Raw genomic sequence first — 72,089 nt, 5'->3', positions numbered from 1 at the left:
GATTAGTGCACCCAAAATCGAGCTAATGGTCTTTACAGTGAAGACTGTCACGTGGTAAAATTGAGCTAACTGAATTAAATTTGATTTTTATCTTGTAGTGTAGACGCGGCCTTTCTGTGCTATTAGCGAGGTGCATGCATCTACCCATTCAAATAGCCCCTGCAGGGAGTTCACAAGTCTTTGTACACTTGCTATTTTTTTCTGTGCTTCCTGGCACCAGCCCCTGCCACTCCGTATCATGTGTCAACGAGGCTGTGCTGGGGATTGTGCTTGCATAACACACCGAGAAACTTCTCAGAGGTTTACATTTGTGTTTGAACCCCTTCCCTCCCCCACAGGCTCCACACAGTCTGGGCCTTTCCCACGCTCAGGCACGTCATGTAGGTAGCCCCCAACACAACCCAATAAAAGGATGTGCCTACCGTTCGGTGCTGGAAATGCTGCCAGTCATGCAGGAAAGAGAGGGCTTTGCTGCTGCCATGGGGAAGGAACAGCTCAACTGGTCATCCAGTGACACCGCCTGCCCATGGCCCATACCCAGGCTTGCTGCTGCCACCAGGGAAAAGCCTCCCCCAGTAGCTAATGGGCTAGCTGCTGCCAGCAGGGAAAAGTCTCCCCTGGCGGCTAAGGGGCTTGCTGCCGACTGGGGAGAATACTTCAACTGGTCATCCAGCAACACCCCCCACTTGGCCCACACCTGGGCTTGCTGCTGCTGGTGGAAAACCAACAATTCTTTTTTCTGCGATGATGGGAGGTGGGATGGGAGTCCAGTTTTGAATACAGTCGCTGAACATCTGTTGGCAATATAATCTAACATTCTGGGCCCCTACATTGTTTTCAGGGATCACATTTTGGCAATGATGGGAGGAGGGATGGATGGCCAGTGGAGAATACAGTTGTTCTACCCGTATTGCCAATGTAATATGTAGGGAAACCAAAAATTCTCTCTTGTAATTTTGAGTGTCTTCTGCATTATTTCCAAAATTTCCTCCACTGAAAATAGTTTCAGGGATTGGGAGGGGAATGATGAAAATGCAATGGGGGAAGAGGACATCGAGACCTGTGAGCATACCCAGAATGCTATGGGGAGGAGGGAACTGTGGGAGAGCTTTCCACAATTCATGACTGCAACAGTCAATGTTAGCAAATATGTGCGTGGCAGCAATGACTCTGCTTTGTGGAGAGGATGGTGTGAAGTGAGGGTGGTCAAAATCAAACTTATAGATTCCAAAATTAGAAAATCAATATAAATAAATTTGAATTTATTTTGTAGTGTAGATGCAGCTTGAGAGATACCAAAGGGGAACTGTCCAGCAGAATACCTCCTGAAGAGCAACACACATTACGATGCAATGTCAGCCTGAGAAAGCCTAGCCATTAGTGACCACCAAAGAACTATTGCCTTTCCTCACCTCCTCCACTGAAAAAAACCACTACCACATTACTGGGTCCAGTCCTCAATTGGTATAAATTTGCATAAGTCCTCTGAAGAGACTGGACTCTGCATGGGAAGACCTGTCCACCTGTCTGGAGTTGATTGCTGGATTCAGGTTACAGGTAATAAAGATACATTCTTGTGGAACAATCCAGGGTTCCATTCTCGCACCAGATTAATATGAGCAAGTCCCTGTGCCTACAGTAACCTGCCCTGCGATGCCTGTGACAGGACCAGGACCTCAGTGCTGTGTACTCTGTACAGTTTATAGATCATAGACTCATAGGGTTGGAAGAGACTTAAGGAGGTAATTGAGTCCAACCCCATTATGAAAGCAGGACCAAACCCAGCCAGGGCTTTGTCAACCCGAGGTAGCCCATGGCAGAGCTTCACCACTCTCCTAGTGAAATAGTGTTTCCTAATATCCAATGTAAATCTTTCTGCCATAACTGGAGACCATTGCTCCTCATTCTGTCATCTGTCACCACTGAGAACAGCCTCTCTCCATCCTCTTTAGAATCCCCTTTGAGGCTGTTGAAGGCCGCTATCAAAATTTTCTCTTACCCTTCTCTTCTGTAGACTAAATAAGTCCAAATCTCTCAGCCTCTCCTCATAATATGCTTTGTTTCTATTTAAAGTCATGCCAATTGATAGACCAATAAAAAACTACAATCACCATGCACCAAATAAGCCATAGTAAATAACATGGTAATCCCAACTCCCACTGCACAGAGGCAGCTTGCATGTGGTTGCCAGGCCCATCTTCTTGCCATTGCACCCTTCTCGTGACAGCTTGGACAAGCTGAAAGGCAAATCTCATTCTTCAGCTTTTCCCTACAGCTTTAAATCTACAAGGAGCATCTTCCTGTAATATCAGCCCTATTCTTGTCACCTTCTCTGAGCAGTGGCTTGCATCTTAAAGCTAAACTTTGTTTTATATTAGCAGTCTTGATGCCTGAGGCCTCGGCCACAATGGTCATACCAGGGCCTGCGGCACATGAGTTCATGTTCAGGCCCTCATCTTACTACAGGTGCGATAGGCCATACATACCCCAAAGCTCCACAGGCAGGGAGAGAGAGTTACCAGCAAAGGGAGCCAGGCAGAGTGTGCATCTTGGTAGTTAGAGTGTTTGGCTACATCTACACTATGAGGTAAATTCGAATTTAAGGCAGTTAGCTCAATATTAAAACATCACTGTCTTCACTGTAAATACTATTAGCTTGATTAGGTAGCACCAATATTGATATATCATCATCAGAACCTGCTGGATGTAGCACCAAGTTCAAATTAAAATAAAAAAAAAAAAAAGGCCAGTGTGGAAGCACCTTGTCTTATAACCAAATTAATTAGCCTCTAGAAGAGGCCAATGGAGAGGAGGATGGGGGCAACCAGCAGGGGCCTAAGGAAGCTCTTCCCAACAGCACAGATCTCTTCAGACTAGATCTGGAACCAGTCCCCCCATGCAGATCCCCTCTAAGCTGGTCCACGAGGCCCCAGGACCAAGCTGTTGTTATGAGTATTTTTTTCCTGAATGCTAGGCGGGTTGCCAGTGGGTATAGGTTTTCCATGGGTCTGGGCCCCTCAGAACAGAGTGTTAATACTTCTGAGGATGGAGCACTTTTCCTTTTTGGAGATCTACTCAAAGGCCTCATCCAGGCACTCTTCTATTTTTGCACCAGGTTTTTGGACAGGCCTGACTTATTGCGGCTTCCGTGGTAACACACCTTGCCACACTAGGCAACCAGATAGCGATCTGGTGTCATGTCACCACACAGATTTTTGGCAAGATTCCAGACTTGTGGTCACACAGGATGAGCAACTCTTCTGTGTTGATATGTTACTTTTAGGAGGGTGATGTATTCTTTGGCAACCTAAAAGCATGGGAATTTGGATTGGATTTTTTTTTACAATGCTTCCTGCCCTTTCACATTTCCCTGGAATGCACTGCCACACTATGTGGCTAGCGTGTGCTCCATCTCAACCCCCTCCACATGAGTGGCAGGCTCTCTGGGTCTTCTCCGCTCCCATTTCCTTTCCCCCCCTGCATTTGTTTTCACTTTACAGGGATCCCTCTACGCCCAGCTGTCCATGCATCTGGAATCAAAGCCTTCCCCACCCTTTCCCCTCATCACATGGCTGCTGGGCTCTGTGGACCTTGCTACTGCAAACCAGCATGTGCAACGCAGGTGGGTTTGTCCTCCTTTACATGGCCTTTTTCCCCTGATGAGGGCTGCTCCAGTGGCTGAGAAAACGGTATGATCTCCTGTTCATTTTTGCACCGTTACTGAATGCTCTGAATTCTGGGACAGTGTTTTGTATTCTGGGATAGTGATATTGAACACCCACAAGCAATTGCGGCTAAGGCACTGTGGTATAGGTACCCACAATGCATTGCTCACGCAGTCAAACTTGGATAAGGCAGTGGGGACATGGTAACTCAACATGGAGAAATGGAGGCACAAATTTCCAAAAGGTTTGTGGACACAAGTTCAAATTCATAAGAAAGAGATTAAAAACCGAATTTATAAATCACATTTATCTGGTAGTACAGACAGAGCCTGACATGAACACTCAAGCAGGAATGGACAGCAGCCATCTGGCTTTCCCAATGTGAGAAAAATCCAAAGCCCAGAAAGATGTAGAAGCTGTTGCTAATCTTTCTATCACCAGGCCATGGAATGAATGGGCGAGCTTAAGGAGACACCATGGGGCAGAGAAGCTTGTTTACGTTGGAACTTTGGGATGTATTTGGCCTTGCGCTACACACTCCCTATTCCATGCAGAGTATACTCTCTCACCCAGGGGTGAGGAACGCTCGGCCTGCAGTCTTGCCTGTAGCTGGTCCCCAAGCCTCATGGACCAGAGCCAGGTAAGCTAGAGCCACATCTAGCCCACAGGCTCTGCCTGGTGGGGGCAGGAAGCAGCTCCGCCGCTGCTCCTCTACAACCACCTCCCCTAGCTAAGGGAATGGCAGTGCAGCACTGCTTACAGAGAGGCTTCCCCTGCCGCACTGATTGGCTGGAACTCCAGAGGGGCTCCTGGGAGAAAAATCTCTCCAAGGAGTTTCTCTCTGTGCAGAGCTCCCCCCACCAGAGGAGGGGGCACCAGTGGCAGTGGCAGGTGGAAATAAGCACACCTCACTATTGCCCAAACTCCTCCACCCCCAGCCTGCTCTTGTCCCTTCCTTTTGCCCAGACCCCATTGGCTCCTGACCCCTCACCCTGCCCGGAACCCCTCAATCCCCTCCTGCCCAGATCCACCACCCCATCCTGCTCCTGTACCCCCTCACACCCAGACTCCCCACCCCAGCCTGTTTCTGCACCTTCCCTCCTGCCCAGACCCTTCACTTCCAGCCCGCTCCTGAACCCTGCCCCCCACCTTGTGCCCCAGCCTACTTATGCACCTTACCTCCCACCCAGATCCCCCAACCCTGCACCCTCACTCCTGTCCAGACCTCACACCTGCTCCCCATCAGCCCCCTCCCACCCACTAAACCTGGGCCCCCATTTTTGGTGACACCGCAGACCCGCAGTCAAGTTGAGCTGGCCTGAGAGAAGCCCTGAACCTCAGTCCCCCATTCTCTACCCCCTTGCCCATAATGCTGAACAATTAACGGAGTTGTCAGGGTTTGTTATTTTTATTTCTTTCATCATTGATTTTTTTTAAATTTCTTTTATGTGGCCCCTAGCTGATTTTTCTTCAGTGGCCCTGACTCAGAAAAAGGTTCTCTACCCCTGCTCTAGCCCCTCTTGGCCAAAGGGAAGTCTCAAGGGACCATCTTCAGCCTGTGGTCCCATAAAGGAAATTTGACATTGTTAAAACTCTTCCTTGTCCACATATCTATTCTGGAGATACCATCACTGGACCTAACCAGGTTATTCACAGAATCACAGGCACATTCTCATGTTTCTCAACTAATGTCATATATGCCATCATGTGCCAACAATACCCCGATGCGTTGTATATTGGACAGACTTCAAACTCTCTTAGACAAAGAATTAATGGGCATAAAACAGACATGAAAACACTCCTGATCCACAAACTGGTCAGCCACCACTTTGATGGAGTGGGACATTCTGTTAATGACCTGAAAATTTGCGTCTTACTGAAGAGGAATTTTCACAACACTTTGGAAAGAGGCTGCTGAACTCTCTTTTATATTCAAATTTGACACATTAACACATGGTTTGAATGGGGATGGGAATTTTTTAGGTCATTATAGAGGCTCTTTTGTATACTTGGCTTAATCTAATTCTTGACTCCCCTGCCCCGCCACCTTCTGACCCTCTGCTCTCTGATTTGCTCACCTTGATAATAATTTTCTGATTTGTCCACCTTGATTACTGTTTTTGTTTCTCTGTGCCTTAAACATTGAGTCTGTTCTGGTATGGCTCTGATCTGAAGAAGTGGGTCTGTCCCGCGAAAGCTCATCACCTAATAAATTATTTTGTTAGTCTTTAAAGTGCTACTGGACTGCTTTTTTGTTTTGCTTGTCTAACAGCTGTGACTTTCTTCATTCCTGAGGTTGTAGTGACATCTAGTGGCTAACAGAGTCCTGTGGCACCTTATAGACTAACAGATCACCCTTCTGCCTGGGTTCCATTGTTTGAGAACAAACAACAGTTGTTAAGTAATTTTGGGGTGCTGAGTTCAAAAAGTATATCCATTTTTGCCCATGATGTACAGATTTTCTGAAAACTGAAGTCTACCTTTTCAAACAATGCTTTTATAGCGTGTTATACATTATATGAAGTGACTTACTTTCAAAAACCTGCCTGCAAAAATACCTCTGATTGAATTTGAAAAAATGAATGCCCTCCAGCTTAAATTTTTGAAGAGGATTGCCAGATAATTATATTATATATTGAAGGAGTAACAAAACAGAATGGTTTCATTGTTTTAGATTCTGAATGGTATTTATGACGGTATTTTCTGCATTTTTCAGGTAATCCCTTAACATGGGATCTCAAGGTTGCCTGAACGATCCAGACATATTTTGTTACACTTGTGGCAATTTTGTTCCAAAGAAGCAAAGACAGAACATAACACACTGTTAGATAAATATATCATGCCTACTTTGGTACAAAACTTGAGGATCGAGACAGGTCTTGGGCCCCTCAAAGCGTGTTGATCATGTGTGGAGTCTTTGAGACAATGGAGTCAAGGAAAAAAGAAGTCTATGGCATTTGGAATTCCCTTGGTTTGCCGTGAGCCCAAGAGTCATGGGGACAACTTACTTCTGTTTATGTAACATAGAAGGGTATAACATTTGAAACAAGCATGGTATTTCTTACTCAGACCTTCCTTGTGCAATACAGCCAATACCACATGGACCTGATGTGCCTAGCCCTAACCCACTAAATTGTCTTGAAAATTTCATGTCTTCCAACACTAATGCTGATAATGTTGGAGGCAATACCAAGTATGGATCAGAATATGCCAGTAATGAGCCACAACATTTCACCCAAAAGTAAATCGAATGACTTGGTGAGAGACCTGGATTTGCCTAAAGATTCTGTTGAGGTTTTGGGATCCAGACTTCAAGTGAAGAATTTGTTTTCCCTGGGACAAGTTTTGCTTGGTACAGGACCTGCAAGAAAGAGTTTGTTCCATAATTTTCTCTGGCTCGTCTGTTGGTACACTGCAATAACATTGCCGGATTAATAGAAAGCTTGGGGACAGCTAACCAACCAGGTGACTGGAGACTGTTTATCGACTCTTTGAAGACAAGCCTAAGAGGTGTTCTATTTCGTAATGGCAATCAATATGACTCTGTGCCTATTGCCCATTCTGTTCACTTAAGAGAAACCTTTGAAAATCTTGAGCTTCTCCTTGAAAAGGTGTGTTACCCAGAGCACAAATGAACTGTATGTGGAGATGTGAAGGTGCTGTGTATGCTGTTTAGTCAGTAAGCTCATTACACAAAAATGCCATGCTGTTTATGCAAATGGGATAGCAGAGCAAGAGATCTTCACTGGGTAAGGAAACAGTCGACACCAAGACAGAGTGACTCCCGGCTCCGAGAACCTAATTCATGCAAAACTGACTGAGACTAACAAGGTAATGCTACCTCCACTTCACATCTAGCTAGGTTTGATGAAACAATTTGTGAAAGCATTCAAAGAAGGGTGACCGTTTCAAGTACATTTGCTGCAAGTTCCCAGCTTTGAGTTACCAAAAATTAAGAAGGGTGTCTTTATGGGTCCTCAGATCAGGAAACTGATTCTTGACACTAAACTTTGAAGAAACAACGAATGACACAGAGAAAGATGCTTGTGTGGCCTTCAGAAATAAAGATCCTGATTATAAAAACATTGTTGGCAACATGCTAAACAAATTTGAAATACCTGGAAGCAACATGAGCTTGAATGTTCATTTTTTGCACTCCCATCTGGATTATTTTCCTGATAATCTTGGAAGTGTCAGGGGAAGGGCAAGGGGAAAGATTTCATCAAAATATCAAGACAATGCAAAAGTGATATCAAGGATGCTGGGATGCCAGCATGATGGCTGATGGTGAAATGCGTAAAAAGTTGCCAAAATAGCATCGATTCAGTCTCATCTAAAATTACTTAGTTGTTAAATTTCACACTTTGCTCCCTTTTTCTGTGAACAAGGACTCACAACAGACCTTCTAAAAGAACTATAACTTACCATTTACCACACTTTTAATGCATAAAGTGGAATAAAAAGCATGAAAAGTGTCCTTTTTTCTATTTTGATTTGTGAAAAAATCCGTATGTGATAGAGCATAATGGATCCTATTTTCGAAATCAGAATAGCAAAATTATGTAAAGTCACCTATTTTATCAAAACAACTGCAACTTTGTTTCAATTTGCAGACCAGTGTTTGGGAGCATAAGCTTTTGTGGGCAAAGACTCACTTTGTCAGCTTATGCTCCAAAATAGCTGTCAGTCTACACGGTGCCACAGAACTCTTCTTGTTTTTGAAGATACAGACTAACTCGGCTCCCCCATCTGATACCAGTGGCTAAAATTCCTCCCAGCACCTGAAAGTGAAGCAAATCTGTGACTGATTTATACTTAGGAGAGAGTTCTAGTTTAGACAAGACTAGACTTACCAGCAGTGACACCCAAGCTGACGAGGGACGGTAGTCTACCAAGTTGGTTACTGAGCCCATTTCTGAGCTGAGTGGCTTGCTGTGAATTTCCTCACCTTGCTGCTGAACTGGGCACATCTTGAATCCTGAAGGTTTCTGGCTGCATGACTTTGCAGAATGTCATCCTAAACAAACCAATGAACAATTGCTGAGCAAAGCAAGAGAAGCCAGCAGAAAATAGCAAGACAGAAAATACAAATTATCAAACCCCATCTACAGTGATCAGGCCACCATTTTCAAACGTGGGTACCTATAACTAGACCTCTAAACTCACACATTTAAACATGGCTTGTTTCAGACAGGGATTACAGCTGTTCAACTTATTAGTTTGAATGGAAGCATTGGGTGCTCAGCACTTCTGGCAAGCAAGAGACATTTTAAAATCATGTTCCGTGGAAAAATAGATGATTTTCCCTTGTACTGTTAGAAAGACTTGATTTAATGAAGCCACCCTGTAAACTGAAACTAATTATATATATATATATACCATAATACTTTTAACAATTCAATTAGCATGCTGTATGGAAATAGGGCTGATGTGCTTTCTAGATCTGACTATTCCTAAGCCTCTGGCATGAAGACTAACAAGTCTAGGAAATGCTTCTTCAGCCTGTGGCATAAAACAGTTCAATATTCATGATAGCTATATGATTACTATCAAAGACACTTTGATGATTTGTAGATTCAAGCAGTTAAACACTGAAAATCGGACCTGCAACCTTGCCAATTTGAGCTGTGATTTCATCAGAGCTAAGCTAAGAAATTCCCGGCCTGGTTAAGAACAAACGAGCAGACCCACTTCCCTCCCACTAAAACAAATAAAACAACTCAAACCACCACCAAAATTCTACTGGCCAGAAATTAATTGGGCAGAGAATGTAGTATCAGCCACCAGTTGCGAGAATCAGCCTATATTTATGCTTGTCTTCAAGCAAGCATTACACACTGAAATTGTTATAATCCCTCCTGACTGGTTTGCGCCTGTGGAAGTGAGCTGATGCTAAAGTTTCAGAGTTAGTGCATCCAGTGATTTCATTTACTGTGATGTTAGATCATATACATTAATTGTATGCATAGGAGAGTTAATTTGTAGTATAACAAAAGTAGAAGATAGTTTTTCTCCATACTGACCTAAGTAACGGACATGAGTAAGACAAGCTAAAATGTCAGAACCTGTAGTTTAAGCCCTGCAAGATTTTAGCTTACCTACTTTAGATCCAGAAGACAAGAAATTGTGATATAAGTGACCAGAAAATATCCCAACACCTTAAGATTATGGAAAAGACATACCAAGTTATAATATTGTCCAAAATTACCCAGAAGCTTAATATTAGATCACAAAAACACCATAAAGGTGCATCTCTCTCAGAGATGTATCTTAATCATGGGATGCTGGTTGTGCATCAATGCTAATCAGAATAAAGGGAACTATAGAAAATTGAGGTCCCTTAAGTTTCCAGGGAACACAGACCAAGAGTGAAAAATAGTAGACACCTCGATGGACATGTGAAGAATGTAGGTGTAAACAGAATTAGTGCATAAAAGCAGGGATGTCCCAAGTGGGAAAACAGAGCTCCCTCTGGGAGACTTCAGCAGGAACCTCCTTTGTATTGACAATCAATGTGAGAGGCCAACAGACTTTGAGAGGACCAACAGACTCACCACCTATGAGCATGTCTCTAGTTCTACAAAGTGCATGGCGCATACCTTTTTTGGAAATTATATATGTTGCTACTTTTATGATTTTATTAGTAATTTTAATAAAACTCCTAAAAGGTGGATGTTCTTACAACTGTTATGTGGCTAAAATTTCTTCTTTTCCTAGGGTTTCTAGATCTAGAACCAACAGAGACAACTCTGTTGTGAACTTAAGACTGTACCCACCAGACAAGAATGACAGGAAATAGGATTAATTATAAATAAAATAAAAGCCTACATTAGTAACTGACAGTGCTCCACAGTATCCAATAAATTCAGAGTATTTATTCCTTGTTTCCAGGTGTACATTCATGTACCTCTTTTGCCAGAGGGCTTACTGCAACAGGAGGAAACCTTTGGGCTTCTTGCTTCCTTATCTTTTTCAAAAGCATAATGATGTATTGTGCTTCTGGAAAAAAACATCAGAAAAATCTCTACTACACTGGTGCATCTTTTCACCCATTAAAATACACCTAAATATGTCATTTATTTCAATCGTTCAAACCTATCACTACTGTCTGGAAAGAATGAAATAGGAAGGCAACAAGTTTCAAATACTCCTTTTGCAAGCTTTCCCATAATAGCTGATTTTTCAATCTATTACACAAATCCTATATAAAGAATGTATTTGGGTTTCTTTATCCCAGTAGTTGCACAGCTAAGTGTATCAGATGAGTAAGTAATACTGTGACAAAGTCCTAAGCTACTCTTTGTGGGTCCTGCACTTTGTGGCAGTTGAAAAGATGCCTCAGAGGCTTGCTGTTCCCCTTTTTGCTCTACCTCCCAGTTTCCCCATGGGTGGGGCGCAGCCTACTGAGCCCTTCTTCCCCACCTTACCGGAAGGGAGGCCTTTTAAAAGGGTTCCACAGGCCTTAATTGGCTGCAGGTGCTTGATTAGCCCAAAGGCACTGACCCAACTGCCCACAGACTTGCCCTCCATAAGATCACAAGAGTATGCTGCGGGCTGTGGTCCCCCACAATGCTAACAAATCGAATAGATTAAGCTGGGGGAGTCGGGCGGGCAGACAGCCGGGGTGGCATGGCTTCTCCCTGACTTTTGGCTCCCCCACCCCTGACCTGTATGAAATTCGAGTCATGTAGGGGTGTGCAGGAACACACCTCTTGCATAACTTGGGGGACTACTGTAGCTACATATCCATTATTGCACCAGGGAAATCTGGTGGATATAATAGACTAATAAATGCTCAACAAATCAGAGTATTCCATGGACCCAACACAGGTTTGTCATATAAAAATTAGAGCTCTTCTGCAGGGTTCCTTAAATTAAGTACGCCACTTATTTCCTAAACATGCAGTTAGAGAGTGGTTGGGGTGGCGGGGGCACATACTGCACCTTCTGTTGGCTAAGCTCACTGCGCACACCAGATTCCCAACATCCTTCTAGTCCCCTGCCACTTCCACAAGCTCCTTGCTGTGTGCTACTCTCCCATCCCCTCTAGTTTGGTGTGTACCCCTGGCTTGCCATAAGGAACTCACCTCATTTCTGACTGGCATGACTGAGAGGTGAAGGTATAAATAAGAGGTTAGCAAGAAGCAGGCTAAACATTACAGAATGTGTGAGCCAGCTAAAATAAGCAGGAGCACCCAGATACTAGGAGCAACGGACAAGATAAACCTGGAATATGAAGTCTGTTCTTTGTGGACAATGAGTGGACAGAACACGTTGAACATTGATCTGTTCCCAAAAAAGTACCCCATCAAATGCATGCAATATAACGGATAGTAAATGCAATGTCACATGCAATATAAATACTGCAAAGGTTTCCTAGGCAACACTTCAGGCTGAGTACTATTCTTGAGTTTGAACAACCCAACATAGCTTTGCTGCATGCAAAATAAAGGAACCTGTGATGAAATCTGGAGTTGCACTGAGTTTTCTGGATCCAAGGGAACTAGATCGTGTGTTCTCCCAGAACTAGATATGTTTTGAATAAGCCAAGTGGAAGAGATCTGGGCAGGATTCCCAATACAGTGACTCCCTTTGACTCCTTGCAGTATTTCCTCTGTGCTGAGGACTCTTTCCACGCCCCTTTCCCCATCGTCACCAAGGGCCATGTTCCCTCCCCCTTTCCCCATCTCTATTCACCCTACAAAGCCCCACTGTCTAGTCCAATCACTCTGGGTTTCTTCTTCCTTAATCACCATCACTTTACAGGTGTCCATCTCGCCCCCTCACACGCCCCCTCCCGTCTGCCAACTTTCCCTGTAGACCTTTCTTGTTTCTTATAGAAGCCACATTGACAACTCAGCTCTCCGCACTTTAAATTAATCTGCTGCCTTTAATGTGTCTAGCTAACAGCAGGTGATGGCAGAGAGAGAGTTGCTTGTCTTCAGCACTATGCAGTGAGGGTTCTGATCTTCCTGTGAATCAGGCTTTTCTAGTGTTCCAACTTGCACCAATACCAATAGGGTTGGGCTCCCTGGTACCTACAAATGGTATTCCAAAGTTACCTTAGTCAAAGAAATGCCCTCAAACTGAGTGTCCAACATCACTTCCTGGGGCCAACTTATTTGCAAATCACATGCAACAGTGGGCTAAGAAACATCCAGAAGTGGAAACAATGAGAAGTCCTGTGGCACTTTATAGATTAACAGAAGTGGGAAACTTGAGAAACTGTGTCAAAGTGCTATGACAAAATACTTTAGACCACTGAGAACTTGGGACTTTAGAAACTTAACATACAGACCTCACTGGGCCTATGGAATGTTCTAGGTGTCAAAGTGAGCGATGTGCAGATTAGGCTGTAGAATGGTCTATGAACAACCACCTAAAAGAAAAAGTATAACAGCAAATAAAGTCAACCATATACCAAACAGAGGCTATCACTATATCAAGCTCAATACTCCCTTTTTTTTTTGGCTAAATAGTGGCTAACTATTACAATTAAGTCAGAAAGCCCAAACAGCTCAACCAGAGCAGCGAAAATGAACACATTCATTCTGTGTATGCACATCCACCTACAAGCTCAAATTTTCCATCATTAATTAATACCAAAACTAATATTGTATCAGAGAGGCAGCCGTGTTAGTCTGTATCTTCGAGAACAACAAGAAGTCCTGTGGCACCTTACAGACTAACAGATATTTTGGGGCATAAGCTTTTGTGGGCAAAGACCCACTCCGTCAGATGCATGAGTTGGATGGGGTTCAGAGGGGTACTTAGAGAGTGAGGTCCCAGTAAAAGGGAGGGCCAGAGCTGACAAGGTCTATTCAGTCAGGGTGGAAATGGCCCATTATCAGTAATATGTATCAAAAGAGGGGAAAAAACCAAGTCAGATCAGACAGGGGCAATGTGGCCCATTGTCAGAATCTAATGTGGAGCTGTTAACACCCAGGGCAGAGAAGCTGCTTTTGTAAGGGGCCAGCCACTCCCAGTCTCTGTTTAATCCTTGGTTGATGGAGTCAAATTTGCAAATGAATTACAGCTCAGAGATTTCTCTCCATTTGATTTTTGAAATTTCTCACCCAACCAACCAACCAACCGTTCCTTCTTCCTAGACATTCCTCTCCAACTGGCAGCTCCACTCTGCCCCCTGCCTCTGGATCCTGTTTCCTCTATTTGCTCATGTAAGAGTGTCCCCTAGTGGAAGCAACTACTTTGCATTATTTTCACTATTTTTACTAGGTAACAGGCTCTTCTTTGCAACAAAGAGCCTGGATATTTGGGAAAAAAAAAAAAAACAAGCAGTGCTGACTGGTCAATGACCTGTCAATTGTATTGGCTCACCAGTACATGCTCTGCAAACCGCCAGAATCCTATGGAGTACAACTTGGTAACTCTGGGTTAAAGTATGTGTTTTATCACTGTATTTGAAGTTCTGTACTGCTACAGGAATTCCTGTTTATAAAAGCATTTGGACATTCCTTATGGCCATTACATGCTCCCGCTTCTTTTCAAGGTGTGCAATCCATTTGCCTTCTGAGCCACAGCTTTGTTATTTAAAAAGCTAGAAAAAGTTCACTAACCCCAATAACATACAGAGAATAAGTTCAAAATTAAGGATGCTGTATAGTATGTAACTCATATGGTATGTATAACATAGAAGTTTTCTTTAAAGTGTTGCACTAAAACAATGAAAAGATTAGGACACAAGATGTTGCCTAGAAAAATAAAGCTAACCGCAGCTTTCTATATTCATTAAACAAAGCATCAGTCTCAATGGAATTAAATCAGTCTTATCACATCCCTTCCAGTACACAATCTGCAGCCTCTCTGATAAGTGCACTTGTCTGGTATAATTAAGACCTTAGTCCAGATGTAGTTCATTAAAAATATCCAGCTTTTAAGATGGTTAAAGGTTTTGACAGACTGATGTGTTCCACAAATCTATCCAAGGATACAGGCACCATATGGTTAATATGGATCCTGTGATTAACTGTGCTGTCTAAAGTACCTCTAAACATAAAAAATCAAAAAGCTATTAGACCTTCAACTAAGAACATCACATGGAAACTACATGCTCATGCATATAAAATGAAAAACAGTAACTACTGCCCAAAAAGAAGCAAATCAGGCAAAAAACCCCTCTTTTAAAACCACTACTAGAGGACTGTATCAGAGAGGTCACCGTGTCAGTCTGTATCTTCGAGAATAACAAGTAGTCCTGTGGCATCTTATAGACTAACAGATATTTTAGAGCATAAGCTTTCGTGGGCAAAGACCTGCTTCAACAGATGCGTCTTTGCCTAGCAAAGCTTATGCTCCAAAATATCTGTTAGTCTATAAGGTGCCACAGGACTTCTTGTTGTTCTACTAAAGGCCTGGTTTGTCAGTCAAATACAAAGTGCAGTACGTTACTTCATGAAGGAGCATAGCTCTCTAGGCTGCAAAAATCATGGAACCAGCACGTCAGACACTGGGATCATCATGCAACACTTTAATCCCTAAAAAACAACCCTAGGAAAAGTAGTCTAGAGCTCTTCACAGGAAGAGTTGCCATGACAGACAACCACTAAAAACAAAACAAAATGATAGAATTATTGAAAGTAATGGGGCTTGTTTTTCTTAATCATGACTGCTCATCAAAACCTACTTTTATGTAATGGGTAGGCAGTCTGGCAACATGTGAGCATGGAATGAAAAAGAGGCTCCATAGCATTACTTTCCTCCTCCTCTCAAAATGTGAGTTTCATGTCCAGATTACAGCGACTTGTCAATAGAAGTTTTTTGTCAGAAGATATCTTCTGACAAAAGTTCTGTCCACAGACTGCAGCCAAACTGCCAAGTGGATTGCAAGAGCGAGCCACTCCGTCAACAGAAAGCAGTCGGACTGCCCCACCACTCTCTCGACAAAACAGCCAACCAGAAGCACAGCAGAAAGGACTTCCCAATGTCCCAGAAGCCCTGTCTGTTGACAGAGTGACCCCTGGAACATCCAGACCACCTTTCCGCCAACAGATCTCTATCAGAGATGTTATGCCACATGGGGAGCAGGGTAAGACTGCTGACAAAAGTGCTGCATTCTGTCGGTTTATTGGAAATCTGGATGCTCCCTGGGTTTTGACAACAAAACCCTTTAGTGTAGACATAGCCTGTGATGCATATGTGTGAGGGTGGAATGCCAAGGATTGCCAGAAGGTGGACAATTCATGGAAAGCAAACTGCTTCCACCCTTAGCTTGGCAGGGATCGAGCACCATAAGATATGAACAGAGATCTGGAGAAAGGCACACAAAACCAGAAGGGTAACTGTGCATCAACTCCCCATCTACTGCAAATTGAAATCCCAGCCTCTATACTAGAAATGACTATGGGTACAAAAAAGGTAGTTCTCCATTTTTGTAGTTCATACCACAGTTTTAAATCAAGATTGCTCTGAGCTGAGGAATCAACCACTTGGTGAAAAGCAGATGGGTCTATCAGACAAGATCACTCCACAATGGTCTATAATACCAACAGGGTCTGGAAGTAGAATTTGGGTCTGACTGCGGACAGAGTGACTAAGGCTATGAGATAAATTTGAATTTATTAAAATACATTTTGTAATGCTGAGTTTTATAAATTTGAATTTGAGTATCCTCATCTCCCCACAAAGTCAACTTAATATTGCCACACTCAATCGCCAAACAGACTGTTGAGCAATGCATTGTGGGAACCTAACCCACAATTTTCTCAGTCCCGTAGCATTCTGGGTATTTTTGCTGGTGCAGCATAGGAAAAAATGCCCTGCCAGTGGTTGTCAGTATGACGTCATCTTCCTACATTGCATTGCCTTTATTCCCCTCCCATGGAAAGCAAACAGTCGTTTTTCCAGAAGAAAAGAAGGAAAAGCAGGGCATCAACAAAGATCGTCAGATTAACTGAAATCTCTTGCTTCTATAACTGAATTGTTTTTTTATAACTGAATTATCTAAAATTTTACAAAAAGCAGGAGGTGTCTGATTCTTCCCAATTAGCCCTTCAGCCACGGGCCCCAGAAACATGATCCCTGAAAATAATATGGGAAAAATGCAATGCTTAAAGAAAAAGAGTAGGCTAGTAAAGGTTTGGAAAAACAGATTTTGGGAGAGAGGGTTTTTGGCTTCCCAGTTCATTATACAGAGGTGCCCAACACGGGGGATGGGACTCGCCAAATTTACACATGCATGAATGCTTCTATGCCTTAGGATCCGCCAGAAGTCTGTATCATCTCAACTAGCCTTTCAGCCACTTTTCCTTGTTTTTTTTTTTTTTTGGGGGGGCAGGGGGGAGGTTGCTAAGGAATTTGCCAAAGCCTGAAGAAAGAGAGGGATGGAAAAGGTTAGGGGAAAAAGAGATTTTGCTGCCCATTACACTACACAGAGATGTCCAACACAGGGAATGGGGCTTGCCAAATTTCAACAAGCAACGAAGGGCCAGTTGAGGTCTCTTCAGCGTTTGCTCAGGTTGTGGTGGGGGAAACTCTTAAAAATATTAGGTGCTGGGGGGACTTCCCCGGGGTGGTAGGAAGCCCCCAGAAATCTTTCCCACCTTGGAGCTATTACCACATGCAAGCCAGCACACGATGCTGCCTGGCATCGTGGTCCATACTGAACAGTAGGCACGTCCTTGTATTGCTTTGGAGGCCAGTCACGTTATGTGGATGGACACCGGAAAGACCCCAACTACTTGAAGCCTGTGGGGGGAGAAAAGAGGGGTCCTGCACAAACATAAACCACAGCAAAGAAGTTTCTTGGCCTTTCATACAAGCATGAGGCCCCCCCCCGCCCCCCCCAACAGCCTAGCTGCTACGTGGTGCAGTGGCGCAGGGGCTGGTGCCAGCGCTGGAAAAACAAACAAACAAACAAACAAAAAAAAGAAATCCAAGTGCTCAGCTTGCAGAGGTAGAGACAAACCCACAAACTCCATGTTGGGGCTATTCTGAATGGGTAGATGCTCTCACCGCACTGATACCAAAGAAAGAAAAGTTTCTCAGCCAAGCATGACCCCACAACCATGGTCTTCCTTGTGCTGAATTCAAATTTGTGGGCTTCCTGTCATGTAATTCCTGTGCACCTGAAGAGCAACGGAGATGTAAGCGGCCAGAGCGGAGGACTATGGGGCATTATGGGACACCTACAGGACACCTCTGGAGGCTAATGAAGTCTATTAAAATCCATGGTGCTTCCACACTAGCCTGAATTCAAACTTGATGTTACGTTGAGTACCTTTCACATGTTATAAAACCAATAGTGCTGCCTAACATTGACCTAATGGTATTTACAATCAGGAGAGTGACATTGTAAAATCAAGTTAACTGCCCTAAATTCAACTTTATCATGTAGTGTAGACATAGATTTATATCAAATGATCAGTTAACTTAGGCTAAGTGTATGAGATTGACACGTCCACAGATGGTTATTAGTGTAAAGAGAGAAAAATATGGGGGGTGGGGGAAGCTACTGGTCCAAGAAGTAAGTACTTGTTCTCTAACAGTAATGATAAAGTGTATCTGTGGACATTTCACAAAGTTGCCAGAAGCAGATAAGAGTAGCTTTCAGTTCCGTACTATAAGCAGCAATTAAAAACTACAAAGAAATCATCCTGTAAGCGCTACAAGATATATTTAATGAGTTTAAGGCAATTCTGCATCAAATTCAGTTTCTTGGTTTATGGTTCCATCGGGAGCTTGTCTTTTGGACAAAACCTAGGTTGTTTTATTTGTAGACCAGCGTTACTTTTCTCAATGTCCTCAGTGTTGTCAGCTGTCTTATGTTAAAGAGGTCACGTATGAGGTTCAGCAATGATTTTCCACAGCTCCTGTGCATAAAGAAAGGTGTATTTTTAAATTCCATGCAGTAATTATATAATGATAACTATAAAGCAATATTAGTTTCAACATGTGCCCCTTACATAAACTGGTTTGTAGCATGCATAAGATTGATTTACTATAGCTACTATTGTTCAAGCTTTGTACATTTAGCTGTAGTAAGAGATCTTTAATCTACCTATTCCGTCCCTTAGCAAGGGAATTTTGTATTTGAAATAATTAAAATGGCCAGAAATGAAATGTCATTACAATAATTTCATAAGTTCTGGAGTCTTCAGAAGGTATGTTTTGGCTGACAGCTTGCTCTGTGTTTTTTGCTTGGTTTCTCATGCCTTCAATGGTGTAATTGAATATATACATGCATTCAATATATTTTACTACATAAATGTAAGGAACAGAAGACATTGAAAGATTTCTATATTTCTGCTGAACGAACAGTAGCAAATGAAACTGTCTGCTAAATGGAACATTAGAAAGACGAATGTCTTGGTCAAAGTTTAATTTATAAGCAGTCCCCCACTGCCACCATATTTTAAATAGTGAATAGAGATTTGACATACAGTTTAAAGTAGAATGAAAATAATGTTAATTTTTATTACATATAGAGCACTAAAGACTAAATATGATCATAATATACATTTTGGAAAGAAACATTTATAAATTGAGCATATGTAACACCTAGAGAACACATAACAAATAGGATTTCTCACAGCTTCAGTTACTGTACTGAAAGCTAAATAAAAATATTAATTATGAATCTATGGCTCCATCCAGAGTTCTCTTATGGATGTCTATTAAAAAAAACACAATGTTTCACAAAATGAGTTTTAATCTTTATCAGCCTCCAAAAGGTTCAATATTTACTTCAAGGTTACTTATTTCTTCTAAAACAGATAATAATCACTAATGTCTAAATGGTAGAAACTATGACATTCCCTAAGTGATTTTAAGTATTACTGAAGTTATACTGTCTGTGGTAGAGTAAGTAAATGAGAAAGCCATTTTAAAATACTGCATTTGGTAATTTTCAAGATTAAAATCTATGAAAAACTTGACACTCTCTCTTCTTCAGTACACTTTAAATACCAAAGTTATTTTTTGTACCCAAAACTTAGAAAACAGCTACTCTTACATAAAGAAACATCATGTCACTATGTTAGACATTTACTAGCAAATAAATGAACGTATTTTAGATTTGTTTTGTAGTTACTTTGAAAAATCATGTTTTCTGTTGTTCTAGTGAGCATGTTCATGATGCAACTTATACTAGTTTACTTAAAGGTCAAATAATGCTTATTAACAAGCTAGACCATGGTATGTTATTAATTGATTAAAACCTAGATATGTGACATATCCCACCATAAAAACGTTAACAGAAATGACAAATCATTTCTTGAGCAACAAATAGCTTCTTTATGAAAGTAATACGTTGAATTGTTCGTTTTCTTACTTACTATATTGATTAAATAGATGAAAACTAACTTGGGCTTTTGTCTACACTAGCCCCCCTTTTCAAAAGGGGATGCTAATGAGACACTTCAGGATATGCTAATGAAGCACTGACATGAACATGCAGTGCCTCATTAGGATAATGGCGGCCACAGCACTTCAAAAGTGCTGCTTTCGATGGTGCACGGCTCGTCTACGTGGGGTTCTTTTTGAAAGGACCCTGCACACTTCGAAATCCCCTTATTCCTATTTGGTTATAGGAATCCCCCTTTCAAAGGGGGGCGGGGGCATGTGGGGGCTAGTGCAGACATAGCCTTGAAGTGATTCTCTTAAGGCATTATATTTAGTTTGATAAATACCACTCACCAGCTGCTCAATTCGTTCATAAACAAGAAACTGATGGAAAGCTAGTTTAACGGGCTCAATGGTATATTTCATTTTGCCATCTTGTAAGTTCTCCAGATCATTCAAAGTATTTCGAAAATGATTGTAAGCTTCACATGTAATGTCCATATGTCTTAAGGTGAAGTTCAGCCTGGCAACAGAGTACTCATTTAAAGTGATCTCTAAAACATTTTTCATATTCCTTGTCTCTTAAATACATCCCCAAATATAGCAGCAGAGAGAAAACACAAAATGGCTATGTCTACACTAGCCCCAAATTTTGAAATGGCCATGCAAATTGCCATTTTAATGTTTACTAATAAAGCGCCGAAACACATATTTAGCGCCTCATTAGCATGCGGGCAGCTGTGGCACTTCCAAATTGACGCGGCTTGCCGCCACGTGACTCGTTCAGATGGGGCTCCTTTTCAAAAGGACCCCGGCTACTTCGAAGTCCCCTTATTCCTATGAGCAGATAGGAATAAGGGGACTTTGAAGCAGCCGGGGTCCTTTCGAAAAAGAGCCCTGTCTGAACGAGCCGCGCCAATTTCAAAGTGCCACAGCCGCCTGCATGCTAATGAGGCGCTGAATATGTATTCATTTGCATGGCCATTTCGAAGTTTGGGGCTAGTGCAGACACGGCCTATATGTTCATTTTTTGTTGATGTCAAACAGTTCTTTCTGAAGCAAATGTGTTACCTTAATCAGGATGCAAAACACTAATAAGTTCTGGATAATATTTGCCTTAAAAGGAAGAAACTATTCTCCTTTCCCACCATTTTAGGCCATTCTCTCCACATGAATTCAGTCTTGTGATTTGTGTTCCAACAGAAATTATGTCAATGCCCACACAGAAAGCCATTATTTGCGGGTCTAAAGGCTCAAACAAGGTCTTTTACATTTTAACATGGAAACAAGCAGTTGCACTCATTTTTAATCAAAAGGGAACATGAGGTAATTCAGTACAAGAAATATTAAGAGATTATGGCAGTGAATTAAAATCTAGAAATATTCTATATCCACCTATTTGCAAAACTCTATGCAAAGATGGTATGGCAATACATTATGAGAACAACGATACAGAACTGTAACTATCTTGTTTTTTGTTGCTTCAGAACCTTAGACTGCTAAGAGGTTAAATAACATACTGCACTGACCAGTCTTTGAAATGTCTGATTAGGTAATGTTATGGGAATCAGAAGACTGAATTTTGAAGATCTGATAAAGGTAGAGCAAGATGGTACTTACCTCTTCTCTATTGATAAGTATATTGTGCTAGCGTTTTTCAAGTTGTGGGTGATTTTGTACAGTGTTTTGAATAAAGCATCTGTTAAGTCATCATCATAAAAAACTAAAATACAAAGGAAAGATTAACATAGCGGTAAATGTTTGTTTTAGTCACACATGAATTTAAACATAAAACAAATGATCCTTACTTACACAGATTATTTCTAATGAATAATCTTTAAGAAAACTCCAGAGAGTATAGCAGAAAGTACTCAGAGATTTTAATGCCAACAACTGACCCTGCTATATCAATCACAGCTGCTCTCTCTCAAACTTTCACCAGTTTGGGCAGATCTACACTATTGGGACAAGTCTATCTAAGCCACAAAATTTGAGTTCCATTAATAGCATGTACTAAATGCAAATAATCATCCTCCACTGGCTCCATCACTGGCATTGTCAATCTGGCCAGTAACGAAGACAAGCTCTCAAATGTCAACAGAAATCATTAGTATGGCAACTTGCATTATCTATAAACAGACTCTCCCAAAACTAAGACAGACCTAGAAGTATCCCTTAAAGGAAGGAAACAAATCTTAAGACCTTGTGTCTTACACCAGTACATAATGGTGGTAGATTTTCTGAATTTAAAGTTAAACTTTGTATAAGAAACAATCAGGCGCACCAAATTTCTTGTCATCAAAAGATACAGTATGTCCAAAAAAGTAATTTAGTGACTGATTACCATCAGCAAAATAATCTTATGATTCATAAGAAACTTTGCCTTCTATCTGGATATCTAAAGATGCTAGGCAGGACTCACACAAACAACTCGGTTCAACAAATTCTGGCACTGCCTACTATGAAACACAATGCAGAATAACCACATTAGAAAACCACCACCAATTTTGGATAGAAACAAAAGGTTGAAACCTAGATCTAACTACATGGAAAAGAGTAAATGGCATAGTTTGAGTGAAAAGATGTCTGTTTTTCAACTAGAACAGTGCTCAGCAACCTTTATAACCTCATGGCACACTTCACTTGTCATAATTTCATGATGCAATATATATATAAAGCAATGCCCATCCCCTCCTCCAGAACCAGGCACCCCCAACTCCACACTATAACCCAGTTCTACACCTCTCCCCGACAGCCAGACACTCCAGCTCTAACTCAGTGCTGGTGACTAACCAGAACCACCACCACTACAGCAATTCACTTCTCCCTCCAAGTTGTAGGGCACGTGGACAGAGAGGTGGATGGCACTCCTGGCTGACTGCTCTAAGGAGCTGCATTTAATGGCTCACAGAGCCACATGCAGCTCGAGAGCAGCGAGTGGATCACCCAATTTATTCAATTAAACTTTATATTTTTTTTTGCCTGAAAATTTAACAGCACACTAAACGCCACTTCATTTAGTCTGCCTCATAAAAGCTCAACACCTAGTAAATTATTTTGTTAGTCTTTGAAGTGCTACATGACTTTTTATAGAAGAAAACAGGAAAACACAAAACCACAAAAGTTGGCAGGGAGACTCTGGGCAGGAATAGTGCAAGAAACCACTTGTAACTATTTTAAAATATATTACTAGGTTTCAAGTTCCTACTCATGGTAAACAATTTATCTAGATTTTGTCAGTGATAGCAAAGACTATCATAATTCTGTTGAAGTCAATTAACTTCCATGGAGCTGTGATAATTTATATTAGCTGAGGAACTGGTCTACTTTAAAAAAAAAGTTATCCAATCAAAGTTTAAAGACTTGAACCTTGCAGATCCAGCTGCCAATTTCATTAAGTTCCCTGGTTGCCATTACATTCTCTTACCATCAGCTGCCAGTAACACTGTGGTGTGGTCGTGCAAATCAGCAATCTCCACTTCAGACCAACCGTAGGGAGCTCCAGGGTCTACAAAAGAACATATGATCATACTGGAGCGACCAATGGTCTAGCCCAGAATCCTGTCTTTTAACAGTAGCCAATACCAGATACTTCAAAGGGAATGAACAGAAAAGGGATACACTGGACAATGGACTGGATAGTTTAATCACAACATCTGGCAGTCAAGCAAAGGAACATCCAGATCATGACACTGCATCCCTGTCTCAGTTAATGGCCACTAATGCATGCTTCCCCAAACTTTTGTAATTCTTCTCTAAGCCCACTTACACTTTTGGCATTCATAGCATTCCTTGGTAATGAATTCCACAAGTTAATAGTGCATTGTGTTAAGTAATTCTTCCTTTTATTTCAAGTCTGTTGCCTAGTGCTTACATTAGGTGACCCCCTGGGTTTTGTGTTATGTGAAGAGGCTAATAACACTTCCTTATTGATTTTCTCCACATCAGCCATGATTTTATCATACTCCCCAGCTGCGAGAGATTTCAAACCTGAAAAGTCTCCTCATTGGGAAGCTATTCCATAACCTTCATCATTCTTGTTGCCCTTCTTGGTACAATTTTTTCAAATGGGGAAACCAGCATTACACACAGTATGCAAAGTGTGGGTGTACCATGGATTTATATTGAGGCATTATATTTACAGACATTGTCTATCCCTTTCCTAATGGCTCCAAATATTGTTAGGTTTTTTTGATTGCTGCTCCGCATTGACTCCAAGATCTCTTTCGCAGCAGTAACAGCTCCTTTAGAGCCTGTCATTTTGTATATTGTTAGGATTGTTTTCCAATATGTATTCCTTTTCATTTATCAATACTGAACTTCACCTGGATTTTGCGCCACAGTTACTCAGATTTCTGAGATCCCTTTGTAACTCTTCACAGTCTGCTTTGTAGCTTACCATCTACAAAATTTGCCATTTCACAGTTCATCTTTTTTTCCAGATCATTTATAAAGACGCTGAACAGCACTAGATGGAGTTTACCACCCGCTTTGGGCTGCATTCCCAAGCAACCTGACTCCAAGACGACCCGGTCCTGGCGCGCCGGGGGCCGCTACCGGACTCACACCGTCCACGGGCACCTCTTAACGGTTTCACGCCCTCTTGAACTAAGGCTAAATACTGGCACGAGACCGATAGTCAACAAGTACCGTAAGGGAAAGTTGAAAAGAACTCTGAAGAGAGAGTTCAAGAGGGCGTGAAACCATTAAGAGGTGCTCGTGGACGGTGTGAGGCCTGTAGCGGCCCCCGGCACGCCGGGACCGGGTCTTCTTGGAGTCGGGTTGCTTGGGAATGCAGCCCAAAGCGGGTGAACAGCACTAGTGCCCTTACAGACCCCTCGGGGCATACTATATCTCTATTCTGAAAAATTACCATTTATTCCTACACTTTGTCACCAGTTTTTAACCACTTATCCATGAGAGTACCTTCCATCTTGTCCAATGACTGCTGATTTTGCTTTAGAACCTGAAGGACCCTTTCAAAGATTTTTCTCAAAGTCCATGCATACAATATCACCTGTTATCACCTTTAGCCATATTCTTGTTTAGCCCCTCAAAGAATTCTCAATATATCAGTGATGCAATACTTCTCTTTTAAAAAGCCATGTTGATGCTTCCCCAACAAATCACTTTTTCTCTCTCTCTCTCTCTCTCAACTCTGGTCATTACTATAGTTTAAATCAATTTGCTGGTTCTGACGTTAGGTTCACTAACCTATAGTTTACACAATCACCTCTGGAGCCTTAGCATGAAATAGCCAGATCTGAATATTTGATTCTAAAGTGATTAAGAATTATCATAACAAAGAAAATGAGGCAAATAAATGTGAGTTCTCATCAAACGTCTCACAATTTCAGCTATGCATTTGAGCTATTGGAATATGGATAGCAGTTTTGGACATTTAAAAAAGCCACTCTACCCAGCTTGTAATCCAAAACACAGTAATTTTTTCTTTTTCTCAAAACTGCATCTGCATGAAGGTATTTTATTATTTCATAAGAGAGACAAATTACTTTTTCTGAAGGCATTAAATCCCACTATCGCTGCTTGAATGACTACATTGAGACAGGATCCCAAGAAAGCATAGTAGTCCATTGCATGCAGTTACAAGTCACTGGAGACAGCTTCTCCGTAAAGAACCTACAATTACAACACAACAAAAAGAGGCCCCTTTTACTGACACCTAGACAGCAACTTTAGATATTCAATGCCCCCAGATTAACTGTATTAATAGTAGTCATTTATTCAGAACAAAGAGTCTATGCCTACACTAGCCCCTGCCTTTTGAAAGAGGGATGCTAATGAGACACTTTGGGATATGCTAACAAAGCACTGACATGAATATGCAGTGCCTCATTAGCATAACGACAGCCACAGCAATTCAAAAGTACTGATTTTGAATCACGCACCGCTCCTGTAGACGGGGGCCTTTCGATAGGACCAGTCTTCGAAAGCCCCTTATTCCTATGAGGAGCTGCATATTCATGGCCACGGTGGGCACACCTGCCTCAGCCCCAGTGCCCCCCCGGCCCCATGGAGGCTGAGCCCACGGCACCTCCATCCACCCCCTACATCCCTGTGGTCCTGACCCCAGTGCGGCTCCGCAAGGGGCCACGGACCTTGGGCAATAGAGGTAGCTGTGGCCACCATGGCTCCCAGCCTTCCATGTTGCTGGGCGACTGAGCCCTTTCCCATTCCAGTCCCGCTCCAAGTTCAGTCCCCCGCCACCCAGCCCCCCACCTCCCCTCCATGGAGCGTTCCCCCCAAGCACTGTATATAGTTTGACACATTGTTTTGTTTGGTCAAATACATTTATTTCCCAAAAGTTACGTGTAATGTTCCCATCTTAACCCCGAGTCCCTGGTGAGTGGTGGGGGAGCATGAGGGATGGGGGATTCGGGGGGCCTGCAGTGCAGAGTGTGGCTGGGAGGGTCAGGGCAGGCCATGGGCTAAGGCCTGGCACAAGGCCTCCTGGATCCTGACTCCATGCCTCTGAGCCTGGCAGCATGGAACAGGAAGCAGCTGTTCATACCCAGCCCTCAGGTCCATGGCCCAGCACTGGATAAAGGGCTCCCACCTGTCTTCCATAAGATTGTGGAGACCACCGCAGGTGGTGACCACTGGGGGGACATTTGAAAGCTGATGTCCAGCCTTGCATGGAGGCTGCAAAACTTCCCCTTCAGCCTCCCAAACGCACACTCTACTGTGCCTTTGGCATTGTTGAGGCAGCCACTGAAGGTGTCCTGGGCTGGCGCGGTGCGGGTACATGCTGTCGGCCACAATGCAGGAGGGCATCACGATGTCCGTGAGCAGGAGCTCCCGTGTGGAGACATATGCGCCCTCCTGCATCCGGCGCCCCAGCCAAGAATTCCAGAACACCTGGGCGTCACAGGCCCTGACTGGCCACCCCACGCACACATCCAGAAAGCAGCTCCTCATGTCCACCGGGGCCTGGAGTACCACCGAGTGGTACCTCTTCCTGTTAATTTATGTGTACCCACTGCAGCCCAGGGCCTGTATCGCCATGTGCGTTCCGCCCAGGGCTTCAAAACAATTCGGTAACCCCAGCTCTGAGAATCTGGCAAGGGCAGCATCCAGGTCCCCAAGGGTGACAATGCATCACAGGAGCCACGTGTTGATGGCTTGAATGACCTGTGGTGGTGGAAGGAAGACATGTCCATGAACGCTCGACTGGGTAGCCCCTGCTCCCTTTGCCCCCTCACCGCCAGGGGCTCCCTACCTCTTGCCCAGTAGCCCCCTCCCCAGGGTGGGTCTGTGTTGTAGGCCAGGCTTACCTCTATCAGCACCACTCCAATGATGGCCTTGCCAACTCTGAATTGGTGGCTGACGGACCGGTGGCTGGATGGGGTTACTAGCCTCCACAGCACGATGCCCATCCTCTTCTGCACTGGGAGCGCTGGCTACATTTGGGTGTCCCAGTGCTGGAGGACTGTGTTGGGCCAATGGCAGAGGTCCTCGAATGTCTGCTGGGTCATGCGAAAGTTCCTCAGCCACCGCTCATCACCCCAGTCCCCAGCAGCAGATGGTCCTACCACTTGGTGCTGGTGGCGAAGGCCCATCGGCACCAGATCAGGGGGGCTGGAGGAGGGGGCAGCAGGGTCCTTGCTAGTGCCTGGAGGATGGGACCCATGCGAGAGACCCAGCTGTGCTGGAAGAGCACGGTGAGCAGCATAGCCAGCAGGCTGGCTGCAGTGATGAGGAAGGACATCCTCCTCGGGGAGCATCTGGGCAGGCACGGCGTGTCGCTCTGCTCCCCAGAATGCGGTCTGCCCTGCTGTCTGCAGCCTGGCAGCCTTGAGCACGTACAGGGTGGGGGGTGTTAGGAAGGGCCATTTAAGGGGTCAGCTGGCTAGGAGCCCTGAAGGGCTTGTTAGCCATGCAACCCCTGCCTACATCATATCTGGGACCCTTACTTTGAAGTAGGAGCTACTGGTGTGTAGATGCTTCACTTCAAAGTAGAGGGACCCTACTTCAAAGTAAGGGAGGGGATGCTTTTTGTGTGTAGATGTTCTACTTTGAAGTTATTTTGTAGTGTAGACATTGCCATTGTGGCATAAATCTTTGAGGGCAAGGAATTGTGTTCTGGCTCCATGCAGAAGAGATACAGGGCTCCCTCAAGAAACTACAGTCTGTGAAGGATATGGTCCACAGAGTCTGGAAAAGATACGTAACTCCAGAGAAGTACAGCAGTCCCTTGATTTATGCAAGGGATGTATTCCCAAACACCCTCACATAAGTCAGGGGGGCGGCTTTTTTCCCTGTCAGAACAAAGGTTCTTCAGCCAGAGCACCTGGAGCTCCTTTTAAAAGACAAGTCATGGGGTTGGGGATGGGCAGTTGGGGAGGGTTAAGCCTGGTGGTGGGTTGGGGTCATGGGAAGGGGGCAGGGGTGTTAAGCAAGGGGTAGGTTAGGGCTGCAAGGGGGCAGGAGGTGGTAAGCCAGGGCAGTGTGACCCTTTGGGTGGTTGAGACCGAGCTGCACGGGGTGGGAGGTGGGGTGTGAGCCACTGGGGGGTGTGAAAGTGTTTGAATGGGGGCCATGCGGGGCAAGAGCTGAGCCAGAGCTGCTTGCAGGGGGCAAGTGGGATTTCGAGTTATGCTTAACTCGCATTAATGCTAGTTAAGAGCAACTCAAAGTTGTGCATTTTGAGGGATTACTGTACTGCCCGCTGGAAGAGACTTGCACATACCCATTTTGACTAGGTTCAAGCAAAGAATGGGTCTTTGGTAACAAGGAGCAGCCTGAACTGACTAAGGGTCCTCATCTGATTCTTGAACTGGCACAAGACTGAAACCAGGAAGACAAAACTCTGCCAAAAGATTTTGAAGCACCAGAAAGCTACCAGGGCCTCCACATGATAAGTTTAGGATGGGTGTAGAATATAATAGTTTAAGTGTGTTTTTTCTTGTAATGCTTTTGTTCTAAATAAATGTATTATACTCTTAGAGCCAACTGATCACCTTCTTAGCACCTGGGACATAAAGGAATGACAGAAGTAAAAATAAGGTCAGACTTGCTGGGGTTAGCACAGTAAATTGCAACAAGACTGCAAGCATGAGTCCCAGTCTGGGGGAGAGGGATCTGAGTACCTTCCCATAGAGAACTGATAGCTGGAGGCCTGATGCCTAAGGTGGCACCTTTAAGGAGGCAGCAGAAGTGCAGTTAGCCTCTGAACTGACACTTATTGGTTTAATGCAGACTTTTGAAACTCAGTACTCTTGCAAATAATCACTGATTTCAGAAGGGGCCATTCTGCCTTATTAAAAAGTGATTTTTACTAGAACTGCTGTAACCTGAAGAATTGCTACTTGCACTTTTGTATGCTGTACTATTTCAAAACTATTATAGAAAACAATTGGAATTAAACTTATTACTACTACTTACCAGTACAGAACCCATCTTTCAGCCAGTCCAGCTCTTTTACTTTAACTTCACCTCCTGTACACATACAGAAAAAAAATTACAAAAACCCACACCGACTGGCAAATTAGTTGTATCTACACTTAAGAGGGCAAGTTAAAGGAGATCAAGGACCAAAAATCAGCAGTGAAGTGGTACTGTATGTGGAAAAAATGGTAAAAAACTGACATGAACTTATCTGGCTTTCAGACAAATCAGACAGCTACACATGCAGGAGGAAATGATGGGAGAAGTGCAGAAGCAGCAGCCTGTTTTACCTTATGCTCTCCTGTAAACTCTTTTACCAGCAAAAGAAGCTCCCTTCCATCGCTTTCACATTGGAACATACAAGTGTCCATTATACCACTTCACCTTTGACATTTAATTTACACCATTGTTGACTTTGGCCCAAAGATGTTCATGACTCCCAATTATTCCTGGTGACCTTTTAAAAATTCTATATTACACATAGTTGCCGATGTGGACCCTACACAGAGTTTTCATCTCTAGGTTTCTATATTTCCAATTATGATGAAAGTTTAATTATCTGTAAACATGTATAGAATGAAATCAGTCTCTTTGGTTACTCCTGTATAGTCTAGGAAGAGTTCAACTGACAAAAGACACAAACCTGCAGCTGAGAAACAATGACTGTTTACCTGATGGCTCAGTAAGATGTTTGTTTAATGTTACATTTTGCTCACACATGGCCAGAAGGTCTTCACCAACATCTGGAAATAAATTAACAATTGTACTGGATTACTATATTCTGAATGTGTTGAAGCCCTGTTATATGGGACTGACCCCTTCTTGGGATATGACAACACCTCAGTCTTCAGGGTCTATATGTAGTATTTGTGCTCTCTGCTGACACTGCCAATAACAAAAACTAGTATTAAGGCCAGCAGTGAGAAGCATATTTTATAATCTGGACACCTCTTCATAAAGACCTGAACTAAGACTGTCAAACATTTTAATGACAACAACTAGCAGATAAATACATAGAATGTATTTGAACAGAAGCTCTAAAGTTGAAAGGCACTCACTTAGTAATTTTTATAATAAAAAGAACAGTTTTCCACAAAGTCACAATCAAAGACAGATTTACTTCTTCTTAGGCAGGATCCACTTATAGTGGCAAATAATGCTTGTTGTTCTTAATATTATCTTTTTCAGACTAGGGACCTGGACTTAGTCATACTTTGCTTTAAAACAGCAATTTTACCAAAAGCTAAAATATGCTTAATTGACTGGCAAGGTTATCTCCAATGTGCAACTTAAATTTCACTGACAATAAAATAAGATCCTTACAGGAAATACAAAAATGCCCATAAAACTGGTTTTTCATTTCCTGATATCAATCAATTCTGAAATGCTATGCACGCTGCTCAAATAAAATTAAAATTTCAAAGTTTCTTAACAAAATATACCAATATTAATATTCCAAAAGTGTGATATTAGAAACCAGCAAAATTATGGGGACTTTTTGCTGTACAATGCTTCCTTATGAGAAATATGGTTACTACCCAGGTACACACTATTTAAACTAAACATGAAAAAAGTAAGAGTCCCTAAAATGAGGATCCTGATTCCATTTCACACTTATAAGAAGGCATCACTTCTTTTGTGTGTCTGCTTACTAGGAAATTTTCTGTATAATATTACCAATAAATTGAGAAGCTGTTATGTGGTGCCAATATGTACAAATCAGAAAAAAAAAAAAAGGACAAATGAAGGGAAATAAAAACTTCAGAAATGAGATGCTGGATTCACATTTTCTGTGCTTTTAAAAATATATACTTTTTATATTAATATTTAAAAATAATTGCATCAAACTACCTGTGCAATACACAGTCTTAGCAACCATTGCCATGACAATGCTCGTAATTCCAGTGCCGCCTCCAAGCTCTAGTACCGTGCAACCTCTGAACATGTCCCGTTTGAACAAGATGTAATCAGCAAGAAGAAAAGCTCCCCGCCAGACCTTCAAGAGAGAGCAGAAGGCATGGACAGTTATGACTGTGACGCACAGTTCACAAAGCTCAGGATATTATCAAAAAGATACATACTTGTTTACCAACATCGTCCAATGGTGTTGCCATTGTGTGCTCTGGTAGAACAAGAGCAAAAAAACTGAAATAAGTATCTTTAAATAAGTGCCACAACTAATTATTTGTTTTTAGTATTACTTGGTTGATACTAAGTTTACTCAATTTTTTTTTAAATCAAAGGACACATTGTTTACCACCTGGGATCATATTATTTCAAAGTTAAACAAATAAGAAATTTTTAAAAATTGTATATTTAAATTGTATTGCATGTAAAAAGAGTAAAGAGTAGGATTGTAACTCCGTACTACATACTGACTCGGAACCAATCAAGGAACTGTTTACAGTAGCATAACAATGGATAGGTATTTGTAAGTGGTTATTTTTGTTTTAGAATGTTTATCGCATATCTTCCATTTAACTATGCAACAGGTGGACTACAGGCAATCATAGCGTAAGTTTCTTTTATGATTTATCAACCTGGCTCAACCATAACTTGAAAAAGACAAACTCTAAGAATGGGAGAGATTCTGTAGTGGAATCTTAGATTATAAAGTATGCTAGGTATTGCCATATCTAATGGTTCGAAAGGTGGACAACCATCCTACAACAAATGGACTGAGACCATACTTGAAGAGCCAAATGTTAAACAGCTTCACGGCATGTGTTGAGCTCACCAACCACCAAGGCATGAAGACTTTTCCAAGCAGCTTTGGGTGGGGCTGTGCATGTGCCAACCCAGCAGGTGCCATTTGCACCACTAGGGATAGCGCATGCAGCCCCGCTCTCTCCTCAGTTACTTTGCTGAGGCCCTAACTATGTCTATTGCACGAGAGTCTCTCTCTCGGCAGTCACTCAATAACATGTAGGACATCTTAATGTTGCCCTCCTATTTGTGAGTCCGTTGATGACTGATCAGCCTGATTCTGGAGCTGCAGATCTTATCACAGAAGAGGCAGGTGTTAGTACTGTTGGAGAGGAGTGGGGCAGTTTTTGAAGATCTTTTCTTCTTCTCCACCTCTCCTCTTTTGCACTGCGGGTGGGAACTCCAAAATAGTGCTATCCCTCACAGATTACCATTTTTCCACTGGGGATAGTCTTGACCAAGGTTCTCTCAAGTGTTGACACCGCACTTTTTCACGTGTGTTTCAACATGTCCTTATATCGCTTCCGCTTGCTCCCAACCCTCTTCTGTCCTTCCTCCAAATCAGAAAACAGAGTCTGTTTTGGAAGGCACTGATCAGACACTTAAACCACGTAATCAGTCTAATGTAGTTGTTGATGAATGACAATAGCTTCAACGCTGGTCATGTTCAACTTTTCCAGCTAGTGTTTGTACACCTATCCTCCAAAGAGAGGTTTAGGATTCTCCTGAGGCAGTGTTGATGGTATTGTTCAAGTGCCTTCAAATGATGCGTGTATGTTGTCCAGGTTTCACATGCATACAGTAACATTGTTTACCATGCAGTGGTTGTTCCAGAGAGCTTTGTCTTGGGACAGATGTCCTGGTTCTTTGTCTCAGGTACATGAAAGCAGACCTTGCAAGGCTCAGATGCTGGATTTCTGCATCAATGTTGACTTTAGAGGAAAGAGGACTTTCAAGATATGGAAAGTGCTCCACGTTTTCCAGCAGTTCTCCACTGACTTCAATAGAATGCATATGAGATTGTCCCATCAGCGAGGGTTGATGGAGCACCTTGGCCTTTTTAATGCTCAATGTGAGGCTGAGACTTTCGTATGCTTCAGCAAAGGCACGTAAGATGGTCTGAAGGGCTGTGGGGGCAACAGCAGCAACCATATTTTCATCCACGTACTGGAGCTCCATGATAAAGGCTGTGGAGGTCTTGCTTTTAGCCTTCAGTCTCCTGAGACCATCTATAGAAGGAACAGGAAGCTTTTCAATGTTCACACCATCTGGAAGTTTGCCATTAAAGAGGTGAGGGATCATGGCGGTGAAGATGCAGAACAGCTATAGGGCAATGATGCAGCCTTGCTCGACTCCTGTTTTGACCTTAAAGGGGTCACTTTACATCTGTTGTTGCTCAATCCTGTGGAAGTCATGGTAACGAATTTTTGGGGCAGCCAATCCTTGAGAGAACGGTCCACAGGACGCTATGACTGACTGAGTCAAATGCTTAGGTCAGGTTGATGAATCTCATATATAAGGTCTGGTTTTATTCACAATATTTTTCTTGAAGTTGCCAGGCAGTGAACATCATGGCCACTGTTCCTCGGAATGGTGAGAAGTCACCCTGGGATTCTGGGAAAATTTCTTCTGAGAGTGGAAGGAGTTGGTTTGTGAGGATCTGAGCTAAGATTTCCCCTGCTGTTGCCAGGAGAGATGCCATGATAGTTTCCACAGTCAGACTTGCCACTCTTCTTGAAAAGACAGAGAATCAATGTGTCTCTGAAATCTTGTGGCATCTGCTCCCTATCCCAGATCTTGAGAATCAGGAGGTGGAGCTATTTGTGGAGCTCTGGCCCACCTTCTTTGAAGACTTCTGTGGGAAGTACATCTAGTCTGGTTGTCTTGTTGCACTTCCTCACTTGTTGGCAGCTTGGACCTTACCCAAAGTAGGAAGTGTTGCAAGATCGTCTCTAGGCAGTTGCTGAGGGATTTGGTCAAGGGACTCTAGAACCACAGTGAAGGGGTGGTTCAAGAGCTCATAGTGCTCCTTCTGGCAAAAAGCAATGACTTCATTGTCTTTCAAGTGTTGGGTACCACCCTTTGATCTCAGGGGATTGATTCCATAGTTTCTTGGTCCATAAACTGCTCTGGTAGCACTGAAGAAACCTATTTTACTGTTGATGTGTGCAAGATGCTGGAGTTCTCGTGCCTTCTCAGTCCACCGCTGGTTTTTCAGAGTTCTTGTTTTACCTTGCACTTCTCCCTTGGTCTTGGCATGTGCTTCTCTCTTTGTTACACAATTGATGTTGCCTTAGCAAGCCCTAAAAGCTTTCTTTTTTGCCTCGATGAAGCACTCAATTTCCATATCGTTCTCATCAAACCAGTCCTGATGCTTCCTGGTTTGGTAGCCAATAGCTTCTCCAGAAGCTATAATGATGACATTTTTCAATTGACACCAGTGTTCTTCAACATCTTCAAGGTGTGCTGCTGGCAGCTTCCTTTGGAGCGCTATCAGGAAGTCACTTCATGTGATGGGGTGCCTTCTCTTTCTTCTTCAAGTGCTTTCCCCACGGGTAGGTGAATGTAGAGCAGTACCTCCCCTAGCTGAATGGTAGATTTTGATTTGGTGCACCTACTGTGGACAGTACTGCCCTAGCTATTGTCATATATTTGCCTTCCTGAGACTGTATTGCATCCTGTGTTATGGAAGTGTGATTAGACATAGCTGCATGACGTATGTCCCGTAAGCCTTTAGAAAGGCTGTGGATGTTGCTACTGAACATGTAGAATGTGCCCTCGGAAATGCCAGCAGTGGTTTGTTTTCAATAGAATAACATTGTACTAGGTATGTAGATATGAGTCTCGACATATGTTGCGATGAGAGGGGCAATCCCTTTCATCTTTCTGCAAGGCATAAGAATAATCTTTGTGATTTTCTAAAGGACTGTGTCCTGTCTATGTAGAAGGATATGACCCTCCTAACACCCAAAATGTGCAGTTTGGCCTCCAGATGGGAAGCGTGCAGTTTAGGATATAAATGATCATAGGTTCCTTTATATGGAAATGGGAGCACACTTTCGGTAGAAAGGCAGAATGGGGTTGTAATACCAATTTGTGTTTACGGAATGTTGTGTGCAGTGGAGAGTCGGTCAAAGTGGCTCTCTCACTCACCATTCAAGCTGATGTTATCGCCACTAGGAACAGCATTTTCATTGTTAATATGGTCAGAGAACATGCAGCCATTGACTCAAATGGTGGTCTCATCAATGTGTGAAGGGCAAGTTCCAAGTACCAAACCAGAGGTATAGGTTGGTGAGGAGACATGATGTTTTGTAAGCATTTGCAAAGCCTTTTTACAACTGGGTGAGTGAACACCAAGGATTACAAGACTGTGATCACCGAAAGGTGAATACAGAGTAAAGACAGTGATAGGTGAGTATATTTTAGATAAAGAATGTAGTGAATGCTCTTTGCAGTGGGGCTTTTATGGGTTGCCTGCCCCTTTGGGAGCACCAGAACGAGAAGCAGGTTCCACTTAGAAAGTTAAATTTTTTGAGCTTTTTCTCATCTGCTCTGTAGCAGCACATCTCTCACTAGTTGGGAGTACTGTGTGTATACTCTGGGATCCCCAGAGAAACCAGGCTGTCAAATGGAGGGCGAGTGGTCTGAGGTAAGCCATGAGCCTTTGTTCTGGGAGAGTAGGTCCAAGTAACTAGGAAGGAGGTAGAGGAGCATGATGAGATATGCGAAACAGTAAAAGGAAACCAGATCTGTCTGGCCCATGTTGAAGCAATAAGAACAGTTCGTGCTCCTTCTGTCTGAATATTCCTGAGAACTCTGGCGATCAGAGGAACAGGTGGAAAGGCATGCAGGAGATGGGTGTTCCAGAAGAGAAGAAAGGGGTCCCCTGGAGATTTGTGCCCTTTGCCCATTCTCAAGCAGTACGAAGTGCACTTCGGGCCCTCCTGTGCTGCAAAGAGGTGGGGCCAGATGTATGGCCATCTGGCTGTAGACATCTTGAAAAGGTGTTGGGTCACTTTGTGGTGGAGCTCCCATTCATGGTCCAGGGAGAAATGGAGACTTAGAGTCTGTGTGTATGTCATGAGGTATGAAGAGAGTGTGCACGTCTGATGCTAGCAGGTATAAGGCCATGAGGACGATGTTGTGACCAATGCACCAGTTCCACAATTTTACAGTCTCTGCACCAATGGACTGTGACTGGGCCCCTCCCTGATGATTGATATAGAACACTGTAGTGGTACTGTCTGGGACAATCTGGACAGTTTTGTTTTGAATGTGTGGCAGAAAATGTTTGCAAGCATTGAAAACAGCACGTAAATGAAGAAAGGTGATATGTAACCTCTGTTCATCCCTAGTCCATTGACCTTGGACATGATGCTGTTGGCAATGTGTTCCCAGCCAAGAAGCACTGTAATCTGACAGGCTGGTTGGGCCCGATGAAAAGGGATCCCTAGGTTGTTTCATTCTCGAGTCCATCATTGTAAGGACTCTTATCTTTCAAGGTGGCAATATCCGTCTATGCATTTGACACCTGGCGGTGATATACACTGATGCCAGCCAATGTTGCAGGCAATAAAAATGTGGCCAAGCACTGGGGACAAGGTAAGTAGTGTCCGCCATGTGGCTGTGGAGGCAAACACATGTAAGCACAGGAGCCACGGGGCTTATGCTAAGATGTGATATCAGGGCCTTTTTGGACTCGTGGCATTGTGTAGGGAGATAAGCTTGAGCAGTTGTGGAGTTGAGCTAAGCTCCTATGAAGTCAATACATGTGGTAAGTTCCAGGGTTGCTTTGGAAATATTTAAAAGGAACCCCAGGGATTGTAGGAGATGTTTTGTGGATTGGATCATGGATGACTCTTGTGAGGTCTTGAGCTCATCCTCTACAGAGGCAAACAGAGATATGGGAATATGATGTCTGAGGTGCACAGCTAGTGGAGCAGGGACTTTGGTGAACACCCGGGGGGCAGTTGAAAGCTGGAAGGGCAGGCCCCTGTATTATTAGTGTTGTGCTCCAAGGGCAAAACACAAGAAGCATCTGTGAGGAGGATGCATAGACATTGAAATATGAGTCTTGGAGTTCGAGGGCTGTGAACCAGTCCCCCTTGTCCAGTGCAGGGATTATAAAAGATAGTGTAGACATCTTGAACCTCTATTTCTGGATGTACTTGTTCAACCGCCTTAGATCTAGGACTGGTCTCTAGCCCCTTGTTTTCTTTTCTATTAGAAAGGAGCTTGAGCAAAACCGTCTCTCCTGGTACTGTTTTGGAACTGCTTCAACGGTTCCAATTTCCAAGAGGTGTTGCACTTTGAGCCGTAGTTAAGTTCTCATGGGAAGGGTCCCTGAAGAGGGACAGGTGGGGGGGATGTTGTAGGGATGGAGAGTAGACGAGTAGTGTATCCTTGGGCGAGGTCTAACACCCATCTGTCTGTAGTTGTTAGTGTCCTCCAGTGGTAAAGGGGACACAGACAGTGGCAGAATATTTGGTAGTTGAGCACTGGAGAGTATGGAAGGTTCGATGAGTGCTTAACCAAAACTTCAATTGTTGTTTCGAGGCTGGTGGAAACAGAGTGCTTATTCAGGGCTTTGTGCACCTGATTTCTTGGTCTATCAATATTATATTGGTAAGGTTTGGAGGACTGACTTCCAAATGTCTAGTCCTTGTATCTCTGGTAAGGGGTGAATCTTGTTTTAATGAATGTGGTGGTGGGGCGGGGGTGCACATCCCCAAAAGTGCACAAATAAATTCTTGTTAAGATTTTGTCTGTTTGTGGCATACCGTTTGACTTTGTTGAATGGTAAGTCTTCCATCTTTGTCTGGCGTTCTTTTGGAACGTGTGCTGCCTGTAGTCGTGAAGATCTTGGCATAGTAATGCACAGTAATCTTTGCTGCATCAGCCGAGCCTAGTGGCATCTGCAATGCTATTTTTGCTGCAGTGTGGCCTTCCTGAACTATAGATTTCAGGGCAGTGCTTCTGTCCTCAGGCAGGTGACGGATTAAATTGGGAAAGCTTAGAATAACTGTCTAAGTTGTGACTGGCTAACCTTGCCAAATAGTTAGCTATACATAATTGGAGTGTAGGTGATGAATAAATCCTTCTACCAAATAGCTTCAGGTGCTTATGCTCCTTGTCAGCAAGGGTGTTTTCACACATCGATTTTGCTGTGATTGGCAGGACCTATTGCTGAAGAGTTAGGTTGTGGGTTCAAAAGTAAAAAGTCCACACACTTCACCATGACAAAGTATTTTCCTCTCATCTTGTTTGTTGGCAGGTGTGGCCGTGGAAGGGCTGTGCCAGACCTCATCTGCTGCCTCCAATACAGCCTCATCAAGCAAGCCGCTCTGGCAGTTGTGCGAGCTTGCAAATTCTTTTAGAAGCTTGTTTTGGTTTTCAGATATTTCTGTTAAAGTGATCTCCTAGCTGACTGCCACTGTCTTAGACAGATCCTGGAATTGCTTCATGTTATCAGAAGACTTGGGTGAGAGAGCTTCTCTGTGGGTGATGGCAGTTGCAGCTGATGGTGAGTCTGGAGCAAATTGTGACTATCATCTGGCAAGTGGGTATTATGCAATTCCAGCTCTTTCACATGGTGCGAAGAAACCAAAAAGACAGAAGATGGCTAGTGCTCTGGTAGAGTACAAGGTGCTCCTGAGTGACTCCAAATGGGACAATTGTAGTAGAAGGGCAATCAATGTAACTGGGAACTGGAGTAATAAGGGTCGTGAGGATGATGATGGTGGTGATGATGATGACAGTGATAATGTGCTGCCTGGATTAGACTCAGGGACCAATGTTGTGATGAGAAAGCATTTCTACAGTCAAAATATGTTAGCCATAGTACAGTATGGAGATATAAGGGCTTCTAGAAATTGACCATCCGTTGGGTGAACAGTCTCTATAATCTGCAGAGTTATATGAGCAAGGTGAATGATAGTACCTTGGTGACTTGTCATAATGGTGTTAGCTACTCACAGCACCTCTGTGGTGGTAGGGTGGACTGGGGGATGTAAAGCCTCTGTGGTGACCTGGTTAACAATCTAGTGCTATGGCTCTCTGAGAGAACTCTGTTTTAGCCCTGGCCTTCTATGGTGCAGCAGGTGAGAGCTGTTGCTCTAGAGGCGTTTGGCTTTGTTCCCTTGATGCCAGGAGAGTGCGGCACTGCATGGTCTTCCAGCACTTATAATGGCTGCATTTTAACTGGTGCCAGCTGTGCACTTGGCACGGCAGTCTCCACTTGTTCTGCTGTTGCCAGTGATGGGCAAGCTGCTGCTTTCGGCATTGCCAGTGCTGGGGGTGCTGCAGCCACTTTTGTAGAGGCGCAGCTTTTAGACTTTGTGGTAGAGACACAGGCTTAGGCTTTTGTGTACCTGAAATGCCCAGTTTGTCTCCCATGCTCACTCTGGGCAGGGAGCATACAGGGTAAGGTCTTGGTCTTTGCTCATGTCCCTGACAAAAAGGACGTTGCCCAGCGTTGAGAGCGATTCTGGCAGCAGCTGGAGAGCTTTATCAAATGGGAACATTTTTTACCTCAGCTCCTGTCTTTTCTGGCTCTGGCAGCTAAATGAGAGCATTTTTGGAGGGATGTGTGGCTCTCTGAGGCAAACACACACATTCCTAATTCCCATCCAAGGATACACATAAGATCTCAGCACTTCGCACATTTTTTAAAACAGAGTCAGAGACATCTTTAGGTTCTTTTTTTAGAGTGGGGGGTGTGGAGCCCTGTCGGCAGACTCAGCTGTGGGGATACTGCTGTGGGAACACCAGCAGCTGAGAACAGGCTGGAACGTGGAGCCCTGGAGGGGAGCCAGCCAGGGTGCAGAGCCCTGATGAAAGCCCTGTAGCTGGGGCATGTCTCGCCAGCAGACACGCAATTGTGGGGACCCCTACTGCATTTTTGCCTGCCACCACATCTAGGAGTGCCCCCCACCCCACCTCCAGGCAGCCGGCCTGGCCTCCCCTCATCTGGCAAATCCCCTTATCCAAAAACACTCAGGCATGGAGGGTGCTGGACAAGGGAGGTACAATCTGTAGTACTGAACTATTTTTGAAATGTGCTTAAGTATCTAAAGGACATGCAGTTACACAATATTGGGTGAAAGGGTGTTAATTGTGTAAATTTTTCTTGGTCTACAGAGTCACAAAAGTTATTGTACTACAGTAGAACTTTTGCTACTGCTGTTTTATATAGCTCATGTTTTCTTTTGTAACAAAACATGTATAAGTCACTTCTAAGCTTCAGCCTATAGTTTTTCTTACCTATTTTAATAATATCATTACAGGTATTTTCTTGCTTTGAACCTTCAAAACTATCTTCCCCTCCTTTCGTCAGAATTCTGGGGTGCGCTATGTCTCTTGAAAGATCCTCCACTTCTGGATCAGGTACATATCGAGGTCTTCTGACCACTTCCAAATCACCATCACGATCCAGCAGAGCATCTATTCCTCCAAGATTATTTGCTTCTCTTCCATTTTTGCTGAGAAAATTTAAGTCATTGCTACTTTTGTCACACAATTCCCTTCCATCTCTGCTTTGGTGTCCCATATTTTCAGATGAAAGTTCTTTTTCCCTTTTTCTCCCAGACTCCAAATTATTTTTTTCCAAAAGGAGCTGGAATTGTGATAGAAACACTAAAACAAAAACAAAGGATGTTAAAGACAAACAATAAAAGCTTGAAGACATGATCAACAATAACTTTCATAATAGATCTTTTTCAGCATTTGTTTCAGTATAACAAGCATAGCAGGATTTTTTGATGTATCACAAATTTTACATAAGAGCTAAACTAAGATTATGGAGACAACTCTTTGCAGCTGGGAAAACTGGCACTGAGATTACAGTGAAATATATTACTGTGTAAACATTAAATTATTTTGTAACTAAATATAACTAATATTGACATTTCTGGATGGAGGCAAAATTTAATGTCTGATTAAGAATTTATATTAATCCCAGAAACCAGGATTTAATCATTATGAATAAGTTGGTAAATTTAAGACTACAATAAAATAAATAAATGCACAGCAGTTTTCATCTGCAGCTCCCAAAACACTGTGCAAAGGAGGTTGCTGCCATTATCCCCATTTTACCAATGCTGAAATTCTAAACAACTTCTGATTGTCAATTACCTGGCTGTCCAACAGTATTCAATCGCACCATAAGGTGTCGTTTGCTTGGCGTGTATAGATGAACATCAGAAAGAACAGTGTCACTTCTAAATGTGATGTCATTCATAGTCTCTTTCTTAGCTGCATCTACCATGGTTTGTTGTGGACACCTATAACAAGACAGCACCTTGTGAAATGTCACAACAGGAAATGCTTCATACATTTTATTTAAAATATGAGATTATCCCAATAAACAAACTGGACAGTTCTGATGAAAATCCCAGGCAATTCAGAATCATGCAAACTTAGTACATCACTTTCCAGTAAGATACAAAAACGTAAAACAGGATGTTCATTGCAAGAGAACAAATTACAGCCTGTCAGTTTTAAAAGTTATCATATAACACCTTATATGAAAAAAATTAGATTGTACCATTTATGCATTCAGTAAGTTTCATCATCATCAACAGCAGCCACGGGCTCAATGCCCACTGGTGTCCTACACCTCATTCACTATTTCCTTCCATCTTTCCCTGTCCAGTGCAGAGTGACTTAGTTTCTGCAGACTAGCTCTGCATCAATCTACTATACCATCTACCAATTCTATGTGGGGTCTGCCTCTCCTGTTTGAACAATCCATTATGCCGAATACCAGGTTTTTGACTTTCCATTCGCCGTTCATTCTGCAGATGTGCCCAAATAGCTGTAATTTCTGTCGTATAACCTTCTGCAATTGGTTCTCTTTTGCCTGTATCTTCCTATATAATTCATTGGTGGTGACTTTCTGCATCCATCCTAGTCTCAAGATCTTTCTATAACAACTCCTCTTGAATGCCAATATCCTTAGAATCTCTCACTATCACCCATGTCTCACATCCATACAATATGCTGCTGAATATACATGTTTTCCAGATGCTCACCTTTGTTCCTAAGCTAATTGCTTTGCCTTTCCAGATCTTATCTATCACCTTCAAACTTGCTCTTGCATTAGCTATGTTAATCACTATTTCCTTCTTACAGTCTAGATCATGGTTTCCCAAACTGGGGGCATGCCCCCCTGGGTGGAGGAGGGTGAAGAAATTCCAAGGGGGGGACACAAGGCAACCCACCTCCCCATCATTCCCTCCACCTGAAGAAAAAGCCAGCCTTTGCTTGCAGCTCTCAGCCCCTGCCATTTTACATGGGTGACCTGGCGCAGCCTCTACAAAAAGCAGGCAGCTGGTGAAGACCCACCTGGAGCTAGCTGTCTTCTACAAAGATGAGTGAGTGAGCGTTGGGGTGGAGGAGGATGGGATTAGATGAGAGGCTGAGGTGCTTGGCTCAGGTGAGGGGCACAGGGATGGGGTAAGAGGAGGGGACTGGTGGTGCCTGTCTTCACAGGATGGGAGGGGCTCAGGCGGGCAGCCGGCTTGTGGGACTCAAGGTGCTTGGGCAGCTGGCCCCAGCATCTCAGGTTCAGGTGGCTCAGGCTGGCGGCTGACCATGGCAGTGCGGGGCTTGGGCTGGAAGGAAGGTGGCCGGCACCAGCAACGTGGGGCTTGGGCAGCTTGGGATGGCAGGTGGGTGATTGGCCCTGGCAGCGTAGGGCTTGGGTGGGCAGCTTGGGCAGCTGGTCCCGGCAGTGCAGGGCTCAGGCAGACGGCAGGCCTGGGTGACTGGCAGGCAGGTGGGTGTCTGGCTGGCCTCAGCAGTGAAGGGCTCAAACAGACAGCTCTGGCAGCACAGGTCTCAGGCAGGCAGGTGCTGTCACAGTCAGCTCTGGCAGCTGGCACAGTGCTCAGGTAGCTGGCCAGATGGGGCTGCACCAGGCAACTGTAAGGGGCCACGAAAAACTATTTGTGCTTATTTTTAATTTTAAATAACATTTTTATAAACGAGATTTGTTTTTATTTTAAATTACAAATAGAATTCTTTGTTAAAAGTGGGGGATGGATGATGGTAAAGAAGAGGTGGGGGGCATGAGGGTTTATCAAAAATCAAAAGGGGGGTCTGATGCCAAAAAGTTTGGGCACCACTGGTCTAGATCATATGTCGTGTTGCTCCCCAGATATGTGAGCTTCTCTATGTTCTAGTTTGACCCCTCTACACTGATGTTCCTTCCTACTGCCTTATCTCCAAATACCACTGTTTTTGTTTTATCGATGTTCATAATCAATCCATAGCGCTTCCCTTTCTCGTTTAGCACCTGCACCATTCTTGCTAGCTTCTCCTCATCTTCCTCAATAGCTATATCATCCGTGAACCTCAAGTTATTAATTCTCATCCCGTGCATGGATATCCCTTCTAACTCTCCCTTGAGCTCGTCCATCGCTCTCTAGGTGCGTGATGAAGATACTTGGTGATATCGGATCTGCTTGTCTCATACCTCTACTCATTCTAAACCAACTTTCCAACTCTCTACACATTCTCACCACTGCTTCCACATGGTCACTGATACCCTTCAACAACCATATCAGTTTGCTATCCACTCCATATGACTCCAACGCTGCCCAAGTCACCTTCTGATCTATACTATTATATGCCTTCTGAAAAACCAACAAAGCACATGTAGGTGTTCTCGTTTTTTCATCTAGCTTTTTCGCTATTAATCTCAGTGCCAAAACCTGTTCTATGGCACTTCCATCTTTCCTGAATCCCCCTTGCTCATCTGCTAGATATTCTTCCACCTGCAATCTCAGTCTCTCTCATTATCTGCACCATGCCTAGATCACTTGTTAGGTCAATTGTTCGGTAGTTCTTGCACTCTGATGTGCATCCTTTCTTGTGTATTGTCACTAGCACGGATCTTGTCGATTCCTCAAGTACCTTTCCTTCTTTCCACGATACATTAAATAGGCAATGTATTTCCTGAATCATATGTTCTCTGCCATATTTGATCATCTCTCCAATGATCATTTAATTCTGTCCACTACATAACTGAGGTTTCAGTGGGCTGTCAGGACCTATAAAAACTTGTGATATGTTTTGTTCTGTTTTTAAACAGGATTGGCACAAATCTTGCAACTGAAAAGGGAAGTGTTGTTTGTTGTTCAAAAAACAGCATGTCACATTTTGAAAGCACAAACAGGTCTTTACCATGGTACATGTATACAGAGATCAAGGTTTTCAATATGACCAATGTCCTTTAGTGACTAGCATTAAGGCCTGATTATTAAAGGGTAGGTGCTCAGCACTTTCAAAAAAAAAAAAAAAAAAAAAAAAAAAAAAATTAAACAAAATCTAGCAATTTTAATGCATTTAATTTTGGGTACCCAAAATCACCACTCATTTTTGAAAGGTCTGGCCAGTGAGTCTAAGTGTTACATTACAAGAACGAAGTAAACCTCAATACTTGACATCAGTCAACACTCTACAATGCACACTGATATCTACAAATCTGATTTTCTAACCAGCAGCTTCAGAATTAGAGAGCACAAAGCTTTTTAAAATATTAGTTACAGTCATTCTAGTCGTATGTGCTTAGGAGCACTAATATCAACAGCTAAACCATGCTCCTTCTACTGAGGCAAATACATAAATTAATAGGAAATAACCCCTCATTATGAAAATATCTTCTAATATTTAAAAAATTCTGTTTCACTTACATGATAATATTGAACCTTAGCTGGGATCCTGTGGATAGACAAATACAGACGTCAGCTATGTGGGTTTTTTTTTTTTGTTTGTTTGTTTTTTTTAAATGGAGTCTTCTGTCCACTTTCCTATAATACATTTTATAGAGAGTCTTTTCTAATCTAGTATTGTATCTGAATCAGCATAGAAAGGTTGGTATGTAGAACCTAGGGATGTTAAACGTTAGACTCATCCATTTAGGTTTACTGGTTATGGTTAACTGCATGGGCTAGAACAGCCTTCCGCACAACACGTAGAGGGGGTTGCTCCAGCCCAGCTGGGCCACCACAGGTGGGGGCACTCCAGCTGTGGAGCAGCCCCATCCACAGCAGCCCCCAGGAGGAAGGAGCAGCTGGGGTGACTGCTAGAGCCCAGCCCAGCTGGAGTGGGCCCCCTGCCATGGACACAGGCTGCTCCAGCTGAGATGGGAATGCCCCTGCCCACTCACGGCTGCCATGGGCAGGGGCTGATCTGACCAGGCCAGAGAACCCCTGCCCAAGGCACTTCCAGCTGGGCTGCTGTGGATGGGGGCTGTTCCAGCATCAGCAATGCAGGCTTGGACACTCCAGGCAAGCCAGGGCAACCCCATCCCCAGAATGCCATGAGTGGGGTGGTGCTCCAGCCTGGCCACAGCAGCCCCAGTCCTCAGTGGGTGGGGGAAGGAAGCACTCCAAGCCAGCTGGGCAGGAATCACATCCCCCCAGCCCCAACCCATTTTAATCAGTTAACCAGCTAAACCTAGCATTTAACTGGTTAACCAATTAAACAAGATTTTACATAGAATCATAGAACACTGGGACTGGAAGGGACCTTGAGAGGCCATCGAGTCCAGACCCCTGTCCCAATGGCAGGGCCAAGTACTATCTAAACCATCCCTGATAGATGTCTACCTAACCTGTTCTTAAATATCTCCAGCGATGGAGATTCCACAACCTCCCTTGGCAATTTATTCCACTGTTTGACTACCCTGACAGTTAGGAACTTTTTCCTAATGTCCAACCTAACTGTCAGGGCAGTCAAACAGTGGAATAAATTGCCAAGGGAGGTTGTGGAATCTCCATCGCTGGAGATATCTAAGAACAAGTTAGACAGATGTCTGTCAGGGATGGTTTAGATAGTAGTTGGTCCTGCCATTGGGGCAGGGGGCTGGACTTGATTTTACATCCCTAGTAGAAAATAACCTAGAAAAAGTGTGGTAAGTTGTTGAATGTGGAAGGAATCAAAAGTACATAGCCTTTGGTATCTATAACAAATAAGGCAAGCACTATAAGCTATTTCAGATACAGTTTTGGCTTCTATGCATGCTCTCAAGCGAGCGAAATTCCCCTTGCCTATCCTGACTCTTAAAGAAGCTTCCTCTCTCTTCACAGAGAAGGGATACATTCTAGTGGAAGGAGGTGACAAAGAGAAAAAAATGGAATGAAAAAATCCTGTTTTCCCATTTGAATGCATTTCTGATGAGAAACATGACATCAGGATGAATTAAAAACAAGATACACACCAGGTGGCCCATAACTTGTGGTGAAGCTACTGTCAACTTTCCACTCCAGTGCACATCATATAGCCATGCTGTAGTTCCTTCACAGAGAGATGACTATCATGACTGAGATAGGCCACTGAAGAGATCCACTACTGGTTGGTCCTTTAAAGTTCAAATAATCCCCCACTTTCTTCACAACAGCTCAGTTGCCTGATGCCCTTCTCTACGAAATGAGGCACAAACTCCTGTATGTGCTTTTCTGGTAAGGTGTGTATACTTTCTCTCCATGAAAAGTAAGATTAAATTTAGACTTATTTGTTTTAAATGAGGCATAATGTTTCCTGACTAGAAAAGCGTGTCACTATTCTGATATAGAAATGTTGAGAAAAGAACAACTATTTTGATGTCACAGAACAAAAAATAAAGCGTAATCTCTTCTTGAGCACCTTTCTACCTCACTTTGGGCAGGTCTACACTACAGCAGAATGTTAAATTAAGGTACACAATTCCAGCTACATTAATTGTGAAGTTGGAGTTGACATGCCTTAATGGCGTTGACACCATCTCAACTAAGGAAGGTCAACAGGGATGAACCATCATGCAGATGAACCATCGCGCTGACTTCCCTTACTTATAACGAGAGGCTGAAGTAACTGGTGCCAACACAGGCAACCTCTGAGTTCAATTTAGCGTGTTCCTACTAGGAGCACTAAGTCAAACTCCAGAAGATTGACGGCAGCAGGGTTGATCTTTCCTGTAGTGAAGATGTATCCTAAGTCTATATGACTTTCATTTTAACTCACTCTTATTCTGGCATTTTTAATATACAGGCCATGTGCTGACTTAGCTTCTCCCTAGATGTGAACTAGGGTAATCCTTACAAATACATGATAAATTATTTTCCTGTTTACTTTTACTAATTTACAATTAGCAGCAGCTCACATAGCTGTATTTGTAAGCAAAAGCAATTTGCTGAGAAACTGAAATATAGTTAAATGACTTGGTTTTTTTTAAAAAAAGTCACAGTAGTGTGTGAACCACTGGTTGATTAATACACACAAAAGGATATTTCAGTCTGAATGGCTACCACCAGTGATAAAATTATTAGACAAAAGAAAAAAAATAGTCAAAATGGGAAACTAAATATTAGAAAAACACCAAGAAGGCCTGTAGCACCTTATAAACTAACAGATACTTTGGAGAATAAGCTTTTGTGGGCAAAGCTTTATCAGTGGGTCTCTCCCCACAAACGCTTATACTCCAAAATATCTGTTAGTTTATAAAGTGCCACAGAACTTCTTGGTGTTTTTGAAGATACAGACTAAATCGGCTCTCTCTCCAATACTAGAGAAACACCATATCTTTGTAATATCCTACTTTCATTTTACTAATAATTTATTTTTATTTTGGCAGGGGCTGTAAAATTCCCTAGCAATGACAAAACCTAAACAAAAGACAACTACAAGCTATGCTTCAGAACTTGGATGCAAATGCTGCATTTTGGGCATTCCCACCCACTGGTTTCTCAATGCTTCAGGCAAAGGAGCAACAGGCCATTAAAAAGAATTAGGTGGTAACGCTATGTCTACATTGCTGGATTTTTCAGAAATAACTTGTTTCTCTGTTCTAACACCAAAATAAATTATTTCTGAAAACACTGTTCACACAGCAAGAGCATTTTGAGATGGGGTGCTCATGCCAACGAGCCCAATTTCAAAACAAGAGCAATGATGGCATGCGTCCCTGGAGGCCAATTACCTCTTCTTTGTACACACAGAGTCAATTTCCAAGTTGAAAGGGAGGGACTCAGCAGACGTCAATGGCAGCGTGGACACAAAAGGTTTTTCCTCCCAAGAACAAAGTTTTTCCTGAGAACAAAGGGGGTTTTCTGGGGGAAATATATATATATATATATATACCTAGCCAAGCCCAAAGGCCGGCTGCAGTAACTGGAGTCGCGCCCCGTCGCTGACAAGACGACAAAGGCCACAGACCGATGTTTCCTCGCCAGCCGCACTGAAAAGCAGGGCCCCTCCACCCTCCACCCTCCCAGCACCTCGGCGGGCACGGGCGGTTCGTGGTGCTATCACGCCGGACGCCCGAGGTGGCGAACCGCCTGGCTCCAGGTCTCCCCTTCGCGTCCCGTCCCGTCCCGTCCCGTCCCAGCGGCGGGCCCTGCGGGCGGTCACACACCTGTCCCAGAGCAGCCGGGCAGGGGCTCGCTCACAGCCCCGTCCCGCGGAGCGGCGGCTGCTCGAGTCTGACAGACAAGCCCCTCCCCCGCCACACTGTCCCCAGGCCCCGGGGCCGGCCACCGAGCTGCTGGAGGGTCCGGCATAGGGGCGGGGTCGGCCAGGTGGGCTGCCGGGCAGGCCTACCCGGTGCTCAACTCCCGCGCCCGACGGGCTAACTGGGCCGCCTCCAGCAGCCTCAGCTTGAGCACAACGTCATCACGCTACGTCCCACTGATGTCAGCCGGGACAGAGAAGATCAGAGGGAAGCTGCAGGGATCCGGATGCTGCGGGGTTGCTGTTTTCGTTGCTCCTGCTTACCCAGGAGCCCTCGCGGTAGGGGGCGGGGTGAGCTGTGCACCTTTAAGTGGCCGGCATAGGGCAGCCAATGTTATAGTAGTACAAAGCAGAGCCCAGTTGTCCAGTCCTGAGGGAGGTCCCTGCAGCTCCTAGCGGGGTGGGGAGGTTCCTCATAGTGACGTTGGCCGCAGCGCTGGGCACCACCACTGCAACTCCCATTGGTTCCGGTTCCCAGCCGTTAGGAACCATTTTCCACCAAGGGGGCGGGGTGCGTACACAGCTTCCTTGACCCAGGAGCCTTGCAGAGCTGGTGTGCGTGGGGACCCTGCCTTAGTCCCGCTGACCAGACTCCCAAGCTGTGTCTACATCAGCCCCTTGCTTTCGAAAGGGGCATGTTAATGGGCGGGTTCAAAAGATGCTGATGAGGTGCTGCAATGAATATGAATTAGCATAATGACGGCCACAGCGATTTGAAAGTGCAGCTTTTTGAACTGTGTGCACTTTTTGAACGGGACCCCCTTGGTTTTTGAAAGCCCCTTCTTCCTATCTGGTGTTAGAAAGAAGGGCTTTTGAAAACTGGTGGGGTCGTTTTGGAAGGTCCCGTCTCCATGGGCGGCACATGATTCCCAAAGCCATGCTTTTGAATTGCTGTGGCTGCCGTTATGCTAATGAAGCATGCAGCGCCTCATTAGCATCTTTCAATCCCACTCATTAACATGCCCCTTTTGAAAGGAAGGGGCTTGTGTAGACACAGCCATCGTGGCCCAGTGAGCAGTGCTGCCAGGCTGCCTCTTCTGGGCAGTCCAGTCCACAATCAAGTGCTTGGCAACTCTAGCACTGAAAGCAGCTTTTACCTTCTACCTTATGCCCCTCCTCACTCCTGGTCATGCTCCCCACGCACTAGGGGAGGGGCTGGAAGGAGGGGATGAACCTGGACAGGACTAATGGGCTTCAGGACTGGGGGAGGGAAGGCACAGGGCCAGCATGAACAGAGAAGCACCAGAGCCCCAGGAGCAGGGCTGGAGCATGTACCAGGATCAGCAGCCAGGCCCTGAGGCATGGGACCAAGGAGTGGAATCTTGGCTATGAGGCCTTGAGAGTGGGGCCAGTGGCATGACCCGAGCTCCAGGCACAGGGCTAGGGAACGGAAAGTTGCAAGGCATTCATATACTTTTTTGGATTCACATCACCATACTAGTTGAGCCCTTCTATAAATAGAGGTTGAAAGGTGAGACCCCTTGTAAGACATTTAGAAGTCCTGCGGCTTCTAGGTGCAGGGTTGGACAGGGGTCCACACACTGCCTGTTCCCTGAGCATCGACTCCATAGCTCCCATTGGCTGGGAACCACAGCACCTGCAGGAGGTGGCAGTAGTAGAGAGCATCCTGGCCCCTTCACCTAGGAGCTGGATATGCCAGCTGTTTCTGGGAGCTGCCTGAGGTAAGCACTGCCTGGTTCGAGCCCACACTCCAATCTCCTGCACCACAGCCAAACCCAGTCCTGCCCCTTAACACCCTTCCTCAGCAATGAATCCCCTTTTGCACCCAGTCTCCCTCCCAGAGCCTGCATCCCCTCCCACAGAGCTCACCCTCCCAGCCAGTCCCCACCCCCCTGCACCCCTCATTTCTGGCCCTACCCCAGAGTATACATCTTCAGCCAGAGCCCTCACACACATCCTCCATCCCAAATTCCTGCCCCAGCCCAGTGAAAGTGAATAAGGGTGGGGTGACCAGTGGAGAGAGGGGGGAAGGAGTGAGTGAGGGGTGTGGTCTCAGAGAACGGTGGGGAAGGGAGCAGGACAAGAGTGGTTTTGCGCTAATCAAAAGTTACCAACTTCGCTTCCTCAGATCCTTATATGTCTCTTGTTTGGGATGTCTTGGGCTACGCAGGCAGGAGAAAGGTTATGAGGATTGATGTGTTTGTGCTAGTGAAGCACTGCAAAGTTGCAAGGCATTCATATACTTTTTTGGATTCACATCACCATACTAGCTGAGCCCTTCTATAAATAATGGCAGCACTGCTGACTTTCTCATGTGTTGGGGGGGGGCAAGGCTTGATCCCCCCCACCTCCGGCTTTTCCCCAGGACCTGTGTCCAACCTGCTTGACCTCTTCCTTCCCTGTTCTGCCCCCTTCCACAGGCATACCCAGTCCCCACTCTCCCCTCCGCCCAGTGCTTCCTGCATGCCATGGAGCAGCTGATTGCATAGGCAGGAAGTGCTGGGAGAGAGGAGGAGGTGTTGATCAGTGAGGACACCAATGGTTGAAGGGCAGGCAGCTGGTGGGTGCTCAGCACCCACCATATTTTTCCTGTAGGTGCTCCAGCCCTGCACCACTCACAGAAATGACACCTATGAATACTATGGGTTATTAGGATCTTTTGGTGTAGAACTCTTATGGTCTACAATTTACAGTTGTAAGGGGAGAGAAATATCCAGCCATTCAAATCCATTATTGTGGTTATAAAATATTTTGGGTCAACATCAAAGAAAAGTGCTTAGAGATTTTTTTACTTCCTTTCATCTGTCTCATGAAAGGAATTCATGGGGTGATGTGCAGCTACCTGAGTTATTATGGCAGCCTCTCTATGCTGCCATATTCCCTGCTGTGTCGAAGTGCTAAAACTATTCATAAAAGCAAAGTGTACGCCATGTTCATCCCAAAATCTTATCAATTTGCAGTCAAGAAAACTACCTACATAAATGTCACTGTGTATCTAAAAAACTAAATAAAATTACATTACACAAATAAGTTTTTAAGCCGAAGTGCAGTTTAGAGGATGTCATAATTAATTTTGGAACTTCTGTCTCAGGCTGTCTGAAGAACAATGATGTTGTCAGGCCTCTGCATGTTATTTATCCAGTAAGCACTGTAGGTCAGATCCTGTGGTTAGAAGAGAGCTCTGCAAGGAACTGGAAATCCATTGTACAGAGGTCCAGCTGTGGAGAGGCTCTGCATATAGGGGCTCATTTTTTGGTGCAGGATTGCACAGTAGCTGTCTGTGCCTCTGCCCAGGAAGGCTTTGGGGACAAGATAGGCCATGGATAAGAAGAGGTAGGGCCCAGGGCCCAGCTACTTGATTCTGCTGGGCTACGTCCCTGCACAGGGAGAGTAGATGATGACATTTCAAGAGACAGCTACTGCAGAGTGACACTGCCATGTATTTTAAAATTAGGTGACATTATTATCGAAAATAATTCTATAAACCTATTTAGTGGACTGGAAAATACCATATGTCTACCAAATCTGGAGCTAGGACAATAGAAGCCATACTTAATGCTTACATTTTAGAGCCTTTGATCCATAATTTCCTGAAGACCAACTCATATCCAAACTGCTGCCGCTTGTCATAGAATTCCCAGCTGCAGTCATGATTTAGAACTGTCCATACCAATATGATAGCTTTTATCCAAACCAAAATGCATTTGTCCTATACCTAGCTGACATTTTCATTGTGTACTCATTTCACAACTTTTCCCTACTGAGTGCTCAGTCTGTCTGTCTATCTGTCTCTCTTTTCCTCTGTGGGTACTTTACATTACTGCTGGGACACAAGATGAGAATTCAGATGGGTTTTATTGATGGTAAAATCTCTCACCCACAAATTAATGATTTCTTACATATCATTTCTTTCTTTCCCTTTACCTTGTTTTTTACTCCCATCTCTGTAATCAGTCACATGCTGCTAAATAACAGTATTACAATTCATGTGAAATTAATGTGCCATAACCTTGTAACTGAATTTATTCCACAATTTAGTTTTTGAAGTGAACATATAAGCAGTGTAAGATGTCTAACATACAGCCCTGCTGAAATCCAAAGCCCTCTTTTGTTAAAACTTGGTGCTTAGGGAGTACTCCACAGCTGGGCTGTGGGCATTGGTGGGGTAGGTGTTTGGGCTGGGAGTTGTTTCATAACTGTCTCTGGGGTTGGGGTTGCAGGTGGCTGTGTCTACACATGCCACTTCTTCCAGAAGGGGCATGGTAATGAGCTGTCCGGAAGATGCTAATGAGGCAGGGATGTAAATTTCCTGTGCCTCATTAGTATATGGCCCCATGATTCAGAATCCGGAAGAAGCTCTTCCGGACTCCAAAATGCACATGCAGAGGCACAGCCTGCGGGGATCTTCTGGAAGGAAACCTTCCTTCTGGAAGCCCATTCTTCCTTAATTTTGCAGATGGCATAAAAAAGAAGTGGCATGTGTAGACACATCCGGTGTCTGTGCTGGGGGGCATCCCATGACTGGGCTCTGGGGAGTGGAGAGGGTACAGCTGTCTGGGTTGGGGGCATCTCGTGGTGGGCTCTAGGGTATAGGCGTTGTGGGGGTCAGGGCCAGGATTCATAGCATTGGGTGGGTCTGAGTCCCTCCCCCTTGTATGGCACCTAGCCACACACCAGAGTGGCCCTAAGGGGAGGGGCTAGACCAAGGCTGTAATGGGCCATGGGTGGGTGCCCTGAATTGGACCAGGACTGCTGAGCCTTTTGCAAAGGGACAAGTGACTAGTAGAGCAGGCACTGTCACAAGGCAGTGTTCTGAAGAGGATGTACAGAGAGCAATATGGGTCCAGAGAATTGATTGTGTGGAGAGAACACAACGCACCCACCAGAGGGAGGCTCTGAGCTGGAGCCCAAATGAGCTAATTCCTTCATCGACTAGCAGGAGGTGCCATGGCGACGAGTTGGCCTCATTACACACCTGTTCGAAACTCCTAATCATTTTTGTTGTATTATGACATGATATTATTATATTGCGTTTAAGAAATAAAATTTGAAGAATTTTAAATATTGTTAGCAGAGTTTTTAATTGGTGCAGAATTCCCTCAGAAGCCGTAAACTGTTCTAATGGTTAATTATGCTAATTTTATTTGTCTAGCTTCATCTTCTAGCCTGTTGAGTGACCTATACCTTTATCTGCTAACCATTATGCAGATATGGATTGTATTAGCACTCTTGGCCACACCACGTCATACTGGTAGCTCAAGTTCAGCTGACTCCCAAATTGTTTTCAGAGTTCCCATTCTGTAAGTAGGGCCAGGATTCGGAGCAGTGTCTACATTTGGCTGAATTAAAACAGATTGTTTGCATGTGTCCATCTTACTAAGCTATCCAGTATCCCTTTCCTGTCCTGTTCAGGATTTACCATTCTCCCAATTTTTATGCCATCTGCAAACTTTAGCAGTGATGCCTTTGTTTTCCTCCAGGTCAGGTAGGCCAAGAACTGATCCCTACAGGGTTCCACTGGAAACATGCCTGCTTGATGATGATTCCCCCATTCACAATTACAGTTGGAGATCTATCAGGTATGTTAATCCTGTTAATCCATTTAGTATGTGCAGTGTTAATTTTGTATCATTCTAGTGTTCTTTTTAATAAAAATGCTACATGATACAAAGTTAAACACCTCACAAAAGTCCAAGTACTTTAAATCAACATTACCTTTGTCAACCAGACTTGTATCCTCATCAAGTTAGTTTGATAGGGTACATTTTCTATAAACATATTGATTGGGATTAATTGTGCACATTGCCGGACTACAGAAGTCTGGACTATACAGGTGCAACAGCAGTGATCTGGCACCTACATGCTCCCGAGCTGGAGCACTCCATGCTCAGCAACTCCACCCGCACCCTCTCAGAGCTCCCGGAGCTTGAAAATAGCTCATTTGTGACACTCAAGCTCGGGGGGCGGGGGGAAGAGGAGCAGAGGTTGGGGGCCACTTTGGGGAAGAGGCAGGGTGGCTGCGGAATCCCACAGTTGGGGGCCAGGATTGCAGCCCTGAAGCTGGTGGAAATGGCTTGATGTGCTCTCGTGGGGCTGCGCTCCTGTCCCCAAGTCCTGGGGCTCTGTAACCAGCCTGCCTCTTTCCCTGAGTGCCTCCTCCAGTTCCTTCTCAGTCAATGTTTGCCCCTAGCTGAAGGGCTCTGCTCTGGCAGTAGGAGAGGAGCTAGCAATGACCCCCACTGGTCTGGCAGATTCTTTGTTTTGGGAGGGTTCAACCTGTATTAACTTAGACTTTTGTCCATCCCATGCGCAGAGTGCAGCTGGTGACGGGTTGGGGAGGGCACTAGCTACATGCCCATTCCCCCAGCCCAAGGAAGGCCAGGATAGCCTCTTCTTCCCCCACTCTGCCCTTGTTTTGCCCCTGCCTCTCACTCCCAGCAGAGGTAGGGCAGGAGACTAGTGAGGCCAGTGCCTTGCTGCACCTTCCCTGCTGCTACCAGCGAGTGCAGATAGGGTGCCACACAGACTGCTGATGCTGGCATCAGACAGGTGGCCCCACGACCCCCCACTAGTGGTTGTTGGTAGGAGGGACTGGCCCTGGAATGGGGTTCATGTAGCCCCACGAGCACTGTTCCTGTATTGCCCCGGCCCATGCTTTTCAGCACATAGGGCTACCCACATTCTCCAGCTTGCTTATCAGCTGTCACGTGACCTAAGTCCTCCCATTTCAAATTAAAACATTCTGTCACTGAAAATTGTAAGCCTTCAAGTCATCGTAGGCCTATTCCTCCTTCTTGTTGGATTTTTCTGGTTTTCAACTGAGAGCCATAATCAATAGTTAGTTACGCTCAGTTTGAAATACATTTCCTAGCCATAGATTTCTTGTATTACAAGTTACTTGTGATAGACACCCCACTTTAGCCATTTTTGACCTCATTTTTCATTTTTCTTTCCTGTAGCTTACTCATAATATTCTCTGCAAGCACTTATGATGGAACACATCTAACTTCTGAGCGTCTGTTTTCTTAATTTGCCTAACTTAAGTTGCTTTATGCTAACCTGCATTACTGTCCTTTAATTCTTTATTAATCAAGTTCCATATCTGCTGCTCCCTTAGTTTGTTCATTATCAGTGTCAAATTGAAAAGCCTTTTGGTATCCAGGCCATTACCCTTTGAAAATATTGGCACACTTAGCTTTCTTCCTAGCTTCTGGAACATCCCCACTCTTTCAAGATCTCTTGAAAATCAACCAACAACTCCTAAGTCTTCTTTTTTTTGAAGGCAGATTAGCAAGACCTGCTGATTTAAAAATGTCTGCCTGTTGTAGCTGCTATTTAACATCCTCCCAAGCACCTGGTGGAAAGGAAAGAGTCATAATTGTCCCATGACAAGCAAGTTGTCTCCCTTACTTCACTGAGCTTCAGATTTTTTTCTAGATGTTTTTAGAGACAGAAGCTCTATGAATAAAATGTAGTGTATTTATAAATCATTATAGTCTTACCTACAGTCTTTTGCCTCCCAAGCATTTGTGTTTATACGGAGAATTTTCCATAGGCAAGTGCTGCCAAAAGACCCGGCAGTTCCTACTTCTGAACTTCAGTCATCTACCAAACTCCCCTCTCATTACAGCAATATGGAGGCTGATGAGATGTTTGAGCACCTTAATCACATCAGGACTTTCAAGCTGACATTCTAGCTTATCCATATTTTATGTTTTATTAAGTTGCTTCACTCTGGTCTAGTTCCATTCTGACTGTTATGCTTTCTATTCTATTTTGCCCCTTTGCTTCCAGTGTAATAAAAGCTACACACATTTTATCTTATATTTCCCTATGGATACAACTTAATTTTATCTTGAAATGAAAAGCATTAATGTTTTTTTCTGAGCAGTTCTTGACAACTGTGTATTTTTCCCCTCAGCTTTTTGATGATACCATCTCATAACACATCTTGCTTTAGATCTTGAAGCACTATACTGTGCACAGCCTTTGTCAGAAATAGATTTATGACGCTTCCCTTCCTTGTGCAATCTTGTAGCACAGAACTATAACCCTATTAAATTCCAGTGCTTATTTTTTACACACATATCAATATCATATCAAGGCCTCTTGTCTGAGCCTTAAACTTTTATTGCTTTCTGTGTCTAGTATCCACAATGTGATTCAGAATAGCAGCATGGTGAGCCACCTATTAAAAATCATGAAAGAGACACAGACAAAAAATCATTACACTAGCTTAAAAATCATGAAAGTTTTTTTTAAGTATACAACTAACGGGCTACGTCTACACTAGCACACTACGTTGAAGTAGCCTATTTCAAAGTAAGAACATCGAAACAGGCTACTTCGACGCGTATCATCTACACGTCCTCCAGGGCTGGTGCTGTCGACGTTCAATGTTGAAGCGATGGGGAACGTCCAAAGGAGCTGCTCTGGAAGGAAATGCAGAGCACCCACAAACACAAGCACTCTCCATCAAAATAAGGGGCCAGCAAAGCCTGCGGACAGGGTCACAGGCTGGACTAGCCCTTCTGGGGCGAGAGCGAGCTGCTCCCTTAAAGGGCCCTTCCCAGACACACTCGGCCTGCACAGCACGAGGTCCACAGAGTTGACAACCAGTTGCAGACCCTGTGCACATAGCATGGACCCCCAGCTGCAGCAGCAGCAGCAGCAGCAGCCAGAAGCCCTGGGCTAAGGGCTCCTGCACACAGCAACCATAGAGCCCTGCAGGGGCTGGACAGAGTGTCTCTCAACCCCTCAGCTGATGGCTGCCATGGAGGACCCTGCTATTTTGATGTAGCAGGACACAGATCATCTACACATGCCCTACTTTGACATTGAAAGTCAGAATAGAGCGCTATTCCCATCTTTGGAGAGGAATAGTGATTTCTACATCTCACCGCCTAACATCGATTTCAACGTCAAAATAGCGCACAGCGCATGTAGATGCGACGTGTGCTATTTTGACGTTGTGCCAGCTACTTTGAAGTAGCTGGCTAGTGTAGACGCACCCAAGGTTTTTTTAAAATTTGCCTTTTGGTTTCTGAGCCTTAGGGTTCACTGTTGCCATGTTTCCAAGCTTTTCCCCCACCACCATGAGAGCTAGAAACTTGCTTTATTTGAAAAAAGAAAAACCCAAGGGTGTCCTCTAATTACATGATTCCAGGAGCTTGGGCAAGAGAGAAACATAGATCATAACAACTGCAAAAAGATCATGAGATTTGACAACACTGGAATAGCAGCAGTAATACCTTCTCCTTTGAACTGCATTAATTTTTGACAAGTATTTCTGTACTAGGAAACTACCCTTAAAACGGGACATTGCCACCAGGGCTGTTGATGGGGACAGTCCATACACTGTGGCTTCAAGAGAGCTGTGCTCTCAAGGCACTGGAGTTGGTGCAGGAAGTACAGAGAGGAGTATATACATGCAGATTACTCTAGGACAACCATATAGTTTGGGGACAATCCTAACCTTTTGGAGTGATTAAAGAAATGTCTATACTGCAGTCAAAGCATGTGATTACAGCACATATTGACATATCTGAAGTAGCTTTAGGAGTTTGCTTGCCTATTGCTAGAAGAGAAGCCCCAGAATAATGGCTTCAGCACAGGCCATATAAAAAGTTCTCCTGGGACCCTAGTCATTTCAGTCAGATAGTCTGTGATGAAGTTTATGCTGCTGTGGCTTCATTGTTATTGGTATGTTAGATTAGATGAAAGCTCCTCAATATTCCCCGTGAAACAAGAAGGAATAATGGGATACCTGCAAAAATCAAAAATGGTCAGCAGGAGGAGACCTAAAAGAGGATCTGTAGGCTTTATGAATGCAATTCAAGAAGTATTTGGAAGTTTGCCAGGAAGGGCTCACAGAGGATTTATAGCCAAAAGGAAATTCTCTGTTGGAGAAACAGCTACGAAGCATCCAAGCAGATTGGCAGCTAGGTTTCCCAAACACCTAGTCTAGAATGGTAAAACAGAAAGATGAGGTGACCAATAATCTGTGATGCCATAGATAAGAAGTTCTTCCATGAAACAGTGGAGATCAAGCAAGCTTTAGTCAATCCATATCTTGGCTACAGAGATGAGCTGCAACAGGGATTTACAGAGCTAAAAATTTAGAGACAGGAGGAAATCTAAGTGTCACAGACCACAGTGGAAGACAGCCATCTGGATGAGGATTGAGCCAGCCAAGGGTTTGAATAAGACCAGATATTTACAACAGTTTTCTATCCTGCTTCTATCCCACAGAGCCCCAGAAGGGAGAGGGCAGACTTATACCATCTTAGTACAAAAGCCGGCTTCTGTCGGAGGCTTATTTGGCTTAGTTCAACATCATCGCTCAAATGAATGGATATAAAGGAGGACAGAATGGTGCGTTTCTAGCAGCCAGCTTGTGTGGCTCTGCTCTAACTGTGCTGCAGAATCTGCCCACATAAGAGATTGAATTAAGCAGACCTGGTACAAGCCTTGGGCCTAGCCATTAATCTGAGTTGGCCTGGGTACAGCTAAGGGCTTGGAGAGGAAAAGACAAAACCCCACCTGATGTGGCAGAGGACCTGTGATGGTTTCTACTCCTGGCATACACTGATGCTACAGATGTAGCAATTTGTAGATGCTCAGCTTGACTTGCAGATCCAGATCAGAGAACGGAAGCCAAAGACACTTCTGCAGGCTGAGGAACATGCCACACAGTTTGAGTCTTTTCTTGCATCTGTTCCCAAGAAGAGGAAGCAGTTGCTATTCAGGAAGATGGGAACCGACTGCCATGAGCCCTGTAAGTACAGGTCTGTGTCTAATATGTATGATGAAAGAGGGATTCTAATCTGCTTCAGGACTGTTTTAATTATTAGAAAAGATGGTAAATGGAAAAAGGAAAATTGGGCAACAAGGTAAAAATCAGAGGAAATCGTTTAGTTAAAAATGCAAGTAATGTGACAGAATTGGCCACAAAATTTCAAATGGGCCTATAGACACTGCAGCAGGTGCCCCTCTTCATTTAGGAAACTGGGGAACAACAAGCTGAAAGGACAAAAGCTTGGAGATGGGAGAATGAGATCCACTGTCTTTCTTTAGATGTGGGTAGTTAAACATCAACAATAGAAGTTTGGCTGCTGAGTGTGTTATAGGATCTGTGACGTGTAAAGGGAAAATTGATCCAGGCTCAACCGTAACAGTTGTTAGACTAGAAACTCTAAGAATGCACAGAGACCCAAAACTGGATCACCTAGTTGGTCTCCGAAAGCACCTGTCTAAAGACTGGGAAAATGAAGTTTGAAGGCTGGACTGCTAAATTTTGAGGAAGAAGTCAGGGTAGCTGAAATAATGGATGAGTTAATTATTAACGTAGATTTTATTATGCTCTTATACATGAGTTCCCAAACTGGGGGGCATGAAGCAATTCTAGGGGGGGAGTGAGGCGGCTCAGCCTCCCCTGCTTCACCCCAAGAAAGATCCACCCTCAACCACGGAGTCAATTGGTTAACTACCAATTGAGTCCTTCTTCCTTCAGCATGCAGGGAAGCTGTGAGCAGCCTCTGCCATTTTACATGGGTGACCCTGCAGCCACTATAAAAAGGAGGTGGCTGCAAAGAGCCACACTGAGTGCCCTCCTGCAAACGTGAGTGATTGAGTGTGGGTTAGCGGAAGGGGAAGGGATGGAGGAGAGGAGAAGAGGATGGGGGGCTGGGGGTGTCTGGCTTGGGGAGAGAGGAGAGGAGGGCCTCTGGCAGCTGGACCTTGGATCCGGCTGGCTGGCTGGCGGGCGGCTCGCTTGGTGGCGGGGGCTGGGCTCTGGCAGCTTGCATGCAGCAGGAGAGCTCTGGCTCAGCTGGTGCGCACGCGCAGCAGGGGACTCTGGCTTGGGCAGCTGGCTCTGGCAGTGGGTAGCCCATGGCTTGGGCAGGCGGCTGGCCCATGGCTGGCAAGGCTTGGCTGTTGGTCCCACGGCTTGGGTGGCTGGCCTGTGGCTCACGGGGCTCTGGACGCTCGGGCCAGAGGCTTGCAGGGCTTGGGTAGCAGGCCTGTGGCTCAGGTGGGGGGCCCGTGGCTGGCAGGGCTCAGGCTAGTGGGCCTGTGGGTCGAGCAGCTGGCCAGGGATCTGGCAGTTGTCTTGTGGCTTGTGGAGCTCGGGTGATGAGTCAGCATCTGGTGGGGCTCAGGCATCAGGCCTGTGGCTCGCAGGGATCAAGCTGGAGGCTCATGGGGCTTGGGCAGAGGACTTGTGGGGCTCCAGCGGCTCGGGCCTGCAGCTGGCGGGGCTCAGGTGGCAGGCCCGCGGCTTGGGTACTTGACTGGGGCTCATCATCCTTCATGTTAAATTAATTTTGTTTCTGCAGTTTCTGATATTAAATTACATTTTTATTAAATTTTTGGGCCAAGAAAAACTATTTGTGCTTATATTTATTTTTAGATAATATTAATTTTTTGTTAAAAGGGGCATGAATTATGGTGAAGAAGAGGTGGGGGGGCCTGAGGGTTTCTCAAGCATCAAAAGGGGTGGCGTGATGCCGAAAAGATTGGGAACCACTGGTCTAATAGCTGTATAATCAGAAGAGGTGTCTTACAGATTCAGTCAGTGGAAATCCCTGTGAAAGATTTGGTTCAGATGAGACAAGTGGTTTGCGGGCACTTGGCGTGCAGTGAATAAGGTGCTCAGCCCTTAGGTGAAGAAACCAATATAACGGCTACACACAGTAGCTTTCCACCAAGGAACATCTGAAGAGTAGCTGAAAGCTGTTTTGAGACCCAGAGTCTTAGCAGAACCTTAGCTGCTAATGTTCTTGTGGATCCAAATTGATCCATGTATGTTAATGTATGTTTCTGAAAAGCAGCAAACAGTTAAAAAGAAAACATGCAGAGTATGGCAATGGATTTGGTAGATCCTGGTATCGAAGAAAACTGCAACAGGGTGTTACTGAAAGATTTAAATCCAGCTATATTATGCCATTTTCAATTTAAAATATTACTCTTAATTTAGCTAAGCAAGGAATTGAGATTGTGTCCCACCTTATAGGAGTTGCCAAGGAAATCAATAGCTAGTTAGCTTTCCCTTGAAAGAACATGGATACAGCCCTCTGATTAAGAATAGGTATGCAAGCAGTAAATTTTCAAAAACAAAAATGTTTATTTAGGAGTGGTTACAGTAAGAATAGAGAAATGTCATAGGGTTACAGGTAAAAAGGGATTAAAGCAGTACAGCGAAAAAGATGCAACACTACAATAACATTTTCAATTGATTCCGTAGCATATAATGATATAATCTTTCACGTAAAGCTCTATAGCTTATACTAATAGAACACTTAAACATGTAAGTGAGGTCAAAATTCTTTTGAGTTGGAGATGTGAAAACATCTTGAGAAACAGGCCAGGTGTGCATGTAAATAGTTAAGGCTGTATCATTTGTACTTTGCAATTTTTTTGGATTGAAATGGGATAGCGAATGTCATTTTTGGCCTCGATAGCCTGAGGAGCAAAGCTGAGATAAGGATAATAATAAGTTTTGCTAGTCTTTAAAGTGCTATTTGACTGCTTTTTGTTTTGATAGTGTATAGACTAGCACGGCTTACTCTCTGTTACTGAGATAAGGATGGGTATTGTTATGAGCTGAGTGAAACTGATTATAGATTGGGTTAAAACCCCGTTGACATTTATAGATGTGAACCCACCCTTCAATTAACTTAACTGTAAACATAAGATGCACCGAAGACAAAAGCTGTGTTTGAACCTGCCCAGGAGTTTTTGACCAGGTATTATTTGGGTAAATAGAAGAGAGTGCATGTATGAAACTGAGGATGCAGAATAACAGAGACAGAAGCAAAAAGTAAGAAACCAAGCAATAGTCTGTGAAACTGAAGACAGCATGATCCTGGGGAAAGAACTTCTGGGTCTGATGGACCCCAAAAAGAGCAAAGAAACTGCTTTTTGGTTCTTTCTGCATTCAGAGAGGCAAACGTTATACATTCTTTGTAATAAACAAAACTGCATAAGAGAAAATATAAGGCTATCAATTTCTACTTCCAGCTGGAACATTTCTAGGTCTCCCACATTTGCCTAAATGGTTGGCTCAGAAGCAGCACCAATACGTAAGTTACAGCAGCCTCTTGCTTTATGAACAATTCATTCCCTGCTTCCCTGAATGAGTTTGTGCTTGTCTAACATAGTCTCAATACTATTTGAACAGGAAGTCAAATAAAATGACATCAAGCTTGATTCTAAGTCCAGCTACTTGACAAAAATAGGATGACCTTATATCCTGTTTTGGTTGGGACAATCCCTTATTTAAGCCCTGCCCCAGATATTGTGACTTTTTTTTCTTTTTTGGCAAAAGTGAGCATTTACCAATCATTTGGCAAAAGCAAACTGGACAACTGCCTGGTTTGGCCAAAAAGGTGGGGTAGGACCCAAAGGGAGTGTGTGAAGGAACGAGGTGGGGTAGAAGTGTCAGTGTCAGCCCTGCACAATAGGGACAGCATCTTGGGCTGGGCCAGCTCCAGATGGGCTGTTGGCAGGGAGGTCTTGGGTCTGCCCCCATCCATAGGGTGGGGACGGGGCCTCAGTTTGGCCTTGTGCATTGGGGCAGCAGGGGGCTTGGGGCAGTCTCACATGCACAGGGAGGGGGAAGAGGGATTCCTCAGGCTGGCCCCATATGGGCAGGCATAGGGGACAGGCAGGCTGGTCCTACATGGGCAGGAAACAGTTAGGGCTTGTGTCATGCACGTGGAGAAGGGGGAGCATTGCAGGTCTAATGTTCCCTTTGGGATAATATGGTAACTCTAGACAAGGAGAAATTGTTTTTGCTTTTTGAAGAAAAATCCATTTCTACTGCCACAATTGAGGATGGACAGGGAAGAGTGGAGATTTAAGCCTTTGAAAAGTGAGTGTTCTTTTAAAAATGTTTTAATTATTTTTGTCTAAGAGCAGCAGAGCCAACTAACTGGAAAATGTTTTTAAAGCAGGCTAGAGAAAAACAAATGCTTGGTATAAACTTTATGGACTGAGATTGCTTGCCTTTCTCAAATTAAGGTGAACAGATGGCTTTGTTTGTTGCAGGAAGGAGGAAAGTAAAGTTAAGGTATTACTGCTTTCCAAGTACTAACCATGCACTAGTTTAATGAGAGTCTAAAGTACTGTTAAAGCAAAACAACCCGTCCAATGTAGTATAATGTCACATTGAAGGTGAATGATGCATCCTGCTTTCCTCTTGCCCAGGGGAGTTTGTGAACTAGGTGGGGAAAAGTCAGACACAAAAATGAACAAATGCCATTTTATAGCATAAGGTGAAGAACATGTTGATTCTGGCTCAAAGCCAGCAACACATGCCTAGATTCCAGGGAAGTGTCTCCCCTGCTTATTCCATGACTGCAACTTCCATTAATAGAATTGGCCAGTGCGTTCATATTCCAGATAGCCACACTAATTTCACTCAGGAGTTCAACTGCAATGCTGATGAATGGAATCAACAAATCAAAAACAGGTCAATAGCATGGGAGTCTGTCAGAGCAGCAGTTAGATCAGAGGTCCCAACCTTTTCCACACGGGGACCCACTGTGACAATTCAAGAAGACTTGGTGACCCAAGGCAATTCAAAAACAGGGGAGGGGGTGAGAGAGAGAGAGAGAGGAGGCAGAACTGTAATTAGCTAATTTTGCACCTGAGGCAAGAATATACACTTGTTCCCTCTCAAGTTTATATATTCAGAATAGTTATTTCATAGAAAAGGGGACATATATTAATAAAATAATAACACTACATTTATTATAGTTAGTCAAAGTTGTGGTGGTGGAAAGTCCCTCATCCCCAGACTGCTCCCCACAGCTTAAACCCCACACTCAGGGGCTAGAGGGGGCCATGGGAGACATACTCAGGGGCTAGGGGAGTCACTCAGGCTGCAGAGGGCTAGGGAAGTCACACTCAGGGGCTAGAGGGGCTAAGGGAGTCACACGGGCTAGGAGTGACTCAGGTGCTGAAGGGGGCTGGGAAGTAACACTCAGGTGCTGAAGGTGGCTAGGGGAGTCACACTCAGGGGCTCTGAGTCACTCATAGGCTGGAGGGAGCTAGGGGAGGCACAGGGACCCCTCCAGCTGGAAGTCAGCTGGGGCATACAGCTCCAGCCAGCAGCACCAGCTGCAGGAACCCCCATCCCTGCAGCTGGAAGCTGGCTGGGGCAGACCTCTGGCTGGCAGAGCCAGCCACGGGAACCCCAGCTGTGCCCAGAGGGGAGACCCAGGCCTCCCACAGTTGGAAGGCAGCTGGGGCCAGAGGGGACCCCCAACCCCTGCAGCTTGATGCTGGTCTGGGGGGACCCCATCTCCTGCAGAGGCTGGAAGCCAGGGAGCTGATCAGCTCTGCTGACCCATAGTTTGGGAAACCCTGTGTTAGATGAACTATATCTTCTTCCCAGAAAATTTTGGCTATGCCAGAGGTCGAGGACTGGGTGAGGGCACCATGATTCTGGAAGCAGAATAGTGATAGGATGCGTTCCTAAGAAGATTATTTATGCTTGTTTGCCAAGTCTACATGGACAGCTCTTAAATGGCTGCCACAAGCTTTGTGTTTCCTGCTGAAGAACTTTCAGCCAGACTACTGTTAAGGACAAAGTTGATAAATTTACCAGGAGGAGTCTTTAAAAAGCACTCAAAATAGGTCATAGAGGTTGCTGTGTTAGTCTGTATGCCAGCAAAACAAAGCAGCAGAAATGTAGCACTTTAAAGATTAATAAAATGATTTATTTGGTGATGAGCTTTAGTGGGACAGTCCCAATTGATCTGATGAAGTGGATCTGTCCCACAAAAGCTCACCACCGAACAAATCATTTTGTTAGTCTTCTAAGTGCTACATTTCTGCTGCTTTGTTTTGCTCAAAATAGGTCAGTTCTCCTTTAGCTGCCTCTTCATTTCCAGATAGCTTGATCATGTAAAAAACAATGTTTTAAAAACAGATGCACCATCAGAGGGTCACATTGCAAAATGAATTAATGGCTTAAGTGTCACATCACACTGCATGTAAAAACAACACCCCCTGCCTGTTTTTTTATTTGGAAGGGATGGCAGTGGTTGAAAAGACACTTCAAGAAAACACACATGAAGAGAAAATTTTGCCTGTAATGTTGCCTCTCAAAGTAAAAAAAGATTAAGATCACAAATAGTAATTTTGCAGGAACAGCAGCCACATCAGAACGAACAAAGCCTCCAGTAAGAAGAATAATAGAAAATTTCAGGTTGTGCAGACCCCGAAAAAATGAAACATAAGGTAATATGCTGCTGTGAATGGTTTGGTTGTTAAGATGTCTCTGCGCACAAAACATCAGGACAAAATGTTCAGTAGGGATAAATTAAAAACACACTGTATGATGTTGGAAACAGGTGAAGCACAGTCAAAGTAAAGAAAATGTAAACAAAACTCAGAATGAGAGCATCTGTTTTAGTGTTGGTGGAGGATTTTCCTTTTTGAATAATAAAGTGCTCTGAAATTAAAGCTTCATCAAGGCATTGCTGCAGGATTAGCCATCAGTCTCTGTGTAGCATTTAGTGGTTGAATACAGTCATTTGATTACATTCTTTCCATATTTACATTCTGTAGTGAATTACATAGAATAATTTCCCGTGTATGGTATCTGATTCATAATGCAACCAACAGAGCTATAATTAGCAGGGCAGACAACTGCTATGGGCCCTGAGGCAATGTGAAAGAGGGGCCTGCCTCTGTGCCCTAGAAGAGGAGGGGCCAAGGGCAGTCAGCCCTCAGTGCTGCCACAGCACTTCAAAGGGGCCTGAGTTCCAGCCACTGTAACTGCCAAAGTAGCAGTGGCTGGAGCTCCAGGCCCCTTTGAAATACCGGGCCCTGGGGCAGCAGCCTCACACATTAGCAACCCTGGCTATAATTATAGAGATTTGCACATTTTCTTGGTCCAGAAATCATCATTAATTCCTAGCAGAGAGGCAGAGAGTCACAAAAACAGATTCTTCCTGATGGGATCTGAGCTTGCATTCCAACTCACTTTAGATGATGCTTTGGGTACTGCAGGAATAAAAGACTGGGCCCAGTGTTAGTACGAGCGACTTACTTTGGCAAGGAGCAGAAGTGTCAGGCAGGTCACCTGAAGGTAAAGGTGACTGAAAATTTTCTTAAAACAATTTTGTTTTTCCAACGGAGAAATGGATTCTTGGCAAAATGGGACATTTTGTGAAGAAAGTGTTTTTTAAAATAGTTTTTGGGTTCTTACTGGTTCTCGAAAACAAACCTGTTCAGGTTTGGGACTTTTTGTTTTTAAAACATCAAAAACCTGAACATTTCAAAAATATTTTTGGACAAAAAACCAAAATAATTGTTGCTGATTTTTTGGTGAGGAAAACAGTTACTTCCCAACCAGCTGTGTCTGAAAGACATAGAAAAAAGGCTGTTGTCAGTTTTCTGTTATTGTGAAACTTACATATTGTGGAATTTTCAAAAACTCCCATTGAAGTTATTGGTGAAACTCTCATTGACACCAGTGAGGGCAGAGATAGGTCAAAGTTGTGTGCTTTAGAAAATCCACCAATGATAAAATTGCAGCAAGGGAGGTTAGGGCTGGATGTTAGAAAAAATTCCTGTTGGGGTGGTTAAGTACTGGAATAAATTGCCTAGGGAGTTTGTAGAGTTTCCATCAAAGGAGATATTTAAGAACAGGTTAGATAAATATCTAAAAGGGATGATATAGACAGTACTTGGTCCTGCCATGAAGGCAGGGGACTGGACTTGATGACCTCTTGAGGTCCCTTCAAGTTCTAGTATTCTATGATGCCTTGAGACCAAGTGCTGCCCTCAACACCACAGTGGCCCTTCTCCCCTCACCCTTCTCCAGCTGGCCCTGCCCCCCACCTCTCCTCTAGTCAGCCTGGCCCTGCTCCCCCAGAATCCCTGCTGCTGGCAGCCACACCCATGTGCATAGGGGCCCCTGCTGCCCTACCCCTTTCCCCCTCCTACCTGCATGGCATACCTGGGGCTCTTCTAGCTGCCCCAAGCTCTGCATATGCACCCGGGCTCTCCTGATGGCATGCAGGGCAGGGCAGCAGTGTTCCCTCTAAAATTTCCCATCGTTGGAAGAACTGAATTTTTTTTAGGGTAGGTTAAAATTTATGTGCACCAGTACTGAGTTAGTGTGTGGATGTGCACCACCAGTATGAACAAAAAACCTAGATATAAACCTATATTGTAAACAGCCTCTAGGTATGGAAGAAAATGTATTAAAATAAGGGATAATTAACAAGGAACAACGCTTACAATGTTTGCTTATTACAAACGCACATAAAAAGAAAATGAACACTACTCTTGGAGTACCTGTATCATCATCCCTTCTAACAATTCAAGCTAGTGAACCCACAAACTGCATGTTGTCCACACAGCCCAGCTTTAAGATGCTAAACAAATCTATGAGTCAATTAGCAGTACTCCAAAATTATGGGATGGAGTGAGAGAGGCTCAGGGCAGTGGGCTGGGGATGTGGGGGTTCAGGAGTCAGGGTTGGGGTATATTAGGTGGTCAGGGTAGCGGGTGCAGAAGTTAGGGCAGGGTGCTGGGGACATGGAGCTACAGGAATCAGGGTTGGGTGACTCGGGGGTTGTAATATGAGGGGGTACAGAAGTTAGAGTGGAGTGCTGTGGGTGTTGGGTTCAGGAGTAAGCGTTGGGCCATGTGAGGGGCCCAGACCAAGGCATCAGATTTCATGAGGGGTCAGGGCATGGCATCGGGGTAGGGTGGGGTACATGAGGCAGGGTAGGGGCCTAGCAGTGGGGGTTAGGGTACAGTGTGTGGGGATGGGAGGATCACCCTGGGACTGGGTTATCTTACCTGGCTGCTGATTTTAGATCAGAGTGGTCTTTTGAAGAAATTATTTTAAAAGAACGGTCTAAAGCTCCAAGGCTAAAGCTGAATACTCAGATCTAAATATCTATGAAAGGATTTTTAGAGATGTGATTTTAGAAGCTTCAGCCACAGATTAATACAATATTTAAAACTAGAATCATGGAATACTAGGACTGGAAGGGACCTCGAAAGGTAGAACCAGGTACTGTCTAGACCATCCTTGCTAGATATTTATCTAACCTGTTCTTAAATATCTCCAGAAATGGACATTCCACAACTTCCCTAGGCAATTTATTTCAGTGTTTGACCACCCTGATAGTTAGGAACTTTTTCCTAACATCCAACCTAAACCTCCCTTGCTTCAGTTTAAGGGGGCTTCTTGTTCTGTTCTCAGAGGCCAAGAAGAACAAGTTTTCTCCCTCCTCCTTATGACACCCTTTTAGATACCTGAAAACCACTATCATGTCCCCGCCAGCTTCTCTCTTCCAAACTAAACAAGCCCAATTCTTTCAGCCTTCCTCCTCTGTAGACCTTTGATCATTCTTGTTGCTCTTTTCTGGACCCTCTCCAGTTTCTCCACATCTTTCTTGAAATGTGGTGCCCAGAACTGGACACAATACTCCAACTGAGGCCTAACCAATGCAGAGTAGAGCAGAAGAATGACTTCTCGTATCTTGCTTGCAACACACCTGTTAATGTATCTCAGAATCATGTTTGCTTTTCTTGCAACAGCATCACACTGTTGACTCATATTTAGCCTGTGGTCCACTATAACCCCTACATCCCTTTCTGCCATACTCCCTCCTAGACCGTTGCTTCCCATTCTGCATGTGTGAAGCTGATTGTTCCTTCCTAAGTGGAACACTTTAAAACTACTTTTAAACTATGGTCCTCTAGACATAACACACAACTGTTTTTATCAGTAGATTCACAGTGGCACATGCCTGTTATATGCTCTTAATCACCACTTGATTTTTGATAGGTTCTATGTTATGCTAATAGAGTTGACAAACTTCACTTTTAAGTTGACAGAGCCACTTTGAGGGGAAGAGTCATGAGTCTGCAAGCTGCTGTTGTGAGAGCCTTCAGAAACGGTCAGAGTAAGGACAGGAAGAGGGGTGAGATTGAGTGCTAAGACCTGGGGAAACATTGCCTCCCATTGCTTCTTATACCCACTGCCTGGGCCTTGGGAGGTGGGAAGGAATGTTCACACACTTTGCACCCTCCTGCCCTTGCATATGGGCCTGTACTTGATACTGTGCCTAAAGAGTTACGTTTTAGTAAGTAAAAACCACAAAACACAACGGGCAGCACACAGGAACTTGATCCTTCCTGACAGTACCAAAGCATGGCCCCCTGCAGGAGTAAAACCAATGAAAGGAACATTAACCTAAGAGCCCCATCCAGAATGATGTTTTAAGCCCATGACACCCCAGAAGCACTCATTCTCTGCTGCCATTCTTTGCTCCCTGCTTCCCTACAACCCTCCCCCTCAACCCCACTCCTCTGTGCTCTTGAAAGTAAGTGGCCATGTAGCTAGCCTGAGACTTACACTGTTTAATATAATTGAAGTAAGTACCTGGAGTGGAGTTCTGGCCCACTGACTCTTATTCTTACTGCCATCATGGATTAGCCTCCATCCACATTACTACGGTGTCTGAATTCACTGGCCCCCTGCCAGCATCCGAAGGGAAGTATGAAACTGCCTGACATTTGCTCCTCTAAAAATATGCCTTGATCAAGTGATCTGAGTGGCACCTGATTTTGACACCATAAATAAGGTAGAAAATCCCAAATAAATTGATTATTTAATATTTTTGTTCAGGATTAAGTGGATCTCTAATTACCCATCGCATAGGGACAAAGTGAATTGCATTTTGCCATAACTATACCATACTGATTCAACAGGAATATAATGGGGCAGGGATTTGATTAGGGAATTGTGAGAGGCACAGAGCAGAGGTGTGAGAAACATTCAGGTTGTAGAATCAGGTTTGGTTGGAGCTGGACTTGCATTCATGCAGTGGCAGGGGTTTGTACAAATTTTGCACAGGTTTGATCCAAATGTGTCTGTAGTTTGTAGATGCTAGCAGATGTTTGAAAGGTGCTGTCATTTGCTGGTGCTTTAGGAATACAGCTTAAATTCACAACTAGAGTCAGTGTAGAAACTAGTGTCTCTTCGTAGGACCACTTCTTAGTTCTCTCAAAGGTGACCTTTGCCGTATACTCTTAACAGGTTTCAAGGTGAGGTTAATTCAAAGACTAACGGTTTTAGCAAAACAATTTACAGCTGGACTTGGTCATGATTGGATGACTTGAGTATGAATGAAAATTCTTTATGTGTCTGTGTCTGTACTGCATAATTACACTGACGTAGAATATGTTTATATGATAGCATTTCCAGCAGCAGAGCTAAGGTACTGCACTTGCGTTACTATAGCATAGATGCATTGTACAATGACAGAAGGGTCCTTTCTATCAGATGACATGGCATGCACTTCTAAAGAGCAGTAACCACTTAACTGTAAATGTATATTTCTAATTTTTTACTGATTAATTATGCAGCCCTTCTGCCAGAAAGAGTCGGCAGCAGCCAGGGCCAGGTTCAATATCTAGGGGTTTCTTTTCACCCATCTCACATTAAATCAGTTTGAGCCCACACCCAGTAGCCCAGGAAATTCACACACCCCGGGTGCCTCAGAGGGGCACAGTCTTCTCACTCGCAAGCATAGCATCTGAGTGTAGAAAAGAAACTTTTAATGAACGAGGCAGAAAAGTCACATGGCATAAACTTGAAACTCCACCATGAAGCCTCTAAGAGCTTCATGCCAGCCCCAAGCCTAGATGAAGGAGGAGGGTTGGTCAGATGTGTGTCGATGCACTGACGGTCAAAAAACAATACGAATGAAATCTGATGCCAGTACAACTAAATGATAAAAAATGCCGGCTCGGACGTCTCCCGTATAAACAAGGTCCATGATACCAATCAAGCGCTTGGGGTTGGGTCGATAAGTTGGCCACCAAAAGAAAATTACAGCTAAAACATATGCTATCCATAGGAACATGGAATGTCCAAACACTGTGGGCAACTGGAAAATTAGAGCTGCTTTGGAAGGAGATGGAGAGATACCAATGCGATATACTTGGACTGGCAGAGATGCGTTGGACAGGATCAGGAGAGATATGTGGTTGCAAAGTCATTTGGTCAGGAAATGAAACGAAGCATGAAGCAGGAGTTGGATTCCTTCTTAGCAAAATAGCTAGAAGAGCATTATTAGGATACAAACCGGTGAGTGCAAGAATAATGGTATCAAGATTTGAAGTAAAACCGTTCAACATCTCAGTCATTCAGGTGTATGCACCCATGTCAGACAGTATGGAGGAAGAAATTAGGCTGTTCTATAAAGACTTGACAAAGAAGGTGGAGGAGATACCAAAGAAAGATGTGTTGATCATTGGAGGAGATTGGAATGCGAAGGTTGGAACAGATAACAAAGGTTGGGAGAGAGTCATGGGAAGGTTTGGATATGGAGAAGGAAACGAAGAAGGTGAGAAACTACGAGAGTTTGCTACAAAGCATGAGATGGTGATCTGCAACATGAGATTCCAACAAAAGGACTGTAGGAAGTGGACGTGGCGATCGAATGACGGTAAGTCCAAGAACATGATAGATGTAATTTTGATAAGAAGAAGATGGATAACATCAGTACAGCA

General features: G+C 44.1%; 1 protein-coding gene across 10 annotated transcripts; it reads right to left on the bottom strand.

Moving 5' to 3' along the window:
* Positions 1-18,280: 18,280 nt before the first annotated feature.
* On the bottom strand, positions 18,281-48,816 carry METTL22 (methyltransferase 22, Kin17 lysine). Of its 10 annotated transcripts, XM_075010645.1 has the most exons (13): positions 48,478-48,576; positions 48,043-48,152; positions 44,777-44,804; positions 41,214-41,362; positions 40,344-40,715; positions 31,454-31,494; positions 31,224-31,368; positions 30,044-30,115; positions 29,370-29,423; positions 23,392-23,472; positions 21,585-21,687; positions 20,319-20,487; positions 18,281-18,493 (listed from the first exon to the last, which is right to left on the bottom strand). In XM_075010645.1, coding segments are annotated over exons 3-13 (1,224 nt in total). In that variant the 5' UTR covers positions 44,779-44,804; positions 48,043-48,152; positions 48,478-48,576; the 3' UTR covers positions 18,281-18,457. The 10 variants fall into 10 exon arrangements, with proteins under 10 accessions (XP_074866746.1, XP_074866742.1, XP_074866747.1 ...); XM_075010641.1 differs by lacking the exon at positions 48,043-48,152 and having other exon boundaries at positions 48,478-48,816; XM_075010646.1 differs by lacking the exons at positions 48,043-48,152; positions 48,478-48,576 and adding an exon at positions 48,663-48,816.
* Positions 48,817-72,089: the final 23,273 nt, after the last annotated feature.

Source organism: Carettochelys insculpta, chromosome 16 (genome assembly GCF_033958435.1).
Source record: "Carettochelys insculpta isolate YL-2023 chromosome 16, ASM3395843v1, whole genome shotgun sequence".
Classification (NCBI taxonomy): domain Eukaryota; kingdom Metazoa; phylum Chordata; order Testudines; family Carettochelyidae; genus Carettochelys; species Carettochelys insculpta.
Note: the sequence above shows the minus strand (reverse complement) of the source record. Positions and strands in the feature narration are given on the sequence as shown.

Excerpts from the sequence above, each read along its gene's own strand:
- METTL22 (XM_075010641.1), bottom strand. The coding sequence starts at position 48,622 with ATGCCGGACCCTCCAGCAGCTCGGTGGCCGGCCCCGGGGCCTGGGGAC. Across the intron at positions 31,369-31,453 it reads TGGACGATGTTGGTAAACAA|GTCTGGCGGGGAGCTTTTCT; the intron begins GTATGTATCTTT and ends TCTCTCTTGAAG. Across the intron at positions 29,424-30,043 it reads ACATCTTACTGAGCCATCAG|GAGGTGAAGTTAAAGTAAAA; the intron begins GTAAACAGTCAT and ends GTATGTGTACAG.